General features: G+C 36.5%; 5 protein-coding genes across 5 annotated transcripts; 2 read left to right on the top strand and 3 right to left on the bottom strand.

Annotated features, from left to right (window-relative positions):
- Positions 1 to 3,339: 3,339 nt before the first annotated feature.
- On the bottom strand, positions 3,340 to 4,033 carry LOC141812239 (uncharacterized). Its single transcript, XM_074700292.1, has 2 exons — positions 3,860 to 4,033; positions 3,340 to 3,684 (listed from the first exon to the last, which is right to left on the bottom strand). Exons 1-2 carry the CDS (start codon positions 4,001 to 4,003, stop codon positions 3,532 to 3,534), a joined length of 297 nt encoding a protein of 98 aa, XP_074556393.1. The 5' UTR covers positions 4,004 to 4,033; the 3' UTR covers positions 3,340 to 3,531.
- A 28,029-nt stretch (positions 4,034 to 32,062) lies between these two features.
- Positions 32,063 to 32,912, top strand: LOC141812173 (putative germin-like protein 2-1). The gene is made up of 2 exons (XM_074700207.1): positions 32,063 to 32,190; positions 32,318 to 32,912. Exons 1-2 carry the CDS (start codon positions 32,067 to 32,069, stop codon positions 32,851 to 32,853), a joined length of 660 nt encoding a protein of 219 aa, XP_074556308.1. The 5' UTR covers positions 32,063 to 32,066; the 3' UTR covers positions 32,854 to 32,912.
- A 3,715-nt stretch (positions 32,913 to 36,627) lies between these two features.
- LOC141812295 (uncharacterized) lies at positions 36,628 to 41,007 on the bottom strand. Its single transcript, XM_074700340.1, has 3 exons — positions 39,730 to 41,007; positions 39,571 to 39,663; positions 36,628 to 38,634 (listed from the first exon to the last, which is right to left on the bottom strand). The coding sequence occupies exons 1-3, from the start codon at positions 41,005 to 41,007 to the stop codon at positions 36,628 to 36,630; spliced, it is 3,378 nt and encodes a 1,125-aa protein (XP_074556441.1).
- A 905-nt stretch (positions 41,008 to 41,912) lies between these two features.
- Positions 41,913 to 45,204, top strand: LOC141812294 (CBBY-like protein). The gene is made up of 4 exons (XM_074700339.1): positions 41,913 to 42,014; positions 43,410 to 43,456; positions 44,367 to 44,447; positions 44,985 to 45,204. The coding sequence occupies exons 1-4, from the start codon at positions 41,913 to 41,915 to the stop codon at positions 45,106 to 45,108; spliced, it is 354 nt and encodes a 117-aa protein (XP_074556440.1). The 3' UTR covers positions 45,109 to 45,204.
- Positions 45,205 to 48,790: 3,586 nt separating this feature from the next.
- LOC141812251 (T-complex protein 1 subunit epsilon) lies at positions 48,791 to 65,196 on the bottom strand. Its single transcript, XM_074700307.1, has 9 exons — positions 64,940 to 65,196; positions 62,129 to 62,447; positions 59,645 to 59,993; positions 59,197 to 59,329; positions 59,056 to 59,108; positions 53,211 to 53,313; positions 49,788 to 49,954; positions 49,591 to 49,704; positions 48,791 to 49,276 (listed from the first exon to the last, which is right to left on the bottom strand). The coding sequence occupies exons 1-9, from the start codon at positions 65,136 to 65,138 to the stop codon at positions 49,106 to 49,108; spliced, it is 1,608 nt and encodes a 535-aa protein (XP_074556408.1). The 5' UTR covers positions 65,139 to 65,196; the 3' UTR covers positions 48,791 to 49,105.
- Positions 65,197 to 72,089: the final 6,893 nt, after the last annotated feature.

Raw genomic sequence — 72,089 nt, 5'->3', positions numbered from 1 at the left:
AGCAAGCAATCTATTCTTGTGTTGGCATTTTGATTATAACTACTAGAAATTAAGAACAATAATGCTTAAGTAACATTTTTAATGGTGAAAATAATAGTATGACACTACCAATACATAGACTTCATTCGTGTCATTATTTTTAACAATTAATGATTATTAAAAAAATCATGAACAGTATGCTTTTAGTAATCAAAATGAGAGACCATCCATATGTATTAATCGACGCTTCTAAAAGATAATTTATACTCTTACTTTTAAATTTTGGTCAATAAAAAGCTATATATTAATGTGTTTTAAAACATCTTAATGAGTAAATATGATAAAACAAGATCACTATATATTGAAATCAATTCATTTTGAACAACAAAAGGTAATGAAAAAGTTTTAAAGGTTTGAACAACTACATATAATTCATGCACTTGTTGATCTTGAACAATGAAAGGTCATAACTATATGTGGTGCATAATCAATAGTATGACACCCTACATGGCGTTTCTGTTTGCTTCTTTTAAATGAGTGTGTGTGAAGAGGTTGAACATTACATTAGTTGTGTGACACGATGAGTTGTATATAGTTGTATGAACTTGATTGAGCTTTGCTCGATCGTACACTTTTATATATTTATCAATATCTAAAAAAGTAGTGTGACACATGATCAACAATATTATTTATTACACAAGGTCGCAAATCATGACACCTAGCTAGCTAATTAAACATAATTATAACATTAGGGCAAAGATATAAATTGTTATCCACGTGTGATCTTCAACTTCCCCTCGATTGGATGCTTGTGTGAAGGAGAGAGTTGATATATTTAATTTTTGTTGAATAAGCATTTATTTATTTATTTATTTATTTAATGCAAGTGGTGGCCGGTCCTGACTTTGTGGTGTGGGTGCGTCGAGTGCCATGCCATCAAATTTATTAATTACGACACTTGTTCATCTTGTGATGCCACCACGTTTATCACTTAATTATCACCTACTCCTTCATCTCGATCTATTTTCATCTTCACAATTAATGATCTATAAACCAATACCTACTAATCATTTATTTGTAGTTTTAATCCATAAACAAAGAAGTTTATATTTTCAAATTAATTTAAATGTACAAATAAGAATTTTGTATGTGTTTTCTAGACCCCTTTACGCTATGCTGTCTGGAAACTTGGAGACGAGAAACGGGAAACACGGAAACGGGGACGGGAAACGGCAGTAGTTGAAGTTTCCAGATTTTGGAAACGGCAATAGTCAGTATCCGCGACGGCGAAATCCTTATCATTATTGCCTATTTTATCCTCCTTTTTTTTTATTATTGTCCAAATCCAAAATCACATTACAAAATAATAATAATGATAAATAACAGCGATAAAAGGACAAAATCTCGGAGCCGCTGGATTGCTGATCAACGGCGACGTTTTCCTTGTCATTTTCCCACACGCACCCGAATAAAACCCCAACTCAAGTGATTGGGCGCACTCCGATTCGAGTTCCAGTCCCGATCCCTCGCCCTCCTCTGCCACCTTCGCAGAGAATCCTCTCCGCCGAGCTCCGTCCCTAGGTCTTTCAGTCGCCTCTTGTCTCTTCTCGCTCTTCACGGTTTGATCTCCTTCTTCCGCTGCCGGATCATGCTGCGTTCTTCTGTGATCGACTGACGTCGACGAGGTGGTTTGGTAGGTCTTTGGTGATCCGTCGTCTGCGGCCACAATCGTGGTGTTTTGGGGACCGGAGGGAGGGGAACGATGGTGAGCGGAGAAGTCAGGAAGGTGTCTCCTGAGGACATACAACTAGTGCGTGTCTCTCCCCCTGTTTGTTAGGTTTTGGTTCTTTTGATCACGATCTTGCCGCAAGCCGCGCTCTTCCTCTTCTCTTCTCCTAATTTTTATTCTCTCTCTTTTTTTTTTCTCCAGCAAACAGATCCAGCAAACAGACAACACCAGCAACAGCAGCCCTAATACTTCTTCGTCTTCTTCTCCCAGCCCTAATCCTTCTTCGTCTTCTTCTCCAAGCCACCAACACCAGCAGCAACCTTCTCCTTTCTATGCTGCCCTATGCCAGCAAGCGCACGATCGAATACCTTGCAGGCGAGGGAGCAGGGAGCCACTGGAAGGGGCGGACAAGGAGCCTGAGCAGAGGGGCTTGCGTTTCCAGAGCCTGGCGAGGGTGGAAACGTTTCCCAACGTTTCGGAAACGGAGACGTAAGTGTTTTCGCCGTTTCCAGACAGCACAGCCTTTACGTTTGTACATATATTGTCTTTCTTTTGAATTTTAAATATTTAATTTTAGTTGCAATTTTAGATAAAACTTTTGCATGAACCCAAACTAATTTAGATTTAAAAATAACATTTCGTTCTCGAGTCAAATTTATTTTGCCTTTCGAATTTAGACTAGTTTTAATTTGGTCTATGTAGAAGTTTTGACCAAAACTAACTATGTGAAGTACTTAAATTGATGGATAAAATTTCTAGGCGGATTCAAATTTGTCTAATTTTACAAAGTAAGCATTTCTAGATGTTTTTCAAATATAAATTTATTTTTAGTCAAAATAATTTAATCCATATAGTAATTTTAGTTAAAATTAATATATTCACGTATTAATTTTAGTCAAAATTATACCATACATTTATACATTTAGATTCCATATTTGAGCATGAAAAAGATATACAATAAATTTATATGTGGGCTTAATGGCTCGTATTTAGATATGCAGATTCAAAATCTAAATATAAAATAATCATCTAATAGTTTTAACCAAATGATAATTTTGATCAAAGTAATTTTTGATATTTTTAATTCACAATTTTTTAAAAAATAATATGGGAGAATTTATATCTCTTTTTTTTTCTCAATTATTTTTTAAATATTTTTAAAAATTTATAACTCATATAACAATTTTAATTCACTTCTTCTTCTTCAACTACAATTTTAATTCAATTCAACAAAAGATAGAATCTGCCACCCTAATGGCTCCACACGGTCAGCCCCACGACCATATGTGAGGAGGTAAATTGAGAAGTTGCAGTTGACCACGACAGAGAAGGACATAATTACCTCGGCTTCGCCAAGATAATAATTTTAATTCACGCTCATTAGATTGGTTGAGCGGTTGAATTATTATTATTATTATTATTATTATTGAATGATGGGTGAGTGCAATAAGAGTTATTTTGATATTTTAAAATAAAAATAAAAGATGGGTGATGGGTGAGTGCAATAAGAGTTATTTTGATATTTTAAAATAAAAATAAAAGAGGCACATTGGAAGTTATATATTGAACTTTTGTCATTTTATAAATTTCCTTGAAAAAAAAGGAATATCCATCAAATTGTAAACACACAATTACTCACAACAATCTCGACAATTTATTAATTAATAGGATGGCAAATTACAATATTCTCATAAAAAGACGATGAAGTGATAAAAGATACATAACAGGATCTATTATTATCTTCAAAGTCAACCGTCACCAACAATACAATATATAGCAACAATCAAACAGATAGATTGAACCAAATAGGCGAGGCGATGATCCTACTGATTGTCATGCTTCTTTGCTTCTTTCTTCTCATGGTGCTCGTGGAATGCAAACCCCGCACTACCCACCGCTATTGTCGCTGCTATCTCCTCCGTGATCTTGTGCTTGTGTGCGTTCTCCGGGTCCTTCTTCGCCTGGTGCTTCTCATGCTACATATATATACATATATTCATAAACATATATATATATACACAATAACAACTTAACCAATATATATCCAATACTGCAATAACAAGCTGAGTCGATGACAGACAGATTTTATCTATTTGAGATAGACTACACGAACGAACATATATATATATATATATATATATATATAATTACCAAGGCGTAAGCGCCAGCGGCAACAGCACCAAGACCGCCCAACTGTTCCAAGTGCTTGTGGTGCTTCTCCTCCTTCCTAGGGTCGGAGGGGGTCTCCTCCTCCTCCTTGTGGTGGAAGAAGTGGTGGTGTTTCTCCTCGGCCATTTTCCTTTCTTTTCTAATGTTAGTTTAATTTGTGGTATTAATTAGACAAGGAACATTGAGTGAATTTATAGGAGAAGAAGGGGAGGGGAGATTACTTAAATGGACATGGCACAACTGTTGTGGCTCATTGATTTCAACTTCCAGCTTGGAAAACTAACTAATAAATTAAGAAGAAAAAGCTAGAAAAAAGAAATATATGTGCTTGTTAATTTAATTCCTGGCCTGTCTCTTCTTTCTTTCTTAGAAGCTAATCAAGAAGACAGTTAATTTCTAAGATGCTGAATGTGAACTGCATGTGATCTGATTCTCAGTTGACTTTATGGATTATATTGCTTCTTTTTTCTTTGTTGTGAGGTAACTCCTCAACCACTACGCGTTTTTTTTTAAAAAAAGGGGTTTACACGGATTTCAAATATTAGACTAGTCTACTCGTATTTTAAATGGAAGAAGAAGCATATTTTATCTCCACACCAATTACCAAACATTCATGGCCGTATTCATCCTAGCTCCCTTACTATATGCAACTCTAAGATTTAGCAAAATATTATTGAAGTATTACAATATATTGTAGTAGGATCTAATTTCATGGTAGAGGAGAGAGAATGAATAACATTTATAATTTTATAAGTGATAAATTATGAAATATTCTAAACTAAAATAATAATATACAGCGGGATTTAAATTTGAAACTAGTAAGAACATAACCTAGCTTAATTCAACAAATTTATAATATTAATTATATGAGATATGCAAGCAAGAATAATAATATGTAAGATTCAATCATCGATGTAGTTTGCAAGATTTCTAGAATACTTAGCATGATATTCTTAGCATGATGAGCATGCAAGCTTGATAGAGATTTTAACACAATAAACATGCAAGATTAAGAAGGTGCTAATTAAAGACTAGTACGCAAATAAAAAAATATTAATTCTTATTAAAAATATTCTACTTTCTAGAAAGTTTGTGGAGGTGAAAAAACTCTTAAAAGAATCTAAAAAGGAAAAGTATGATTCAATATACGAATATACCACAACTTGAAAAGAAAAGAAGTTACAATCACGAATTTCCGATTTGAAGTTAATGCTTACAATCACAGCACGTCATAGAAGAACACGAGAAGCACAAGCAGAGTACATTAAAATTTGATGCTCAAACCAAGTGCCTCGAGCCTTGATGTGCAAAATCCACAAGTGTATAATTGTCGTCAAGTAATAAAAGATCGATTCCATAGGAACTATAAATCGAGTACTAATCAGAATTACAAAATAGACTATCTAAATCAATCAAAGTCTAGAAAATTTGTAAGAAAAAAATAAACAAAGAAAACAATGAGAATTTGTAGGGATAAACCGATTTGGAAAAGCAATTTTAGGATTTTGATTTTGCCGTGATGGTCATTGATACTCTAATTGTTATTCACTCTTTTATCTATGATTGATAATTATGAAGGTGATCTATCATGAGGTACCCAATATAAACTTTTAGAATAATACTAATGTGTCTACCCAAATGCGGTGCTTACTTTCAAGGTAACTTTACTAAAGTAATCATTTTTTCATGGAGGCTCTTATCACGATGCCCCACAGTCCTCTAGGTACTATCCCCTACTTCGTGACGTTGAATCAGGGTAGATCCATTAAGTTCTGTGATAGTCAATGGTGCCCTTGTGAGATTTAAACTACTTTCATGAACAATCCTCAAGTTTCAATGCTAAAATAAATAGGTATTAGCGACGGAATATTCCGTCGCTAATCCGTATTAACAATCGATTAGCGACGGAATATTGCTGTCGCTTTTTTTGGTCGGTGACGTCAGCTTAACGACGAAATTTAGGTTCCGTCGCTATTTAGTGACGGACATTAAAGTTCCGTCGCTATATTTTGCGATGGAACATATATTTCCGTTGCTATAATTTAGCGATGGTAAATTATAATTCCGTTATTTAACGATGGAAAAATAAATATCCATCGCTAAAATCCATCCAAGGTACACTGTTCATTCAAACGTGTTGCGACGGAAATTTATAATTTTCGTCGCTATGTTAGAGAATTGAATTCATCTCTCGGTCCATTCCCACATCTCATAGGATATGAAGATGCACGCTAATGTTATAATCATGTATGCATGTTAAAGCTGGATCTTAAACCAACCACGTCATGCGATAAAAGAAATATGAAATAATATAAAATCGGTGTCAATAATATATTAGGCTACTCCCTCATTCTAAAATAAAGAGTATTACTCCATAGAGATGAACTTACAACATGAAGACATGAAAGAAGACATTCTACAACTCAAAATCAAGGAGAAAGAGAGAAGAGAATGCTCAATCATGTGGTCGTCGTCATCTTCAAGAGGATCTCCAAGCTCGATGATGGATGGAATCTTTGAAAGCTCTTTGGAAATGACTCTCCTAGAGTTCCTTGTCATAAGAAAACCCCCTTTTCGGGAAGGGGAGAACCCCTTGATCCCTCGATGCCTTGTAGTCGCCACCCCTTGTCTCATTTTATAGTTTTAAAGCCTTGATAGAATTTCCTAAAAAGTAAGATAACTCTTAACATAATTTTCTAAAATAAAAGGGTGGCTAACTAACTCTTCTAATAAATTTCCTTACATTAAGGAGAGAAAGGCTAACCAAATCTCCTCAAATCAAAAAGACGTTAACCAATTCTCCTCTAATCGAGAAGAATCTAATCAAATCTCCTCAAATCAAGGAGAATCTAATCAAATCTCCTCAATAAGAGTCCCATAGCTCTTTTTATAGTCTCCAAAGCCTTCAAAGTATCTCAAATTCATCGCGGCTTTCCAAAATTATCAGGGTGCGACAGAAGAACACGATTGTGCTAATTGGCATGACCTGGGCATGTCGGAGGTTGAGTCAATGAACACGACCATGCCTATGGGCATGGCCTAGGGGCTGACCTTGGAAGATCTTAGCAAGACTAGGCACGACTGTGCTTGTGGACACAACCAGCCCTTGTTAGCTTCTGTGACCATTGTAGTTGCTCCGTTTTGTATCAAACTTCATCTGGAGGAATACACTTGTGTCATGGGTCATGACCAGAGTGTGTTCCTTGCTGGAGACTCTTGTTCCAAGACTTTTAAACTCCAATTAAGCTCCGAATTCACATCCTATCAACAAACAATGCAAAGAGCAGATTTCTGAACAAAAAAGATGAAATTAATACAAAAGAGATGAAAGCATGTATAAATATGATGATGTAATGAGACAACATGTATGCAAAATGATACTGAAATATATGTATGAATCACACACATCAAGTCTCCTTTTATAGAACCAAAGTCGATATTGACATGACATTATTTCGGTCGACTGGAACCGCTCCAATCGATTGGACCTTGATGACATGACTAAAAACTCTATCACCATCAATAACTTTTCTACAGTCTCCAGTCGACTAGAATCCCTTCGGCCACTTGGAGCTTGGTCAAATCCTGACTCACTTTGGTTACCTAGAGCCTACTAACTGTAGGATCGTGATACGCGCTAGAGGGGGGTGAATAGCACGTTCATCATTTTTTTCTTTGTTCGTTCTATCAAAGTACTAAGCAACATAATTAGACAAATATGCAAGGACACACAGATTTTTACTTGGTTCCTAACCCTCCAGGGTTAGTACATCTAAGGCCTATATACGAGAGGCGCCCGTCCACTAGTGGTCTCCTTTTCGAACGTTCATTCGGAGGCAGAGAAACCCGTCTTATGGTCTAATAAATAGTAATAATAAATAAGAACAAAGTAAGACAAGACAGAAATTAAAGACAAACACTTAATGCCGTTCTGGATAGTGCCTGGTAAGCACGGCTATGTGCTATCGAGCCTCTGGAATCAAGGCACGGCTGTGCCTCGTAGGCATGGCCAGAGCCTGTTGAGCTGCTGAAATTCTGGCATGCCCGTACCTTGGAGGCACGGCCAAAAATAGTTGCTCCTATGGATGAAGACACGGCTGTGCTTGGTGGGCACGATCAGGCCTTGGCTCCAATCTGTAAAATGGAAACACGGTCGTGCCTAGTGGGCACGACCGTGGGCAGTTGGCTTGCTGGATGGAGGCACGGCCGTGCCTGGTGGGCACGGCCAAGGACAGGTGCTTCTCTGGTGGTGAGGCACGGCCATGCCCTGGAGGGCACGACCCCTTGGAGTTTGAGACACGACCGTGCCTTAGAGGCATGACCCTGTCTTGCCTTGTCTTCTGTTAATCCTCTGTTTTGACTTCTTTCACTTTATTTCCGTCCTGCAAAAGTATAAGCACAAGAGCAGACCTCCGAAACAGGACATGGAGAAAACATGCCTAATGCATAGATAAAGGATGTGATAAACGTACGAAAATAACATGAAATACAAAAAGATGTGTAATGTAAACATCATATATATATATATATATATATCATACGCACATCACACCCCCAGACTTAAACTTTTGCTTGTCCTCAAGAAAAACTCGCTCAGATTCAGATAAAATCTTAAGCAGTAACAAAAGCAATGGTAATCTTATCAAACAAAAGAAATGGTACTCAAAATCGTTAAAACAAGCCCTAGAAGAAGTTCTCCGTGCTTTGTGCAAAAGTGGCCTTAGTCTATTTAGTATCAAATCCTTACTTCAAGTCAAGTCGTCATGCTACCGTGTTCTTAAAATATTCCCGACCTTAGACACTTACCTGTCATAGGTTTGGTTCATCTCTTACCATTATATAAGGTTTCAAAGGATTAGCTCAAGACCAAGAGAATCAGATCATTTATTTCCCCCAGTAACCCTTACCGGTCTCAAAGGGGTAAATGAAATGTTTCCACTCTCGACACTATTTTTTTCATCCATTTTATTTCTTTCATATTTTTTTAGGGATTCAAGATTTTTCTAAAAGAGCTTACATGACTTGAGTTGGTCCAGTAACTAAAATGTAATGGAAGATCACCATGGAAATACTAGTACTGATCAAGTCTCATGAATCATGACTAATTTCAGAGATATATCAACCTCCTATATTAGGCAATAGTGAAAAAGATCCTTAAACTAGGTCAAGTCTCAATTTTCTCAAGATATACTAGCTCACTTCCTACTCTTGAAGATAAGAAAAGACCTAGTTCTACGGATATTAACTACTAGTATCAAAATCATCATCCAAACAAGAAACATACTAGCATTTTTACAAGAGAACAAACACCTAAGGTGACAAGGGTGATTCTTGATATGTTATTTACCATGCATTCTTAAAGTAAATTTTAAAATAAATTACAGAAATAAATTTCAAAATAAATTTAAAAGCAAAGTTCAAAGCAAATGCATAAACAAAATTTAAAATAAAATATAAATTATTTTATTCATAATATACACAATTATTGCTTTCCCCCAGACTTTAACTTTTCTATCTCTTCCCTGATTTGGAGGTGAATCTTCTTGATTATTTACCCTTTGTGAGTGAAGTCTCCTTCGGTAAGTTCTTTCAATCTCAAGGTCGTAAGGAAACTCCACAGGGTTGGCCCTGTGCATGCACAAAAATCAAAACAAATGATTGAAATGCCAGGCAATTAAATAGCCTAAAAAGATTAGTATCAATCAATGAATGAAAAGAATAAAAAGAACAAATGGAAGCAATGTATAAAAGAAAGAAAAGTTCTTAATGTAAAAGCTTAGTAAACAATTGCGCACGATCCCCGACAATGGTGCCAAAAACTTGATGTGGACCGCAAGTATACGGTTGTCGTCAAGTAATAAAAAGATATCGAACCACAAGGACTGTGTATTAGCTATAGTGATGTCACTAAGATAGTTATCTAGACTCGGAGGGAAACGAATTGGTTGAGGACGTTGGTTGTGTGTGACAGAGAAAGAAAAATTGGCTTGGAGATTTATGGGTGAGATGGATAAATCTAGGACTTCAGTTTCATATCTATGCTAGGTGATATCCCTAATTCATGTTTTCTCCCTTACTCTCAATATTTACCACATTGTAGGGATTCTAACCAAAATTCTAACTTGACCTCGTCAGGCTTTGTTGGAACTAAACCATGATACTCTAACGCTGCGATGACTAGTTCAGGACGGCACCAGTTAGCCTGGTTATGACTCTTCCGCTGTCACTCGGTCGCCCCAGCATTCTACCAATGTCCTACCCTCTGTCACAGGGTATCCCTTTAAGGACCTCTCTCTAACAATCAATAACCATTAGATATCCCTCATAATGATTCATTGTAGCCTAAAGATTTCCTCGGAAGGTTCGATTAAAAGTTAACCCTTTGTCACAAGGCGCCCCGGTATACGATCCTAAGAATCCTCAAAACCACAATAAATCCTTACCCTCATAGATTCAATTCCATTCACAGACATATTATCAATTAATTGCAAGGCACAAGTCCATGAAACAACATGTATATATATATATCACTGAACATGATAATTGTTGGGTTGCAAAGGTGCAAACATAGTCCCACATCTAAAACACATGGAAAAAAATCATGGGTTTAAAAGGATGGAAGATATCTCCATTGGGATGAGGCCTTTTGGGGAAAGCCCAAGAACAAAACCATGAAGGCTTAGGCCCAAAGTGGACAATATCATGTCATTATGGAGATACAGACATCCTTTTGGAACCTACAATTGGTATTAGAGCGAGGCCGCTCTTCACCGAACTAACCGCCGGATGAGCCATGATCCGGATCTAACCATGTGGGTTGAACCTTAAAACAAAGGAAGTGGGGCTCCCGTGTTTGAATCAAGAAGGACCAGACACCGGGCAGGAAGTCCTAGTAGGTCGGGTAGACCGAGGGGCATGAAGTCCTGGTTGCGGCTGGGCAAGAAGTCCTAGTAGGTCAAGGTGGACCGAGGGGCATGAAGTCCTAGTTGCGGCTGGGCAAAAAGTCCTAGTAGGTCAAGGTGGACCGAGGGGCATGAAGTCCTGGTTGCGGCTGGGTAAGAAGTCCTAGTAGGTCAGGGTGGACCGAGGGGCAGGAAGTCCTGGTTGCGACTGGGCAGGAAGTCCTAGTAGGTCAGGGTGGACCGATGGGCAAGAAGTCCTGGTGGGTCGAGGATTCGGACATCAAACGGAGGCTTTCCGTTTGAGGGGGGCCTGTGGTCCTTTGTTTGAGGGGGGGATTGTTGGGTTGCAAAGGTGCAAACATAGTCCCACATCTAAAACACATGGAAAAAGATCATATGTTTAAAAGGATGGAAGATATCTCCATTGCCATGAGGCCTTTTGGGGAAAGCCCAAGAACAAAACCATGAGGGCTTAGGCCCAAAGTGGACAATATCATGTCATTGTGGAGATACAGACATCCTTTTGGAACCTACAGTAATAACAAATCCACAAAATCAATCATCCATACATCTCGATTCCTCCTAATCCTAGAATCTAGAGAACTACTCCATAATGGAGAGAATATAACTCGAAGAAGGGTTGAAACAATACATTCTAAATCCTAGAAAGGAAATAAAACTTATTGATGAAGGTCTTCTTCTCCGCGTTGCTTTCTCCTCATTGACGTGAGACGGAAGTGATGGAGTAATCCCGGTCGGATAGATGGATCGTCGACTCCTGTTCCGGAATGTGGCTTTGGTGGCTCGAAACACTCCTTGGAACTCTCCCAAAGTCTCCCCCCTTTCTTAGGGGTCTTAAGAGGGCTATTTATATGCCCTATTCTCGACAGACATGCCCCCGTCACACAACCGTGTGGCCGTGTGCTGCCGCTCTTTTGTGGAGTTGGCACGGCCGTGCCTAGGGGGCACGGCCATAGCATGGTGATGCTCTGGGAAGGTGGCACGGTCGTGCCTGGTGGGCACGACCAACTGCAGACGAGGCTTGGAGATTTGGCACGACCGTGCCTGTGGGGCACGACCTCAGGCAACCGGTGTTCTGAAAATGAGGCACGGTTGTGCCTGTGAGGCACGACCATGCGCTGGCTATAGGCTGAAATGAAGGCACGGCCGTGCCTGTCTGGCATGGCCCCTGGCAGTTGCTCCTCTGTTGTAAAGACACGGCCGTGCCTGGTGGGCACGGCCAGGAGCTGGTTCTGCCTCTGGTGAAGCACGGTCGTGCCCTTTGGGGCACGGTCCCTGTAGGAATGAGACATGGCCGTGCCTAGAAGGCATGACCCTGTTTAGCCTTATCTTCAATCGCTTCTCCGTTAAGCTTTTTCGCTCCATTTTTATCTTGCAAATACATAAAATACGAGCAGATCTTCGAACTAGGAAAAGGAGAAAATCATGCCTAATGCACAGATAAAGGATGCAATGAACGTAGGAAATATCGTGAAATATAGAAAGATGTGCAATTAAAACATAAGAAACATATGTATACCCTACACACATCACCTGGATTCCGGACAGAGTCGCTTAGAGTCAAAATTCTCGCCTCTCTAGTCTGCATTACAAGTTAGTCCAAAAACCAAAGTGATAGAATTAGATTAACAGTTTTCGAACTGTTAAGTGGTCTTAACTTCAAGTTTCTAGTGAAACCCTGAGTTAGACCGATGTCTACTGTTCTACTCTAGGAACGCGCCCTTACCCACTCCACTCGGAAGGATTTACTTGATTTGCCAACAAGTCCTCCAGGCTTGTTGAACTTTTCGCTTAGCCATGGTCCTCGACCCTTAGGATTTGCTACTAGGCTACCGGTCCACCTGACCGCCTACACTTCCACTAAGCATCCGGTCCTCCTGATCTGCCTGGATTTCTGCCATGCTTCCCGGCCCTCCTGACCTGCTTAGACTTGCACCTGGTGCACTTGACCTTGCTAAGATTTCTGTCTGATCCTCCAAACCAGGACTGGCCTTTGCCTAGCCGCAACTAGGATTTGCTTTATCTTACCTCAACTAAGACTTTTTCTGTGCTCCTTGCACACTAGATAAACTTGTCAATACACAACACATACTTAACTTGGACCTCGTGTCATCATCAAAACTAAGGTTCGATCATCTGGTGCTCCCTGCACCAACAATCTCCCCCTTTTTTATTATGGCAACCTGAGTTTCAAGTTAAGAAGACAACTTATAATAATGAAGAATTTAGTCATGATCAACATTCAACAATATTTCATGTAATGTGAAAATGAATGTGTAATGACTATCTCCCCCTGCTTTCAGAGCTCCCCTGAACTCATACTTGTTTTGAAATAATTAAAATTTGAAAAAACTTTTAGTTCACTCCCCCTGAACTTGACATGGTTAGTTTTGATCTGATTGATACAAAATTATTCAAGTCCTTAAAAAATATTTTGAAAATTATTTTTGATAGTCTTTGAAATAATTTTGAACTTTTTCAAAAAATATTTCTGTGTTTGAAAACATAAGTTCAAAAGAGTTTTTGAAAGTAAAGTAAAATTGAACTTAGCTATTTTCTTTTGAAAAGTTTTGAAAAGTTTTATTGAAGAACTTAAAATTGCATATTTCTCTCCCCTTTGACATAATCAAAATAAATAATGGGGTTGAATCCAAGCATGTTATAAATAAGTAAAATACTTAGAAAAAAAAATTTATTCGAGGGGCGAGCGTCTAACTTAGATTTTAACTAACAACTAAACAGTAGTAGCTTGACCCAATTAGTCTAGTTCAAGTGTATCATTCCATTCAACTTATGTTTAGGAACACTTAACTTGATTCAATATTTTGTTTAGAGCCCAAGTAAGGTTCAATGCACTGATATAAGTATCTGAGACTCAGGTTAAAATCCTATGCATCTCACACCATTCTAAGTTTCATAATCACACTCAAGGTAACTAGTGTGCTTTGTGAGATGTTTCACCTAGATCTATAGATACATGCTTTCTAAGGGGAAGTTTCTAGTCTAAGGCTAAATCATGCCTTTCTTTGATTTGAAATCAAAACTTTGAAAATAAGTTTTTCAAAAATAAGAAAATGAACTTTTTAAAGCATTTTTAAAAACTATATAATAGTATATTTGAAAAAATAATATGAGTTTTTAAAAAATTAGATTTTTCCTTATTCTACTAAGCATAGTCTCAACTATCTTCTAATTGTACTGAACTCAGACTCTGGTAGGGGTTTAGTAAATATGTTTGCTAAGTTAGATTTTAATTCAACATAGTCGAGTATAATTTCTCCCTTAACAACATGGTCTCATATAAAATGATGTTTAACCTCTATATATTTTGTTCTAGAGTGGTACACTGGGTTCTTAGTCAAATTTATGGAACTTATGTTGTCAATTAATACCTTAGTGTTATTATATTTCAAATTATAATCCGTTAATGTGTGCATTATCCAAAATAGTTGTGCAACACATTCATCCATGGCTATATACTATACTTCAGTTGTAGATAATGCAACACATTGTTCCTTTCTACTACACAAGCTGACTAGACAATGACCCAAGAATTGGCATCCTAGCTCCACTTGTACTTTTTCAGTCTAGTTTGTAGCCAGCGTAATCTAAGTCAGAGTAACTGACTATGTCAAAATTGTTATTTCTAGGATATCACATTCCAACGTTTAAGGTCCCTTTGTTGGGTTGCAAAGGTGCAAACATAGTCCCACATCTAAACACACATGGGAAAGATCATGGGTTTAAAAGGATGGAAAGTATCTCCATTGGCATGAGGCCTTTTGGGGAGAGCCCAAGAACAAAACCATGAGGGCTTAGATCCAAAGTGGACAATATCATACCATTGTGGAGATGTGGACATTCTTTAGACCTTACAATTGGTATCAAAGTCAGGCCGCTCTTCACCGGACTAACCGCCGGATGAGCCATGATCCGAATCTAACATGTGGGTTGAACCTTAAAAACAAAGGAAGTAGGGGCCCCATGTTTGAATCAAGAGGACCAGACACCGGGTATGAAGTCCTAGTAGGTCGGGTAGACCGAGGGGCATGAAGTCCTGGTTGCGGCTGGGCAGGAAGTCCTAGTAGGTCGGGTAGACCGAGGGGCATGAAGTCCTGGTTGCGGCTGGGTAGGAAGTCCTAGTAGGTCGGGTAGACCGAGGGGCATGAAGTCCTGGTTGCGGCTGGGCAGGAAGTCCTAGTAGGTCGGGTGGACCGAGGGGCAGAAAGTCCTGGTTGCGGCTGGGCAGGAAGTCCTAGTAGGTCAGGGTGGACCGAGGGGCAGGAAGTCCTGGTGGGTCGAAGATTCAGACATCAAACGGAGGCTTTCCGTTTGAGGAGGGGTATGTGGTCCTTTGTTTGAGGGGGGGATTGTTGGGTTGCAAAGGTGCAAACATAGTCTCACATCTAAACACACATGGGAAAGATCATGTGTTTAAAAGGATGGAAAGTATCTCCATTGGCATGAGACCTTTTGGGGAGAGCCCAAGAACAAAACCATGAGGGCTTAGGCCCAAAGTGGACAATATCATGCTATTGTGGAGATACAGACATCCTTGGGGACCCTACACCCTTTTATATATCTTAAATTTTTTTTTTGACTGTGGTTAAGTGTGATTCTTTTGCGTTGGATTGGTATCTAGCAAACATACCTACTGCAAATAATATATCAGGTCGACTTACAGTAAGGTATAGTAGACTTCCTATTATACTTCTATAGTATTTTAAGTCTACTTATTTTCCTTCTAGGTCACTATCAATATTAGCGTTGGTTGCTTTTGGTGTCTTTATTTTCTTTGAGTTTTCCATTCCAAATTTGTTTATTAACTCTTTAGCATATTTGGTTTGATAAATATAGTTTCCATCCTCAGTTTATTTTATTTATAACCCTAGGAAAAAGTGAAGTTCTCCTACCCAACTTATTTCGAATTCGCTCTTCATTAATTTTACAAACTTCTTTAAATATTTTGTGTTGGTTGACCCAAATATTATATCATCTGCGTAGATTTGAGCTATGAAGAAGTCTTTTTCTAAGGTTTTTACAAATAAGGAAGGATCAATTTATCCTTGTTGAAAGTCTTTGGATACTAAGTAGGTTGATAACCTTTCATAACATGCTCTAGATGCTTGTTTTAATCCATACAAGGCTTTCTTGAGTTTGAAGATATAATCAAGATGGTCTTTGTCTTCAAACCCTGGTGGTTGACCTACATAGACTTCTTCCTTTATGAACCTATTTAAGAATGTGAATTTTACATTCATTTAGTAGAGCTTGAATCATTTATGGGTTGCGTAGGCTAACAACAATCTTATGGATTTAAGTCTAGCGGGTGCATAAGTCTCATCGTAGTCTAACCCTTCAACTTGACTGAACCTTTTAGTTACTAACCTAGCTTTATTTCTTACTACCTCCCTTTTTTCGTCTATTTTGTTCCTAAAGACTCATTTGGTCTCTATTATGGACTTATTTTCAAGTTTGGAAACTAGATCTCACACCTAATTTCTTTTAAATTGATCTAGCTCTTCTTGTATAGCTATTATCCAGTCAGGGTCTGGTAGTGCTTCTTCTATTGTCTTAGATTCAATCTTTGAAATTAGAGCTATCTGACTTAGATTTCTATAGGATGATCGATTTCGAACTCCTAATGTTGGATCACTCAAAATTTGGTCAGTTGGGTGACTAGTTAATTTAACTAACTAATTAATTTAACTAACTAAACTATAAATAATTAAACCTTGATTAAATAACTCTAATAACTTTAATTTAAACTTAACTTAACTTAAATATAATAATTTAAAATTATAACTTGATCTTAATTTAACTTAATTAATAATGTCAGTTTATTTAATCTAGACTAAATTAAAACTCTAACTAAATTCTAATTCTTATAATTTTGATTCAAATTTAATTTAAAGAAATCGCTCAACCCAATCATTTAAACACAAAATCATAAATATAACACAACCTAACTCAAATTGGGTGATGACCATCATGTATGTTTGGACTCTAGGACTTTGATACTAGGACTTTGACTCAAAGACTTGATCGAAACTTGAAAATGCTACTATGGGATTTTAAAATTGTCTGAAGGTTTCGTCACTAAGTACTTTCAAAATCTCTAAAATTCAATGCATTTTTTTAAAATTATTTTTAACTTAAAATATTTTTAAAATTGTTTTAAAATTATCTTTAATTGAAATATTTTTATAAAAAAGGTGTTAAGAATGTTTTCAACCTAAAATTTCTATTTGGAATTATTTTCTATATATTATTAATTATATTTTTCCAATTAAAAGAGTGTTTTTAATAACCTAAAAATATTTAAAAATATCTATTTTCTAGACTTAAACATTTCTTGAAAATATTTCTAAATATGAAAATGTTTTGAAATCACTTTGAGAAATCATGCTTTCAAACTTAGAAATCATTTACAAATGTATTCTTACAAACTATTGTTGATACAAAGGATCTCCCATATTTAATGTATATCAAAGGGGGGCAAAGAAAGTTTTTTTTTAAAAAAAAGTGCAAAGTATTTTTTTCAAGAACTAAGTGTTTTTCAAGCAACAGAAAATCTTTTTCAAAAACTAGTGTTTCTAATACAAAAGTAATGTTATTCAGTTTTGACAAGTTAAGTGCTTTTACACTAAAGTTTCTTTAATTAGTAGAATGTTAAAAGTAAAGTTTGACTTCACTCCTCTTTTAATCAAGATACTCTATTTTTTGATATTTGTCAAAGGGGGAGAGAAATAGGATGGCTAAAGTTCAGGAGAAATTTATACTTCAGGGGAAGAATTTTTACTCTTCTTAGTAAATGAAAACTTAATTCAAGGGGGAGAATTATTTCTATATAGGGGAGAATTATTTTCATATACTATACTTACTCTTTTTTCTCCCACATTAATTCAAGTCATTTTTTTTAAATTTTAACCATGTTGCCAATTATCAAAAAGGGGGAGATTGTTGGTGCAAGTAGCACCATATGATCGAACATAAGTTTTGATATTGACAAAAAGTCAAAGTTAAGGTTACTTGTAATCTGATTTGCTTATCAAGTTTGCAGGAAGTCCTAGTTGAAACTAGGCAAGGAAGTCCTAGTCTGTGAGACTAAACAAGGAAGTTCTAATCAATGGGACTAAATAGGAAAGACATGACAGATCGAGGACATCGGGCAAAAAGCCCTGGGATTGAGGACACCAAGTGAAAGTCTAGAACGGGGTCGAGGATCGAAGGTCTATTGGAAGTCCCGATGGTCAAGATCATCTAAGCAAAAGTCTAAATAAGTCAGGTGGACCATGATTTGACATCAGGTAAACTCTCTCGAGCAGAGTATAGTGAGGACGGCTCCCAGAAATAGAGCAGTAGATATCGGTCTAACTTAATATTTCACGGGAGATCGAAAGTTGATACTAGACTACTAAAAGTTATCGTTCATACTCATTATCTATTATACTTGTTCTAACTCTATGATGCAGGAACTCAAATTGGAAGTTAATCGAAATCGGTGATTTTGGGTGCCCAGATGGAGCTCCGAGACCCAAAATGGTCCAAGAGTGTGGATGTACTCCAAGCACCCAAAAAGGTAGTTTCCAATGAGCAAGCTGAGTTAGCATGTGCTAAGCGGTCTGTACACATCAGCTTCCAGACACCCAGAAAGAGATAAAGTTTAACTCAGATAAAGAGCTGTAGGACAAATTTTTTCTCGATCTTCCAAGTGCTACTCTATGAATCTAAGTCTCCAGGATGATGTGCTCAAGCTTTATTGACACAACAACACAGTGAAACCGCTACGAGCTAAAACAAATCTAGCCTTTGGTAACGCTATGAAAGCTCACTTGAAAAAATCTAGATCCCTAAATAATAAGTCTATTTTGGTTGCAACACCTTCGTATGTTCACAACACTTGTAAAAAAAAGGGATAAAAAATAGTGTCATGAGTGGAAACTGATTAGATACCCTTTTGAGATCGATAAGGATTACTGGAGAAATATCTATCATGTTTCTCTTGATATCGAGTATTCCTTTGAGACCTTGTGTAAATGGTGCACAATATTTTTGAGAGGGATGAACCATGCGAGTTGCAGGTAAGTGTCTATCGCCGGAAGCATAAGGAAAACAGTTAGATGATGACTTGACTTTGATTAAGATTCGACACTTTAAAACCCAAGGCCACATTTTGCACCGAGCACGGAGAACTAACTCTTAGGCCACATTTAAGTAATTTTGATATCTAACTCACCAATGATACTCTATGATAGGATTGGTTGTGATTCACTAGAGATTATGATACTCCATTCTTTCAAGTCATGAATCTAGATGCAAGTTTTTGCTTGAGGACAAGCAAAAGTTTAAGTCTAGAGGTGTGATGAACGTTAGTTATATATTATTTTTAGCCTTGTTTAATGCTCATCTACTTGTAATTCATTTCATATGATCTACTTTATCACACCTTATTCCTTTATTATTACATGTTTCTACTTCTTTTGCTCGATGATATGCTCTTGTATGTTTTTGATCGACAGGATGTGATTCGAAGCTAAAATAATGCATTATTGATGGTGGAGTAAGCAGTGAAGAAAAGGGACTTGTACTAGCCATGCTTATCATCACGGGTGGGTATTTCTACGAAGCAAATACAAAGAAAAAGGAGGAAAAGGAATAACAAAGTAGTAACGATTGTGCCTCACATTTTCAGAGCTCAAACATGGCTAGGCAATGCTAAAAGGCACGACTGTGCCCCTCCTACAAATTGAAGACAGTAAGGGGTTGTGCCTACCAGGCACGATCGTGTTCTTTCCAATGCTCCAGGTCGTGCCACCAGGCACGCCCGTGCCCCCAATATAGAAGGAACTAGACTAGTGGTCGTGCCAACAAGGCATGGTCGTGCTTGTTTTCCAGTATCAGACCGATCTAGGTCGTGCCTTTCTTCCAGAGCGAGATCGGTGTGAGGTCGTGCCTACCAGGCACGGCCGTGTCCACGAAAGCCCTAGGGCAAACTTTCATGCTGTGCCTTGAGGCACGACCGTGTCTCACGCGGGCCTATAAATACCTCTTTTTGCACTCCTTTTGGAGTATCTTGGAAACCCTAAGGTCTTGACTTGGGGGTGGTGCCTCCCCACTTTAGGGGAGGCCCTAAAAGTTTCATCCACGCCAATCCAATCTACTCCGGATTAAGAAGATCTTCAAAGGATGCCCGAGCTTCAAGATAAGTCCTCCCCTATCACGTGAACGACTATTTTCTTGCATTCTTGTTGTAGCCTTCTTATAATGGAGTAGATCTATGAATTTAGAATGTAAGATGAACATTGATGTCATGATGGTGATGTAAGAACTAGTTCATGTTATTTTTTCCTATTCTATGAAATATTTATACTTATTTCATATATTATGTGCCTTGAACGTGTCTGATGACATGTCTATGTGTGCGCATATACATGATTATGAGAGGTAGATTACTGTGTAGGGAGATCTTAGAATCGTATGATCGGGGCATGAGGTAATCCTCATGACATGAGGTAATCCTTAGTTAATAGTTGGAGTCCTGAATAGGGGTACTCAGTGATAGAGGGTATGACGTTTGGATCAGTGATAAACCTTACCTGATTTCTGACGTCACATTTACTAGAGGGCCACCATATAGGACTTCAAGGTCAAATGCCAATGTAGTCTGACGAGGTCAAGTTGGTATCTTAGTTAGAATCCTTACAAAGTGGTAAACATGGATAGTGTGGGAGTAAACAAGGATTAAAGATGTTACCTAACATTGATGTGAAATGGAAATCCTAAAGTGAGCAAGTGTGACCTTCTGCTCAATAAACTCTACAACATCAAGATGCAAGAAGGCGAATCCACTAGTGGGTTACACGTGCGGATCTAGGACCTACTCAACAAACTTCACGCAATCGGCCAACCCATGGAAAAACTAAGATATTATCAGGTATTCACTAAAAGCGTTCCTCAGGAACACTTTGTGGGCATCAATGATTGATGCGTACAAGGTCTCCAAGGACCTTTTAAAAATTAAATTAGATGAGTTATTTTCTTGAATTTGAATTGCATGAGCAAACTAACTAATTCGGTCGAGAAAGGGATTGCTCTTGTTGCATGACAAACTAAAGAAAGGAAGTCCAGAAGACAAGTCGAAGAAGAATCTAAAGGATCATTGGGTTCAGAAAGCAACGACGAGGTTGCTACCGAGCTAGTAAACCTAGTTCGAAAAATGCTAAAGAAGAAGCGCAAGGTTCGAAGGTCAGAAATGAAGAAGGTGGTTCAAAAGGCTAGTTCGAACAAGACACCTACAAACAAGACCGAACTCACGTGCTATGGATGCAAAGAAAAAGGGCATTTCAAGGTTGAATGCCCAAACCAGAAGAAAGAGCGCAAGACGAAGAAGAAGGCACTCAAGGCCACTTGGGATGAGTCATCTTCAGAAGACTCAGAGGAGGAAGCTAACACAAGCTTCCTAGCTCTCCCAGCTCAGAGGAACTCACAGAGACGGAGACCGAATAAGACACCAAATCCAATTCAAGCCACGGATCCATATCTGGTTCAGAAGGGCCAAATAGCTCTATAAGTATAAAAAAGTTGTATGCTATTATTTACTGTTTAACTAAGAAACTGACTAAGTCCAGTGCCCAAGTTGAATCTCTCCAAAAGGAGGTAGCACTCCTTAAGGAGAAAGTCAACATCAGTTCGCCAACTGAAAATGTTCAAGTTGGAATTTCAACTCAAGTCAAACTTGAGGAAGAAAATTCTAAGTTGAAACTTCAGATTGACAACCTGACAAGATCGTTGGAAAAGTTCACTTCGGGCTCCAAGTATCTTGATATGATGCTTGGAACTCAAAGGGTTGTGTACAACAGATCTGGGCTTGGACACAAAGCCAAACATAGATCTTATATGTCTTTACTGAATCGACCCAAGAAATCACGAGTCCAAGCATGAGTTCCAAAGTCCAACCTGACCAATCCAGTTGGACTGAACCGTTACTGGGTCCCCAAGGATCAAATACACTATTTGATCAGACCTAATAGGGGTCACGATCCAGGGGATCTAAAACCATTCATGTTAGATAGAATTGTTTATTTTTTATTTTTTATTTTTTATTTTTTATGAACTTAGATTGAACCTAGGCTAGGTAAGGATACAAATTTGATTAATACTTGTCCAACCTAGTACCAGGGTGGGGCGAGATAATAGTACGTTAGGAAAATCCAGTTTAAGTGGTCAAGTGGGGTAAGGAGTACCCTAATTGATTTACTTAGCTGAGTGGAACTAATCGAAATTACCTCATCAAATCCTAGACTAGTTAGACCAAAGTTTCTCCCTAGATTAGCTAAGTGTGCAATTTCTTGAACCAGCTTTGTCTTAGAAGGTGGTCGTTGCTCCGATACCCAAGAAGGCCCCTGTGCCTCGCCACTGCCTGGAAGCTGACTCTTGAAATACACACTTAGTGAGTCAAAAGGTTAAACTTGAATCTAACTCAAGGTTAATCAAATTTTAGACAATCATCAATTAACTTAATTAAGATAAAAATTGAAAATCATCTCACACAACCCATAGGATTAACTGTTTGATAATCTAGAAATGAGTGAGATGAAATTAGAATAAATTAATTTTAACCTTAATAAATTAATTTTAACCTTAATAAATTAATTTTACCTAATTAATTTTACCTTAATAAATTAATTTTAACCTTAACAAATTAATTTTTACCTTAATAAATTAATTTTAAAATTTAATTAATTAAAATAAATTTTTACCTTAATTAATTAATTTTAACCTTAACAATTAACTTTAATTTAACTTACCTTAAAATTAATTTAAAACTTAACCAATTCATTAAACCTAACCCAACCTTAATTAAACTCTTACCTAATTAACTTAGACTTAACAACTTTAAAATCAATTAATTAAACTTAACTTATTAAAATCTTAATTAATTAAACTTAACTTATTAAAACCTTAATTAATTAAACTTAACTTATTAAAATCTTAAATTAACTTAACTTATTAAAATCTTAATTAATTAAACTTAACCTATTAAAACCTTAATTAATTAAACTAAAAATTAAACTAATTAAAACTAAACTTAACTTAAAACCTTAATTAAACTTAAATTAATTTAACTTAAAACTTTAATTAATTGATTAATAAAACTTAACCCAATTAAAACCCGTAAGGCCCAGACCCAACCTAATCCGGGCGCTCTAGATATAAATCCAGGCGCCCTGAACCTCTTCTCGAACATCACCCACGGTTTTGCGCACCCTCGATTTTTGAATCCAGACGCTTTGAAATTTTTTCCAAGTGCCCCGCACCGCACAAAATCTGGGTGCCCCGATTCGAATCCAGGTGCCGGATTGGTGTTTATAAAAATAACCCAAACCCTAAGTTTCCAAACCACACAAAATTCTCTTCCAACCTCAAAAACCCTCTTCCCGTGCCATCGCCAAGGTTCTAGGTCGTCAGTTTCTTATTTTTCTTTCAAAAATGCCTAGGTAAGTCCCCAAAATGATCCTAAAGCAATTTAAAATTATTTTTTTCCTTAGTTAAGTCTTAATTTATGCATTAGGATTAAGAGGAAGACCACTGAGGCTGGTACTTCTAGTACTCCTAGTACAGATCCCAGATTCCCCACTGAGGAACTTAGGATTAAGTTTGCATCATTGACTTTTGTACCCCTGCATTCTAGATATTTATGTAGGATATTTTTTGCACGTTCATGCATACCTTCCATGGAGGTCATAGAGCATTACGACCTTCAACGACTAGTGTATTGTACTAGCCCGGTTAATATGAGTTTGTGTGTCGAGCTGTACAATAACCTAGTTCAGATCGACGATCTGACCTATTCCACCCGAGTAGCCAGGAGGGATTTCATTTTATCTCCCACCATTATTAGAGAGCACTTAGGACTTAGACATTCATCATGTCTATTTACCTGCTACCCCTAGGGATGTACCTTTTGGGGATCCCTACTCACACATCACATTAGACCTCATGCATTCATACTTTCTTTAGAGAGGAGAGGGTCCCTACTGTGACCCAGTTCTCTTCACTTAGACTCAGAGTGCAAGACTATATTCTGTACAGAGTCTTAGTGACTTGCATTCTACCCCTGACTACCAGGGATGTCACGATGCAACTTTTTCATACATTTCTTTTATATGCATTACATCATAGGTTAGATATAGACATTAGTTTACATATATTCCATGCCATTATTTTTTCATCTAGTGTCACCACTAGCAGGAGGGTACATATGCCCTACTGTCACATTTTGACATCACTCCTAGCATCACTTGGATTTGACATCACCGCAGGTGAAGTCAAACCAGCTAGTGAGTTTGACATGTTAGGTATTAAGAGTTTTTCCTTAGCTGAGGTACATATAGATGAGGATGAGATTCTATCTTGGAGACGGGAGAACCAGCCTCAGCCATAGCCAGCCACCGAGGAGGAGGAGGAGGATGACATTGACCTAGCTGACCTTCTCCAGCTCCCTCCACCCCCACCTCCTATCACTCTGGAGCAGAGAGTGATCAGACTCAAGGAGTCAGTCCACAGTCTGCACGAGTCAGTTACTTCCTACCAGTAGACTGTGGCTAGTCAGTTTGAGAGTCAAGAGGAGTAGAGTAGGGCTAGACATTCTGAGTTGATGGACATGCTCAGATCTTGGGGCATGGGCCACCCCAGCCACCTCCCCAGTAGACCCAACTTTTTAGTTTTATCTTTGACTTGTATTATTGACTCTAGTATTGACCTTTTTACTATGTATTGATTATTGTTTTCTTTTTCTATTTGATTATTGCATTTCCTTATTATTACAGTTTATTATTGCATACTTGTCTATAATTAGGAATGTGTTTGGTAGACTAAGTTCAAATTTTCTTATATTTCAAAACTCATATTTTTAAATCTACTATTACTTAGTTTTTCAAAATATTTTCAAAATTTTATTTTATCTTTGAAAAACTTAGTTTAAAATTTTGGATTTTCAAAAGTAAAAAAAATTTTTGGCCCTAGTCTAGGTACTTCCAGTAGAAATCATGCACCTATAGACTTAGGTTAACGCATCTCACAAAGCACACTAGATAACTTGATTGTGTATTGTGAAACCTAGAACGGTGTGAGATGCATAAGGTCATAGCTTGAGTTTCAGATGTTTATGTCTGTGCATCAAATCAAAACTTGGGCTAAAAATATAAACTATGAATCAAGTTAAGTGTTCCTGCTTAGCATAAGCTAACTAGAATGATACACTTAAACTTGACCAACTTGGTCAAGCTACTGTCTTGTGATAGTTAGCCAAAATCTAAGTTAGACATGTGCCTAAGAGATTTTTTTTTGTCTAAGTATTTTTATATTATTATAACATGTTTGGACTCAAACCTATTTTTTTCACGTGATTGAGTGATTTCAAAATTTTTTTACAAAAATAAAATATTTTTTAAATTTTTTTATTATGTCAAAGGGGAGAGAGATCAGATCAAGTTAAATGTCATTTTTTTATAGTTAAATATTATTTTCAAAGTGTTTGTTGAAAGCTAAATAGTTTTTTTTGGTTGGTTGGAAAATATAATTTAAAAATTTTCAAAGTAAGTTTTTTTTCAAAAATTAGTTTAATTGTTGTAAAATAATTTTTTAAATATATAAGTATGACTTGAATAGGTTAATCAAAGTTGACAGAATCAAAAACCATGTCAAGTTAAGGGGGAGAGAAAAAAACTTTTTTTATTTTTCTAAGTAAAACTTAAGTTCAGAGGGAGTCCTAAATTAAGGGGGAGTCAAGTACTTTAAGTTGTTAATACTTGTTATGACTTGCCTTAATTATTGCTATGAATTTAATTCTTTACTATTATTGTAAATATTTTTACTTAACTTGGAACCTAGGTTGCTATAATAAAAAAGGGAGAGATTGTTGGTGCAAGGAGCACCAGATGATCGAACCTAAGTTTTGATAATGACAAAGGGTTCAAGTTAAGTGTATAAAGTGATCTGATGAGCTTAACTGAGTGTGCAGGTAGCACAGGAAAGCCCTAGTTGTGGCTAGGCACAGGAAAATCCTAGTTGCGGCTAGGTAGTGGAAGTCCTAGCTGAAGGCTAGGCAAAGGAAGTCATAATCTGGAGGATTAGGTGGAAGACCTGGTTTGGAGGACTGGACAAGGAAGTCCTAGTCAGGAGGACTAGGCAGGAAGTCTTGGCGGATCAAGAGCACCAGACAGAAGTCTAGGTGGGTCTGGAGGACTGGACATCTAGCGTGAAAGACCTGGGGGTCAAGGATCGAGGCTAAGCAAAAGTCCAACAAGTCTGAGGGACTTGGTTGGCATAAGGTAAATTCTCCCGAGTGGAGTGGGTGAGGACGCATTCCCAATAAGGGGAACAGTAGGCGTCGGTATGACCTAGGTTTCACTGGAAACCTAAAGTCAAGACCAAACAGTTTGAAAAACTATTTTACTTTCCTATTACATTTTGTGTTTTGGACTAACTTGTAATGTAGAAAAGGAGGGGTGGAACTTTATGTTCCGGGCGCCCTTATTTAGATCCAGGCGACCAAATGGCCCAAGCACCCAAATTTATTTCAAGCGATAATTCAGAGAAAGGGATCGACTTTGACACTATGTGGTGAAACGATCCTAGGATTTCAGACTCCTCAGAGAATGGATTGATTGACTTGGATCCTCTACCTTTCCTCAATAAATGTTCAATTGTAGGGATGTTAACCAATTTATCCAATTCAACCTCGTCAGGTATCCTCGAAATAATGCATTGGTGTTCTTACGTCACTCGTTATTGGTTTGAAATGGTTCTAGAAGCCCGGTTCAAGGTCTGCCCGTGTCACTCAGGCGCCTCGGAGTACTAAAAGAACCCTATCCCCTGTCACAGGATATCTTTTTACGGATCTCTCCCCAATAACGAATGACCGCTAACTATCCCTCATAGAAATTTAACTACGCATTAGGAAACCCCTCGGAACTCGCCCGGTTCAAGGTCTGCCCCTGTTACAGAGCGCCCCGGTGTACGGCCTAATGATTCCCCAATTCATAGTAAATCCCTACCCTCATGGATTCACACAAACATAATTTATCATCAAGCACAAGCACAAATCCACAAAGAAATAGACAGTTAAATCATAGAAAATGGTAGATTAATCAAATACAAATACAATCATCCATTACATCTGATTCATCCTACATCCTAGAATCTAGGGAATCTACTCCATAATGTGGAGATTACAATCCATAGGGAGGAAAGAATACATCATTGCTTTCCTTGTGTAGGGTTTGTCGAGTGTTGATTTCACCTTGCTTTCAAGTAAAAGACAACGGACAACGGAACTCTGAGCTGCAGAGGATGATCAGGTTGGTCAGTCAGTGCAGTGGACTCAGTATCCGTTGGCGTAGTAGAAGGGAAGAAGCTACAAGAAGGGCATGTGAAGTAGAAGAGAAGGTTACACAATTGCAACGAAAGTTTGGTGTGTTCTCTGCTCGCTGGTGTTCAGTGCTCTTGCTTGAAGCCTTCAGCCTGAGGTGGTGCTCTCGGGATACTTCTGCTTGTTTGAGTGTTGAGGCTGTGTTGTAAGTTCATTATCTGTTAGCCTCAACATTTTCCTTGATAATCTCTGCACTTAATTGTTATCTTTGAGATTGGTTGTGGAGAGGTAACTCCACCGAGAAGGAGCTTCATCTAGCTGGATTCATCCGGGGTATGATCTACCGAAGATCAAGGGATCATCCACCTCACGGACACGCCGAGGAGTAGGGGCAAGTTATCCCCGAACCTCATATATCTTTGTGTCTGTATTGTGTGTGGTTTTATTAGTTTTTCTTTCCTATTTTCCGCTGCGAACTAACCTCGTGTAGGAGAAAATCAATCGATTCGTGATATGAGGCTATTCACCCCCCTCTAGCCATCTCCTGATCTTCAACAGATCGGACGTCAGCGGAATGGGCCAGCGAGGCAGTGATGTGGCAATGTCCTAGTAGTCTGGACACCTCATTCTCTAGGCGCTCTGAAAGGTTCCAGGTGCCCGGATTTGGATAAGGCATTACGGAATCAATGTTGATCTGGCAACCTCCACGTTTGCATCCACGCACCAGGAAAGGGATATAGGCACCCGATAGATGTCGAGTTAGCATCAAAAGTGGATCGACGAAATGAAGTGGAGGCACCCCAAAAGGCTTCCAAGTGCTCGGATCAGTTCATATAAGCAGCCTTGAGGGGGAACCCTAAAAGAATCTGACTACGACTCAATGATGACCGTCTGCACGAAAATCTTCTATCTGGAACGCTATAGCCACGCCAAGGAGCTGCACCATATTCTTCAATTCATTTATATTCTGTCGATAACTTAATTTTCGCTTTTGTACTTACATTTTTAGGTCAATATACTTGTTATCGGTCCTAATCAATTTTTTAAAGCAGTTAACTCATTTTCGTAAGAGGGAAGTTATTTAGTGGATTGCTCGTCGAAAATGATCACTGATTGTGGGTCTTGGAGTAGCAGTCTGTGATTGTGAACCAACTAAAACTAACTGTGTCACTTGTGTTATTTTTCTCTGCCAATTCTGATTTACGTACGCTATACATGGTTTTCAAAAATCGTGAAAATGCCCAAAGTACTATTCACCCCCTCTAGCGCTCTTAAACGATCCTACATATACACATTTAAATCTTGCGTACATTATGGGGATGTTAGACAGATATTTGAGTAACCTTGGACCACAACATTGAAAAGTTGTAAAGAGGGTTATGCGGTATTTGCAAAGAGGTAAGGATTACATGCTCATATATCGGAGATCAGGTCATCTAAGATCATTGGATATTTAAACTTTAATTTTACTGAATGCTTAGATAGCTAGAGATCCACCTCAAGTTATGTCTTCATGTTGACAGGAGGGGCTATATCTTAAAAAAAATGTTAAATAAACGCTAATAGCTACTTCCATAATGGAGGAAGAATTTATAGCCTACTATGAATCATTAGGTTATTATAACATGTCATTGAGGATCAACTATGATAATAAAGTTGCAGAATTATATTTTAAAAATAATCCTAGTTCGTCGAAGTCTAAAGCATATAAGAACAGAGTGGTACAATTATGATAGAGCATATAAGAATAGATTCTATGTTAGCAGATCCATTGACCAAGGGTTTGCCACTTAAGGTGTTTCATCAATATATGTTGAATATGGGAAGTTCTTTCATTTAATGAAGTATCAATTTGGTAATTTGTATTTGATGTAATACTTTATATTAATGAACACATGTATTTTTGATTTATTATGCATATTAATGTTTTTACATGTGTATATGATTTTAACTCTCTGACATAAAAACATCATGATTTACTATTGTGATTTTGCATACAGTATTTATAGATATGATGTAAGACTCTATTTTGAGTCATATTGTTGGATTATGATTTACCATTATGGTTTAGCATAAAGTATCAGTAGATATGTTTTGGATCTAGTTTGGGTCATAAGTAGGACTTTTGAAAATGGGCATGTATAGATCATATTTCATCTCATTTTCATTCTACATATCCATATTTGATCTATGCCATTAATAAAATTAGTATTGTGATTATTACTAGGTATTGTTACAGTTACATTAACTCTGAGTACTTTAGTCTTATACTAATTGAATTAATAGATCAAATTATTTAAGGGGTATTTATCATATAAAGTATTGCTATGTTGAGTTCAACTAAAGTGTTATATGATGTATACAGTATCACATATAGCCTAAGTAGGAGATTAAAGGATTAAGTTTTCATTTGATGGGCTAGTACGAGATTAACAACAACACACAACAATTGCCATTAAGATTAAATCTCAATTTGGTGATCTAATGTTTATTGCATGAAGGGGGGTTTATACTATTGAATGTAGATTAAATATGTAGATCTAATAACTCGATTTGTTAATATTAATGGGCTATTAACGGATAGTGAACTTTATGGTGGATAGTCCTTACAAGATGGGCCAAGGTATATAAAAGGAAGTCAAACTTGATTTGGGCTTCTTGACTTTGACTACTTCTTCTTCCTCCTCTCTTCCCCCTTACAAAGGAACTTTGATTGTTGCCCAACCCTTGCAGAAGATTTCTGTTACATTGCAAGAATTGCTCCGACGACAAGTAAAGGATACAATGACATTGACACTCGATTCAAGTCAATCATTTCAGTTTACCATTGTTTCAATTCAATTTCGTTTTACTTTATAGATGATAACTAGGTTATGTAGATACATCATTGATTTAATTCGATGTATCACTATTGCTTTCAATTTATTTTTAAGTTTTATTTTATTCCCTCAAAAAGATCAACTTTTTTAAAAAATTGCTCCGTTAGCCATAAAAAAATTATCAATTAATGATGAATTTTTTCATCGTTACTTGATCGCTAAAAGAATTTAGCGCCTGATTAGCAATCGATTTAGATTGGCCATAATGAATTCAGTCACTACAGGTTAATGATTGAATGTTTTAATTTGATCCTTAATTTAACAACTCAAATAAGATCGATTATTAAATTTTAATGATCGAATTTATATTTAGATCACTAAATTATCAATGAGATTTAAATTTCGATGCTAATTCAACATAATTATATATATATATATATATATATATATATATATATATATATATATATATATATATATATGAGCGCCGGCTTCCTACGCGCCCGTGCGCGCCAACCGCCGACCTCCAAGCGCTTCCGGCGTTCGTTCATCGCCGTCCGACCACCGACGACCGCCGGACCAGACCCGTTGGAACCGCAACTCGCCGGCGCACATTCCGACATCGAATTCCGGCCGGATTGGGCCGGAATCCGACCGGAATTCCGGCCGAAACAAGGCAACAGTGCCTGGCGCCACTGTCGGCCGGAATCCGGCCGGATTCCGGCCGAATCGGGGCCGGAGACCGGTCACCGCCGACCGCCTGCGAGTTGCGGTTCCAACGGGTCCGGTCCGGCGGCCGGCGGTGGTCGGACGGCGATGAACGGGCGGCGGGAAGCGGCGAAGGTCCGAGGAGAAATACTGTGCAATCGGACGGCTCACGTTTATCGCGATCGCGGGCGGACGGCTGAGATCTAGGCGCTCACGGGGCGCGCACTGGGTGTCGCTCAGAATAGCAAAATTGTATATATATAACTTATACAAAATTATAATATCACATAAACAAGATAATAATTAATAATTATTTTATGTACTATATCAACCCAATCAATTTAATATTTAGCGTATGAGAATAAGAACGGACTCTAGGTTGGTGCACGGTCCATATTGTAATTCGCTTGCAGTTGCTGCATAGAGAAAAGAGCAGGAACTCCGAGCCTGCTGCAATGCCTGCACGAGGCAGCCACGGCGACGGCTTCACGAGGCGGCAGCAGCAACGCCCATGTCAGGCACGCCCCCATGACTGACCACGCGCCCACGGTGATGGCAGCGCACGGCTGCCATGTAATCATTATTGCCATACTTTTCACCAATCATTGCTGTTTGATTTAATTACCATGTCAAACCCTAATGTAAGTTTGACTAATTGATCGTTGACATGGTGAATGGAGTTATGTAACACGTAAAGCAGGCCCCGCACCAAACAACTCCTTTAACAAAATATATTAGACTGATTCCTGCTCTCTCGCAAATCCAATCTTGGAAAATTGTGTTTGTCAATTAGAACTCTTCCAGTTAATTAACAGAAAAGTCAAACTCTTCCATCTTGTAAAATTGTGTTTAATAATCTACATTCATTTTGTTTCTAAATTAAGGCTGTATAATTTACATGATCTCATCTGCCGCCTACCTTTATTCTGTTGGTCATTTATTGAAGTCTCCAAACGAATTGATGTTATTTAATCATTATTGTCATACTTATCACCAATCATTACACTATTATGCGTCAAACGAACTACTAATGAACATTTCAAAGATAATAGACCAACTCTCCTTCAGCAAGAGGTATTGCTGTTTGGTTTACCATGTCAAACCCTAATGTGATTTTGGCTCATTCTTCGTGATTCCTGCTCACGAATCTAATCTTGAAAAAATCTATTTGTCAATCAAAACTCTTCCCATTTAGCAGCAAAGTCAAACTCTTCCAATCTACAGCTCCCTCAAGGCATGGCCATGTCAACGCATTCATCATCTCCCTCTCTATAAAAAGCCACTTATGCCTCTGCCATAACGAAATCAAAATCCTCCTTAATTAAGCTCTCACATTTTATCATCTCTCTATCTTCAACGATTCCATGGCTTCTAATCTGTCCCTCTTGCTTATTGTTGCTCTCGTTGCAGCTTTGTCTTTCTCTCAAGCTTTAGCCCGTGATCCAGGTGCTCTTCAAGACTTCTGTGTTGCAGACAACATGTCCAAAGGTATACTAATTACCTAGCTTATATATATATATTTATATTTGTTACCTGAAATCTTTCTTAACATATATATACATCCATGGAGGTGATGATTAATTATATATACATGCTTCAATGTATTTATATGCAGTTATTGTGAATGGATTCGCTTGCAAAGACCCAGAACTTGTTAAAGCTGATGACTTCTTCTTGTCGGGTCTCAACGTCCCACGGAGCACCATGAACAAAGTTGGTTCCAATGTGACACTTATAAATGCCAATATAATTTCCGGCCTCAACACTCTTGGCATCTCCATGGCTCGAGTGGACTATGCCCCCCGCGGTCTCAATCCTCCGCACATCCACCCTCGAGCCACAGAGCTCCAAACAGTGTTGGAAGGATCGCTATATGTTGGATTCATAACGTCCAATCCTGAGAACAAGTTGGTGACCAAAGTGCTTAAAAAGGGCGATGTGTTCGTGTTCCCTCAAGGCTTAATTCACTTCCAGTTCAATCTTGGTAGGACGAGGGCTCTTGCAATGTCATTTCTAAGTAGCCAAAATCCTGGAGTAATCACCATCGCCAACACTGTCTTTGGGTCAAAGCCAAACATCTCAGATGATATTCTTGCAAAGGCTTTCCAGGTGGATAAGAAGACGGTGGATTGGATCCAATCTCAATTTTAGAAATCCAACAAAAGTTAATAATATCATATCAATATTGTTTCTTATTCATTGCATTTGTATCTACACTAATTAATTCGTTCTTAACGTATTCATGTTTGTCCATCTCCTCAAATTAAAAGATAATTTATAATAAGTTTGATATGTATTTTTGATTCATGAATTATCGTTGAAGTCATCAATTTTTTTTTTTTTAATTTTCATTTATTTAACACAAACAAACATACATGCGCGTAGCGGTGAGTATTCAGTTAAAAACCGAACCGAACCAAACCGAAAATCGAATAAACCGAATTTTTTTAACCAAACCGAACCGACCGAATTTTTCGATAATAACCGAATAAACCGAACCGATTAAATATCGGTTAATTCGGTTTTTAACCGAATTAACCAATTTTTTTCCTAATACAAATAACATAATTTGATTTCTAACAAAGGTGCGTAGCGAAACGAAAGCGAGGTGCGACGAATGAGGAGCGATCAACACGGAAGACCCCTGTTCGCGAAGCGCAATAGGGGCAGGTGCAACAGAGGGGAGAGGAGTAAAAGGGCAGACGGCAAAGCGGAGAAGGACTGGCTGACACTCTTTCGTAGAGGAGTGAGGTTCAATTAGAGCCAATGGTAAACTACGCCTAAAGGGTTCATCGGCCTTATCTTATTCAATTTGAAGAGAGAGTGTAGTGTAAGGACGTGAGTGAGGAGCAGGACCGGGAGCGACTCACGACGGCGCTGAGGAGCAGGAACCGCGACGGCGTTGAGGAGCAGCGGAACCGACGCGCTGAGGAGCAGCGGAACCGACGTGCTGAGGAATCGCGAGTAAGGTTTGTGAAGTTAGGGTTTTGAGGAGTGGGAATCACTCGAGGAGAGTGGGAATCGACGAGGAGAGTGGGCGCGAGTTAGGGTTTGTGAAGTGGTGAAGCGGCGAGGAGCCGAGGACGAGGAGGGTGGGAGAGAATCGCGAGTCGCGACGGCGAGAGAAGAATTCGACTGAGTTAGGATTTTTTTTTCTTAAGGAATCGCGGTTTGAAGTTTCGGGTTTTGTTTGGGTGCGTGTTAGGATCGGTTGAATAGCTAGAGGGGGGGTGAATAGCGTTTCTCGATTTTTCTTGATCTTTCTCTGCACAGAGATTAGCGGAAGCAAAAATATAAAAGAGAAAGACAGAGATCAACGCTAACCCGGTTTATTTTACTTGGTATCCACCTCCGCAGAGGTGACTAATCCAAGGATCCACACGCACGCACACACCCGATGCACTATGAATCTTCTCCTTCTCGAAAACTCGAAGGCGGAGAAACCTTTACACCTTTCTGATCTCCTCAAAAATGATATGAAATATTGTCTAGGAGGAGAGGAATAAAGCAGAGAACAGAGCACAAAAACGCTCACAAAAGAAGCACGAAAGAATGAAAGAATGGCGAAGATTCTAAGTTGTTCTCGTGCAGGCTTCTTTTATAATCTCTGCAACATCAGTCGACTGCTGGCAGGGCCAGTCGACTGATGCCTTCAATCGGCAACAAAATCTTGCATTAAATGCCATTAAATGCTTGCCAATTTTCTGCAACGTTCAAATCACAGTCGACTGTTCAAGACCAGTCGACTGGCAACAGTCGACTATCCATAACCCCAGTCGACTGTCCAGTCGACTCCTGTCTTCCTCTGGCTCGACTGATCTTTCTGTGTGCGTCTGATTTATGAGCAGTCGACTGCTGGCAGGGCCAGTCGACTGGTGAAGCTGAAAAATCACATTTCAGCTTCTCTTGACCTAGACCTCGGCCTTCAAACACCTCCCATAGCCTCATGCCTCCCTGCACTAGCCTGAGATGCTTCCATCAGCTTCGTCATGTCAAGTCCTTGCCAAGACCACCCTTGGACTTCTCCTTGCCAAGACTACCCACTTGGACTTTTGCTTGCCAAGACTTCCCACTTGGACTTTTGCTTGCCAAGACTTCCCACTTGGACTTTTGCTTGCCAAGACTTCCCACTTGGACTTTTGCTTTGCCAAGACTACCCACTTGGACTTTTCTTTGCCAAGACTACCCACTTGGACTTTTCTTTGCCAAGACTACCCACTTGGACTTTTCTTTTGCCAAGACTACCCACTTGGACTTTTCTTTTGCCAAGACTACGCTTGGACTTTCCTGCATTGCATCACACATGTTAGATCAATAAGAATTGCCTAACTTTAAACATGGTTTAGCCAAACATTGAAACTCAATGCACTTGGGGCAACTATTGCCATCCCATACCTTTCTCGATCTATCACTGAAGCACTATTGGTGTTAGGATCTTTTATGACAATTTACCAGTTACACAAACTTACTGAGATCATTAATATAAGCAAAATTTTATTAAACAAATATGAAATTGTATTTTATAGTGATTCATTTTATACTTCAATTGTCTCAAAAACGATTACTAACAATCTCCTACTTACACTATAATCAATCGTTCATATACCTCATACCAAATGATCAAACATGACTATCATGCTTTTTTAAGGACAATGTTTGATGCCTCTTCAACAAAAAAGTGGAATTCGCCACACAGTCAGCCCCACATGGTCGACCTCACGACCATCTATAAGGAGGTAAATCGAGAAGCTGCAGTTGACTATGACGGAGGAGAGCATTGCCTCGGCTTTACCGAGAGTCAATCGTTGCCCACTTCAGTAACTCTGCTCCATCGTAATCAACTCAACTATGCCCCAGGAGCGACAATGCTTGATACCTCTCTCTAATGTGATGTATCCATGTTGGATAATTATATAATCAAAAGGAATCATCAAAGTGTGTGCTTTGATTGTCGATGAGATGGGTATTCCTTAACTTATGAATGACTTCTTTATTGTCCAATACACTATAATTGGGTCATCTATGTTTTAAACTACTCCAATAAACTTTTGAATCCAAACACCTTCCTTTGCTACCTCTACAGTTGCAATGTAAATGCCTTCAGTCATTGTCAGTTATAACATCTTTTTTTGAAGTAACTACACCTTCATTTGAGCAAATAATCATATCTCGACTATGACCATAAGTGATTATAACAAATTTGAAATTTTGCATCTATGAATCCTTTCCAAATGAGTTCTCCATCTCTTTTGCAATTAAGAACAAATTCATAGTCCTCAAATACTTGCGGATGTTCTCGGTTACAACCCAATGGCATTCACTAGAGTTTGATACTAGAGCTGTCAAACGGGTCAACACATGGCGGGGTAGACTAACCCATGGCGGGCTCATCAAATGGCGGGGCGGGACGGGCCTACCCATTAACTTGGCGGGTTGGAAAATCTCCAACCCAATCCAACTCAAGACAAGCCGCGGGTTAGGCGGGTCAACCCACGGACCTATTAAAAAATAAAAAAATATTAAAAATTTTAAGTTTGAATTATAATTTAAATTGATTAAGTTGAAAATTTTAAATTTGAATTATAATTTTTAAATTAAATTATAATTTAAATGGATCAAACTCACTAATTCATTGAATTTTCTACTTTAATATTAAAATTTAAAATAAATAAATAAACTTTCTCAATCCGCGGGCCAACCCAAGCCCGCCGCGGGCCAACCCACATGGGTCGCGGGCCTTGGCGGGTCAACCCTTTGAACCCATTTTAAAATGGGTTGATAAAATTTCAACCCAACCCACCTAAAAATTACTTAGCGGGGCGAGCCAACCCGGCGGGCCTAACCCAACTTGACGGCTATATAAATGATTCTGTAATCAATCAATGATTCTGTAATCAATTAATGATTAGTTTCCAACACTCCCCCTCAAGCTGGTTTGTAGATATCTTCCATAGCCAGCTTGCTAGTCAGCTTATCAAATTGTTTCTTGTGTAGTCCCTTCGTTAGTACATCAGCTAATTGTTCATCTGTTGGAAGATATGTCATGCATATTATTCCAGTGTTGATTTTCTCCTTGATGAAATGTTTATCCACCTCTATATGCTTTGTACGATCATGAAGAACCGGATTATGAGCTATGGAAATGGCAGCTTTGTTGTCGCAATAAACTTTCATAGGAGTTAAGTAAGAAAGCTTCAATTCCTCAAGAATTCTTTTTATCCACATCACCTCACAGATTCCATGGGCAACAGCTCTGAATTCTGCTTCTGCACTACTTCTGGCTACCACATTTTGTTTTTTACTTCGCCATGTAACTAGGTTCCCACCAACAAAGGAACAGTAGCCAGATGTTGATCTTCTATCTGTAACACTCCCTGCCCAGTCTGCATCTGTGTAGACTTCGATTTGAAGATGTCCATGTTTCTTGAATAATAAACCTCTACCTGGAGTTCCTTTTAGATATCTCAATATCCTATATACTGCCTCGAAATGTTTTTCTCCAGGTGAGTGCATGAACTGACTTACCATGCTAACTGCGAAAGCAATATCAGGCCGTGTATGAGACAAGTAGATTAATTTTCCTACAAGTCTCTGATATAGTTCCCTGTCCTTCACTTCTTCAGCCTTAGCAGCTTGTAACTTCAGATTAGCCTCAATTGGAGTCTCAACCATTTTACACCCAAGCAAACCTGTTTCTCCAAGGAGATCAAGAATATATTTTCTTTGATTAACAAATATACCTTCTTTGGATCTTGCAAATTCCATTCCGAGGAAATACTTGAGGACTCCCAGGTCCTTGATTTGAAACTCCTTTGCGAGATTCTTCTTTAGAACTGCTAATTCTGTTTCATCATCACCAGTTAAGATAATATCATCAACATAAACAATCAAGATGGCTACTTTACCCTTTTCTGAGTGTTTATAAAATATTGTATGATCTGCTTGACTCTGCAAGAAGCCATAACTGATAACAGTCTTTCCAAAGCGTTCAAACCACGCTCTTGGTGACTGTTTGAGTCCATATAATGCCTTGTTTAATTTGCACACCTTTTTACTGTCAAGCCCTTTTTCAAATCCTGGCGGTAGGCTCATAAACACCTCTTCTTCGAGATCACCATTGAGAAATGCGTTTCTAACATCAAGTTGATGTAGAGGCCAATCTGAATTTACTGCAAGGGATAACAGGATTCTGATAGAGTTTATCTTAGCAACTGGAGCAAACGTCTCTTGATAGTCAATCCCATACGTCTGAGTGAAGCCTTTAGCCACTAGTCTCGCCTTGTATCTTTCAATGCTTCCATCAGCTTTACATTTTATTGTAAATACCCATTTACACCCAACTGGTTTCTTGCCCTTGGGTAGATCAACTATCTCCCAAGTACCACTTCTCCGTAAGGCATTCATCTCTTCCATAACTGCTAATTTCCAACTTGGATCATCCAAAGCCTCCTGTATATTCCTTGGAACAAACAAGTGTGAAATCCTAGAGATGAAAGCTTTATGATTTTTTGACAGTCTTTGATAGGAAAGATAATTTGCAATAGGATGATTGGTGCAGTTTCGGGCACCTTTCCTAATTGCTATAGGAACATCAAGATCAGAAATAGTAGGTGAAGAATCAGACACAATGGGAGAAATTGAAGTTGGATTAGGGATAGAGTTACCTGGAATTTCGGTGCCAGAGCTTGGGTTTTCAGACTGATGTTGTGCAGGATTGACATTCGAGTCTTTATCCCTTAGATGAAATCTCTTCCTAGTATAAACCTGAAGCTCAGAACTCAGATCGCGGTGATCAGTGTGTAGTATTTCTCCCCCTGATCGAGAGTCTCCAATACTAGGCACTAGAGGTAAGTGACTATTTTCTGGAAAACTAATATTAGGAAGTGGGATAGAAATTTCCCAAAAATTATCTTTTCTTTCACTTGTCTCCCCCTGAAGAGAATTTTTGGTAAAATAGGGGTGTGTTTCCAAAAAAGACACATCCATGCTCATAAAGAATTTTTTTGTTTGAGGATCGAAACACTTGTACCCCTTTTTATTTGACGAATATCCCAAAAATACACATTTTATAGCACGTGGTTCAAGTTTTGAACGAAATTGACACGGAACATGAACATAGACAGTGCACCCAAAAACTTTGACAGGTAAATCAGAAAACAGTCTTATTTTAGGAAAACATTTTTTAAGACAATCAAGAGGTGTTTTGTATTCCAACACCTTAGTAGGCATCCTATTTATCAAATAAGAGGCTGTCAAAATTGCTTCACCCCACAAATATTTAGGAACATGCATATAAAACATTATGGCACGTGCTACTTCAAGTAAATGTTTATTTTTTCGTTCTGCAATGCCATTTTGTTGAGGGGTATCCCGACAAGTAGATTGATGAAAAATGCCTTTTTCTTTCAAAAAATCACCCAAGTGCTCATTAAAATATTCTGTTCCATTGTCAGAATGTAAAATACAAATTTTGGTTTGAAATTGATTTTCAATTAGAGTGTAAAAATTTTTAAACAAATTTCTCACGTCAGATTTTTTATCCATCAGATAAATCCAACATAAACGTGTATGGTCGTCAATAAATGTTACAAACCATTTTTTTCCAGAAAGAGTAGTAATTTTAGATGGACCCCAAACATCACTATGAATTAAATAAAAAGGTTTGGAGGGCTGATAACTCTTTGGTAAATATGTTGCACGATGAAATTTTGCAAAAAAACAAGTTTCACAATATAAAGAAGAGCAATCAATACCTTTAAATAACTCTGGAAATAATTTTTTTAGATAGAGAAAACTAGGATGTCCAAGCCTATAGTGCCATAGCATTATTTTCTCTCGAACTGAGTTTGAACTGATACTATTAAAAACCTGAGCCTTTTTAGTACTAGCAGGTATTTCATCCAAGTAGTAAAGACCTTCAATCATCCTAGCACGCCCAATCATCATCCCCGAGTTCTGGTCCTGAAATTCACAGTGTGATTCAAGAAATATAATACGACAATTAGAATCTTTAGATAATTTACTCACAGATAAAAGATTGCAGGCTAATTTAGGAACATGAAGAACAGAATTGAGATTAATTTTCTCGGTCAGTTTAATGTGTCCTTTTCCTACAATAGGCGAAAAACTACCGTCGGCAATTCTAATTTTCTCACTTCCAGAACAAGGAGAATAAGTATTGAATAAGTGAGAGCAACTAGACATGTGATCTGAGGCTCCAGAATCTATGATCCATGGAGAAGAGTTTAAGCAAGAGAGAGCTTTAGGATTGCTACCTGTTTGTGCCAAGGAAACACTAGGAATACCAGATGAGAAGTTGGATTTTATCAGCTTTAAGAGTTGATCAAGTTGCTCTTTGTTGAAGGAGCCTGAGTTGGCTTCATTAGCCATAGGAAGTCCGCGATTCTTTTCTCCTGGCTTGCTGTTTTTCCAGTTGGCAGGTTTGCCATGAATTTTCCAACATGTCTCACGTGTATGGCGAGGCTTGTTGCAGAAATCGCACCAAACCCGTGGCTTATCATCGGATCTGCGCTGGTAATTTGCAGCCTTGGAGGTAGCATCAGTAAATAAGGCCGAAGTTTCAATTGACTCACCGATACTCTTTTTTCCCAGCATAACACTCCTTCGGCTTTCTTCTCTTCTGACTTCGGCAAACACTTCACCAATGGATGGGAGAGGGGGTCTCCCAATGATCCTTCCTCGTACTTCATCAAACTCGATGTTGAGACCGGCAAGAAATTTGTAAATACGGTCGTCTTCCATGGTTTTCTTGTGGTGGTTGCAATCATCAACAGATTTCCATTCGTATGTGCTAAAGAGATCAAGATCTTGCCACAATCTTTTCAACGAATTGAAGTATTTTGTGACTGAATCCTCTCCTTGACGAATTTCTCCCAACTTTAAAGTCAATTCAAAGACTTGAGATTGGTTACCCAGGTCAGAATACATCTGACTAACATTATCCCACAGCTCTTTTGCAGTAGGATAGCACATGTAATTGGTACTTATATCCTCCTCCATGGAGTTGACTAGCCATGTCATAACCATGGAGTTTTCAGCATCCCATACGGCATGCAGCGGATCATTAACTGCAGGAGCCTTCTTGTCACCAGTGATATAGCCGATTTTTCCTTGCCCACGGATATACATTCGGACGGATTGCGACCACCGGAGAAAATTATCCCCATTCAAGCGAATAGTGGTGATTTGGACTGAATGAGGGTTGGAAAGGTGTCGTAGGGTTTCAGAAGGTGTTACCGTGGTAGTGGCAGGGATTGTAGTGGCTTTGGACGTGACTTCTGACATGGCTACTCTGCTCTGATACCAACTTAGAAAATATGAAAAAAATAATTATTTCTTCACACAAAAGAATAGGTACATGGTTCTTGTTTTATAGAGAGATACAATAGAGAAAAAGGAAAACTAATGAAGACGGAAATTAATTAAAGCTAATTAAAGATTTCTATTTACAGAATGATTCTGTAATTATGACTCAATCAAGGAATTAATGGTAAATGATTCTGTAATCAATCAATGATTCTGTAATCAATTAATGATTAGTTTCCAACACTTTTTTTCAACAGAAGAAAAAATGATTTTCTTTAGGAAAGAAGTCATTTCTATACTTATCCACAAGCCCTTCACTTTATCAATAAATATCTCTCTATTTCAGCCTTCACCCTCATTCATGCAGGCTGATCAGCCAGACCAACCTACTCGATTAACCCAACTGTGAGAAGGGGAAAATATTTTCCAATGTACGCAATAATCACATGAAATATTTTTCATTAGATTTTCGTAATACATTTAAACAGTAGAAAATAATTTATTTTTCCAGAAAAATTGGGGCCTTGGTGTTTAGTTTTCTATCTCTTTTTGACTTTTAGAAAATTGACCAGTGCTTGATTAACATGTACTTGGATTTTATGCTAGTTTAATATATTTTGGGTAAACATTGTTCATCCTTACTCATTTAAAAAAACTTTGTCATTTTGTATTATCCACATTCAATTTCATATTAGATTTTATTATCATAGCATATGTATGTTCTTTGCTTTAGATCTATTAAGAAACTGAGAGAACTACATTAAGCTTGTTCTGTCCGACAATCTTGATATCACATTAGATTTTCAAGGAAAGATTTCATTTTTTTTTAGTTAAGTTCTATGGTATAAGTTTCAAACTTTTTAACAACTTTACACGGGCGAGTAATGCAGGTTTCAGCAATAGTTTCATTCTTGTTAGGCCCTGACCGAGCAAATAAGATAGCAATATTTGCTGGAGATGTAGTTCCCCGCAAAAAGCCTGATCCGGTGTGTTGTTTCTTCTCCTATATACTATAGAAGTTCCATCATCTCTTTATTGGACATCTTGTTCTGAAAATCCTTGGTTTTCTGATTAAACTTTAACTTGATAGAGATATATTTATTTGGTTGACGATTTTAGATCTGAATATCATCCTATCCTTTTGTAGTTTCACTGTGTTTGCATGTCAACTTTGCTCTATACGGAAATTGAAAAGTATGGCAATATTCTAATGTGCCTTTAGTCATTTGTTTCCTGCAAGCAATTGAAACATTGTTTTCCTATCATTTGTTTCCCTTTAAAGAAAATAAATGAAAGAATAGTTAAGCCTTGTGGGAAAAATAACCTCCAACCAAAAAGAGAGAATGATGGAAGTATGGTTCGTAGGATAAAGGAGTAGTTGAGATAGACAGGCTTTTGTCATGTTGTATGATAGGTGTGTGAACTTTAGGAATTGGAATAAGAAATTGACTATGCTTATGGTGAAAGGGTTGGATAGTGAAGAAGAAATATGTAATAAAATTAATTTTGCATAGATGAGGATGTTTAGATGCAGGCAGAAGAAATAACATACAAATGCTGCCAAATATGTAAATAAAATTAATTTTGCAAAGATGAGGATGTCTAGATGTATATGCAAAAGAAATTAAATAGAGATGTTAGTGAGCAAATAAGTGTAACTTTACAGATCCACAAATGGTAGAATAAGAAAAAATAAGATAAACATAATAAATGTTCAAATATGGTCTGTAGATTCTATAATAATTTAGAGTTGAGATGTACAAAGTAAAGCAAGACAAAAGATAACTCTACTTGAGTAGATGCCCAAATGAATGGAATATTTCTAATGATATGAGCCTATATAGGGCTAATGATGGAATAAAATCCGTATGGCCCACTCCAAATAGGTGGGATACATGTGTTTCTTGTTTTTTCTTATTTTCCTCGTGAAGGTGATGACGATGAAATTAGAAAATTCCAATGTAATAGTAGCTCATATGTTACTTTCAAGTAATGGGGCCATACAGTGGTGGCTGTTGAAACTAGAAAAAGTTTAAGGATACTCTAAATATCTGTGTATTAATGTATTCACCCAGATTATATGATAATTTGACTACATGATATTCATTTTCTTGAACATTGGATGAGAACCGTCTCTCTTTCCATATTTCAACCTAAGGTGCTCGATCACTACAGGCAACTAAAAAACTTAATTTTATTTAGAATATGTATTAATACCATCCTATTATACACATGTTTGTTTGTTTGTTTTAATTCTGTTTGGTTGTAAAATTTATTCACCAGCTAACTAATATATTTAGTTTAGAAGGCATGACTATGTTCCTTGTATTGTTTTATTTCTCTGTTCTTATTTATAGTCGTTTTTTATTTATTTTTGATAGGCCATCTACTTGTTAGCAGCAGAAACTCTTGGTGTGGATCCAGCTAGGTATTACTTACATGAAATTTCCAGTCTATGCACTGAATGCCGCTTCATTTTCATTTTCCCTAAACCTTCACATTAATGGAAAATAGTATCTGTTATACATTTGAAATTATGAATCAAAGTCTTAATTATTTATTTTATTTTATTCCTCATGGGACTCTTTTAGAAAAGTAGTAGGTTTCAATGGAGCAGGTGATGTGTATTTAAAAAGAAAAATCACACAATTATAGGTCTTCAATCGACATTTGAAACTATATGACTAAGAACACCCATAGTCCACTAGTTCAATGGAGCATGTGAAGTAATGCATACACCAATATGCAACAGACCAAGGGAAAAAGGGCAACACTCCACGATCTTGAAGAATACTGGGTAACATAGCTCGGGCCCTTCTACTAGATGGGAAAAACTGAGATCAATGTTTTTTACATGATTGAGAAGGAAAAAACATATCCCAGAACAAAGGATAAGTCAGATGGTGAATCAAGCCACACCACACTGAATAAGATCCTCCACCTGGACTGAAATTGGAGGGATTAGATTAGTGCAGCAGAACCTACTGTAGCTAGCACACAACACTTCACAATTTTATTTTATTTTATTTTCTGAAAACTACAAACTCAAAAATAGAAAGAATTTCAGCTGCCAAACAAGGCTTAAGTTTGCTTGTTCTTGTGCTAATTTGAGGATCTCTAACTAGCTCAAACTTAGATTATGCAGCAGTTTCTTAGTGCCATAAGAGCTTAATTATACTGGCATTGTCATATCGCCCATGGTTCTGTTCCATTCTATATTGATGCGCATTTCAGCGCAGTCATGTTTTCCTTTCGTTGTTGTTCATCTCAGTTTCATGGACTACCAGATTAATCATTGCATTGGTCATACATCATGCTTAATCTCCTGTACTTTTCAGTTGTGTCGTGGTAGAAGACAGTGCTATTGGCTTATCAGCCGCCAAAGCTGCTGGTATGAAGTGCATAATAACAAAGAGCGGGTAAGCATGTTTATCTTTGCATGCTTTCTTTACTTATCTATAATGAACATTTGTTTGAATTAATAAAATGGATACCATCCTAATAAATAGCGAACATGGTTCATACCCAAAAACATGCACAGTTATCTTGAAAGATTGTGCTATTCTGTTCTTCCGTCACCATGAGTAGAAAGAAAATCTCCACTGCTAGCTTTTTGTTAGCTCCAAACCACTTACTTCAGCCTAAGGGTTCACTAAAAAAGTAGGACCATTCCTATGTTGAATGATATACAAACCGACTTGTTCCATAACTTTAGCTAAAACTAGATGTTAGCAACCAAATGTGAAGGTTATTTATTTTTGTTTTCAGAATTGTATAGTATAGATCCTTATGGTTTCTTTTGGCAAACTGTGTATTTCAACGTTTCATTTGAAATTGGTTTAAGCAACAATTTTAAGGTTGGATTTAATTGTCAAAAACGTAATGTTTGAAAAAATGACAAAAATGTATGTTGTGTTTATGCTATCATTCAAATGGTATGGTATGGTTGCGCGCAGGTATACTGCAGAAGAAGACTTCATCGCAGCAGATGCAGTCTTCGACTGCATTGGAGATCCTCCTGAAGCGCGGTTTGACTTGTCTTTTTGTGCTAATCTTCTTCAAAAGCAATATGTGAGCTAAGTACATAAATTCTCGCTTCTGGTTCTTTCACAAGTTCCAGGTTCACAAACAATAGTCCTTCGTATTCATAATCATAATCCTAGTTTTATTGTTCAATATCTTAATGATAATGAGATGGACTCTGGCATAGCCATTAGCCATACAATGTGCAAAGTCAGAATACTTACATTGGTACACATATAAACATCACTTAGTTTCATGTCTTGAACATTTGTCGGTGTCAGTATGATAGTCTATAAGTTTGTATACATTCAGCAAAATTTGATGAAAATAATTTTAGCTGATATAAAATCAATTTAACTCTCAGAAATAAATGAAATTATATTTTAGATAGATGACAATTAGTGTCAATATATCACTTTGCTATTGCATCCCCACCGAAACCAATATTACTGATACAATCCCCAAATAGATGTATTCAAATAACCACTTAAAATATTATCCTTTAAAATAGCTCATTAAGACTCATTATTTTCTTCTATTTTCTATGAGCAACTTGGTATCAGAGCAAGAAAAAGATAAGACACGGGTTTCTATCAACTACTAATCCTAAATGTATATTTATATGTTTCACTAAGTAAAATGCATAGGTGTTTCGGTCAAATACCGTGGATGATCAAGTCATCGGTCAACGAATGAGTTGATGTGCACGCTTCCCGAAAGTGGTCATCGGAAAGGATGAAAGGACTTGAAAAAACACTCGATAGAGAGTTAGAATGACATTGGATGTGGATCCCAATAAGTCATTCCGACGCTCAAGTTAGGATTTTGTAAGAGGAAGAAGATTAAAGATTTAGAGAAATTAGGATTATGTGTGTGCATATCTGTGTCCATGGGTATGTGCAATCTTTTATAGAGTTGTCAATGTATCTAATCTTCGAAACATCAGCATTCGTTTTGGATATGCTTCGAAATATGTGCTTTCATTTATGGTAACTCTGATATACGCGCTCCAATTGTCCATGTCTTTCAGGATATTTTCTTTGATTCTCAAGGGAAACAATCTTAGGATTTCTTGATCTTACGAACGAACTAGTTTTATGGGTCCCACCTAGAAGTGGACGATGAAAGATCTGAGATCGGATGAAGTCGGCACACGAGATCGGGATGAGGCCGAGCAGAGATCGAAGTCGAGATCATAAACGGAGATGAGGTTGGTGTATGAGATCTAGTAGACGTCGAAATCGGGATCTGAAATCAAGTAGAGGTCGAGGTCAGGATCCGGGGTTGACATGAGGTCGGCATATGAGATCCAGTAGACGTCGAGGTCGGGATTTGAGACAAAGTAGAGGTCGAGATTGGGATCCAAGACTGAGATGAGATCGACGTATGAGATCTAGTAGACGTCGAGGTCAGGATCCGAGGTTGAGGTTGCCAACTGGCTACCCTTCGAGTTTTGTCTATTCCTTCTTGATCTTGCCTAATAGTTGCATGTCATTCCACATCTAGGGCCACATGGCAACTTTGGACTTCCGCCGTATCAATAGGCAAAGGACAATGAGATATATAACAAACTAGATAAGTTGGTTTGCAATGGTGTTAGAGGGCTACGTGGATGCAAGTTAGATATATAAATTTAGAAGATCATTTTCTTACTAGTGGGAAGATTTTCATCCTTAGTAGGGGAGCAATATTTTAGGGTTTCAAAAAAGTAGACATGAAATTGTATCTCAGATTTTACCAGAGTCAAAATTTATAACATTCTCATTTACCAACTAGGTTAAATTTTGCCTAATCCTATGCCTACAACATTTGTGATAGTCAACCTATATTGGCTAAGGCATGTACTAATATACTAAACTAAGGTACAATTGTGTCAGAAAATCTAATTAAAATGGGAAAAAAAATCTTGCTATTTTTATTAGATTAGTCCAAAATTTGAGACTTGTAAAGAATGATGTTTAAAGAACTTACGTGTGGGAATGGATTTTGAAATCCATATTTATCAAACAATAAAATCTCAACTCCATTCATAGTTTCGAGCTCAATTTTTTTTATAATCAGATATTTAATTTTTGTGAGTTGACTGATTTCAGGATGTACAGCTTGATTTCATATTCCATCCATCAAGTAAATTCAAAAAGCATGATAGTTTATGACATGACGATCCAACATTATCAGTAATTTAATCATCTGTATAAAAATTAAATTCTGCATAAAAATCTGCTAATTATTTGAGAATGCCACCACATGAGCCCTAATTATTTGAGAATGTATCTTGCTCTTCACCACCACACCGAGCCTTGGGATTATAGTTTCGATTTCAATGAATGATGGTACATTCAATTCAACGAGTAAAAGAATATTTATGATGGCAATATAAAGGTGCTTGAGCAAATGGAATTATGTGCCAATAATTATGAATATAATGTGGTCACACTTACTAACGATTCAATTCTAAACATTTGTGGGGGTTTCAAATGGACACATTATTGTGCTAGCATTGGGTGCATTTTGTAGTATCATTTTTAACGATTTTTTTTCTTGATCTCAAAGGGACGAATAAAGCATAGATCACAGCGGCAAAACTCTACGCGGATAACAAACAAGCTCATCAAATGTTTAGAAATATATTTTCCAAAAGTATTTTTCAGTGGAACATTGTTGATTTTTTTTTTTTTGTAGGCATTAGGATTTTCAACTTTAATTTCATATATAAAATTTGCAGAAATTTAAGATATTTAAATAAAAATTCTATCGGAACACATTTATTTTAGCAAATCAAATTAACAAGCATATTTTATTTTACTAGTAAAAAGCCACTTCATGACTCATCTGCCACTTAAAGATGGTCGATGCGATATGCCATACAAGACACAAGTTTGTGACCTCGTACAATCTAAATCGTCTTAGTATAAGCAATCTAATAATCTAAGAGAACCCTAAATCGAACACGACTCAACCCGACCAGAGGGCAACGAAGAAGCTTGAGTGAGCTATTCATTATCACTTAGAATTCAAATAGCTGAATTCACGAGCAACAAAAAAGATTTGTTGAAGCAATAATCTTTTGTAGCAAACAAAGCTAAGCAATAATCTTTTGCAGCAAATAAAATTTCAAGTGGATAACAAAAATTTAATTAAATTGAATAAATTGAAATTTCAATGGATAGTAAAAATTTAATTAAACTGAATTGATAAAAATTTTAAATTCAATTCGATTATTTTAAATTTTCAATTTAAAAAAAAGTAATTAATTAATTTAATTTAATTTTTAAAATTTTTTATTAAATTGAATAAATCAAATTAATTAAAATAAAATTTATAAAATCTTAATTAATCAATAAATCTTTCATAATATTTAAAAATTTTAAATATTTTAATTAATTTAATTTTATCAATTTAATTTATTTAATTTTTATTTAAAAATTCAATCAATTTAATTAATTAAAAAATAATTTTAATTAATTTAATTTAATTTTAATTGAATACGCAATCAATTGTAATTTTAAGAATGGCCAATCTATCATTTCTTAATCCTTAATAACACATGAATTTGTATTAACGCGTTCTTTTACTCCTATCTACACTCACTCCTCCACGTCAGTGACATAAAGAAAAGACTATTAACACTCTATCATTTCTTATAAAAATTCATCAAATTCCAACAGCACACTACTGATAGAGACAAAATTAAGCCAAAATAATTTTTTTTTTAAAAAACCTACTAAGCACTTTGAGATCATTAAATGCTAACGTCAGCTGACGACCAAATTTGTTCAGACACGATTTAACTTGAAAGTCTTAGAAAGCCACAGATTCAAACTTCCTTAATAATAGTAAAGACCTAAACACTGACTCAGTCGAGCATAAAATATAACATTACCTACGGAAGAAGAAGAAGCACAACCCACAAAACTGTTTCAGATTCAAACCCTGAAGGTATAACATTAGAGGGAAGCAATTGCATTTCTGGATGCCACATCTCCCACCTAGCAGTCTGTAAAATTCAACTCGAAATAAATACCTTCACCAACCACCTTAGGTAGGCGCCGAATTAATAGTCAGATGGAGTGATCACATCATCAATCTTCAAAATCATTTTCACAACCTGAGTTGCAAGCAAAATTTGCTGCTGCTTCCCGATCAGCGTCTCGAATACGTTCTGCTCCTTCATGTCGTTCGTCCCAACATCATTGCAATCGACACCAAAATGTGGATTGGTCTCCTGCATCAACCACAGGAATGTCACAAATCTTAGTCTCGATTAAATTTACACGCCCACAAGAAACAACTACACGCCCACAAGAAACAACTAAGTTTAATATTACTAAAATGGGCTTTTGGTTATTACTTCATAGCTCAAAGTTAAATTCACAACTGAAGATACTTCATAGATGACCTATGAACATAAACAAGATTTACTCTACCGCAACCATTTTACTTAACAAGGAGTTAGAACAAGTAAACCGTTTCATATTCCTGCAAAATACATCCATTTAGCCAGCATTCAGTAGTTTAGAACCAGTGGTGAAGATTTACCTTAATTTGCTGAGATTTAACTGCTGTAAGCGTATCAATAGGTGGGAGACCACTATTCTCAGCGAGAGCCATTGGTATAGCATCTAAAGCTTCGGCAAAGGACCTGATAGCGTACTGAAGGAAGAAACAAAAGGAGTGATTTAAAAATCAGTGTTTAAATAATTAACATGGTATCTAAGAGGTTCTGACTTTTGCACCTGTTCAACCCCAGGAAATTTATCTGCAGCATTTTCCACCGCAATTGAACAAGATATTTCAGCAGAACCACCACCATAAACAATAGAATTGTTGCGGATCAGATTTCTTGCCACGCACAGTGCATCATGAAGACTACGCTTTGTTTCCTCTATCATCATTTTGTTACCTGTAATATTGTGAATAAGGAAATCATATTAAATAGACCCCATATTGCATATTGTCAACCAAATGGTATAACCTATAAAAGGTTTCTCTGTCAAATCAGAAGCATAAATATACAGATTCACATAAGAAACAGATTCAATCAAAGTTGTGAAAGTTGGAAGAAACACAAGTCGTAGTCATAAAGAAGTGATGTTAAATGTAGGTTCAATCACAGTTCATAATTCAATTTAACTCTACTGACTAATTTTCACAAAGTTACCCGCTCTGTATCTCTCCCCTCTTAATTTTTGCAAAGTTACAATATTTCTCTGTTCTCTCGCAGATTACGGTTGCTCATAGGTATTAACAGCATACTCAGTAGTCTTTTGCTAGTGTGCCATAGCCATCATAAGCATGCTTTCACATCTTAAAAGGACTCCTTTCCAACCATATAATTCAGTTGGTCTGTGAAAATAAATATTTAGGTATAAATCCCAACTACAATTAGCATCCTAAGCTTAATAGACACCCACCCCAGTCATCCAATGCCAAGCCTTTAAACCTTTTATATTTTTCACAACTCTTCACATTTGGAGATTCTCATTCATCAGATAAGCATTGCTAAGGGCTTGTTCAGTTGGAAGGATAGATGAATGGGCAGATGAATTAGTGAATAAATGGAGATGGATGGATGTAGGAATGATTGAATGGGCAGATGAAAATTGTGTAATTTATCCTTTCGTTTATTTATGTCAATTGATGGATGAATCTATGATCCATCCATTTTCATGTCCAGTTGGAATGAAAAGTCAAAGGATGTATAACAAAATTTGAAAATAATAATAACAATATCCTCCTTGCGATAGCTCCTTTCCTCTCCCATCTTCAACTCCAACTAGCCAACCTTCAAACCTTCCCAATTTTGTTCCAACTCAAAAATTGAAATCTAAAATTAGACATGGAAGCAAACAATTTAAACAAGACAAACCAGCCATCCCAATGAATTAGCGACGAGCCATCTGAAACAAAATAAATAAATAATATGTTTCTGATACCTACCAACTGAATACATATTATGTGTCACAGACCTACAGAAATATGCTCATTTCTGGCTGATGAGAGGGGGACCTGAAAGGAATATTATTACATTTGACCAGCCCACTTTCAGTTCACAAGTTTCTATTGGTCGACAACAGTTTAATAATAATGAGAGGAAGGGAGGGAAGGGCTACATTTCCTGTATTTTGATTCCTAGACAGAAGACAGAAGGTGGTTCACTCAATCTTCTAAGCACCCATGGTATCAAAGCAACTGGGCTCATTAGGTTGAAGGAAAAATGCATAATGTCTTTAATAGAGACATCACTTTATGTTCTTGGTCTAAATGTACATTTTGATGACCACATGAATTTTTATGAGAGAAGGTAAACTGGCAGCTCTAAGCATTTTGTTTAACTTCTATTGTATTTGTACAACATAATAGTATTCTTTGCTCCATCCAATAGTATTGACTATACTAGGAATTTTCCTATAGTGGAATAATATGTCCTTGAAGTCCTAACCATGGGAGATGGGAAATAGGGAAGGCTTAGCACAGAGGTATACCTTTCTAAGGTGAGCAGTTACTCTATATGTTTGGAAGCATCTGTCACAGCAAGTGATTGAGCAGCTATGCCTATGCTCGGACCCAAATTTGCATCTACCTGATGCTGGATGTGGATGAAAGAGCCGTAGGAAGAAAAAAAAAATCTACATTCTTTTGGGAAGGCTTAGCACAGAGGAATACCTTTCTGAGCTAAGCAGTCACTCTATAATCTATATGTTTGGAAGTATCTGTCACAGCAAATGATTGAGCACCTATGCCTATACTTGGCCCCAAATGTGCATCTACCTGATGCTGGATATGGATGAGAGAGCCGGTGGAAGAAAAAAAATATACATTCTTTTTAGGAAGGCTTAGCACAGAGGTATACCTTTCTGAGCTGAGCAGTCATTCTATATGTTTGAAAGCATCTGTCACAGCAAGTGATTGAGCACCTATACCTATACTTGGACTCAAATTTGCATCTACCTGATGCTGGGCGTGGATGAGAGAGCTGGCAGAAGAAAAAAATCTACATTCTTTTGGACAAGTGTCATTCTAAGATGAAAGGTTATTTAGAGTTCATTATTTTTTCATGAGTTGGGAGAGCGCATTCAAGGATATCAAATGGTAGAGAAAAAATAGAGCAGACAAAAAAATGAGAGATAAATTGGAATTTTTTTTCCTTCCAATCATCCTTTATGCTTAATCCACTATTCCAACCAAATAGTTGAAAGAATGGATAAATGGAATGGATAAATGGATCCATCTGTCCAATCAGTCATCCACCCTTCGATTTATCATCCCCAGGGCAACACAGCTAAAGGAAGGCAATCAATGTACTTGGTCACATATTTATAAAATCCACCCTAACACAGATTAATACCAAATTAATCAAAATTTATTGTATACAATAGTAAACACCAGGCAAGATTAACAAAAAGGTCAACATAATCAAGATTCATGATGCTGTTAGCAGACTGGACTAATGCATGTAAGAATGGCATATTCCGATTCTGCTGAAGCACCATGAAGTTAAGCTAAGACTACAGGCAATTATCTAAAATGAACAAATTAATTATCCAATAGGCAACGACTAAAAATAGAACAGTACAAGCTCAACAGATGAACGTCCAAGTCATGTATATCAATAGATGAAGTGCTGCTGGATGGTAAAAAACCTAATAAAGGTTTTCATGTCCTTTCTGGAGCATGGACAATTTGAGATCCTTTATCAATTATCATTAAATTATTTGAAAATACTTATTAGCAGTTGCAGGAAGATTCACACTTATCTATCAAAATTTATTCCCAAAGAAGCAATTGACAATCAGATAAGCCAAGCCCCCGATTCAAGATACTTGATCATGACTAGAATCAAATAATGGGCAAAGAGAAACAGACTTAAGGTGACAAAGAAGCAATTTTCTTCTTAATGAGAGGAGCTTCAGTAATATCAGATCATGGAGTAAATAACAATAGTATAAAGAACAATGTTCTTGAGAACTATCCATCTGAAAAAGAATGCAAACTAAGAAATTTCAAAAGCCATTTTTCAGAACCAAGCAACACTATAAATTTAGTCATCGTAGAAACTCAGTTATTAATTAACAAATTCTCACAAAACTAACATTATGTGAACCGAAAACATTTTTGCATTTACATTTACAGATATAAACTATAAAGGATCAATATACCTCCACGAATGAAAATGGTTACAGCTCTGGAGTTAGCACAATGCTCGATATATAACATCCGATCTTTGGTAGTTCCAAATGATTTCTCTCTAACTAATCCAGCCTAACCAAATAAAGGATTGGATTAATCACCTTCAGCAAAAGTGATGCATGGAAAAAGGATAGCAATATCAAAATATCACATTTAATTTAAGAAAATATTTACAACAAGAATCCAAAAAATAACAACTAAACTTTGTTTGGTTGTGAAAATTTTCAGTTTTTATAAAATAAATTGAAGTCATTCAAAGACCCCCAAAAAATGAATATTTATCACATCATTCACCTTTAATAAATTCAAATGTGTCAAAAAGTCAAACAACACCCAGTTTTCACTTTTCCATTCTAAAATTTTATTTAATCCTAAAACTCTCTTCCTCTTCTGCAACAACCTTTTTCCAAACTTTTCTCTATTCCTGGGAGTGGAGAGAGAGAGAGCACATGCATAAAATAGAAAAGAATTTTCTTCTTAATTTTAGAAATATAAGATTGGAAATAAAATGATCCAATTGATCTTTCTACTTTCCCTTTCCAATAAAACAGCATTTAGTGGATCGTATCCCACTTCTCTAAAGGAAGCATCGTAAGAACTTACTTGGCATGAAACTCCTCAATAAAAAACCAAATTCAAATTATTGCAACAAATTTATGAGAACCCAAATTTTATTAACTGAAATATAACTTGACATGAGGGATTAGTGAGGGGTTAATGGGTTAAATTTCTTCGAATAAGCTACCAATATAATGTTTAAATAAGTTGGCAAGTCAAATAAGATTAGAATCATTCTAATGTAAATGTTGTTGAAAGAGTCATTATGACATTTCTTAGACTAAGGCATAGAGACACCATCTATAGTTTTAGAGTATACAGGTGCATCAATATATTTTTATAATAATCATTAGTTACCTCAATCTTTCTCCTAGTATCAATATATATCTTTCTTATACCCACAATAGAGGTCCCAATTTAGTAGATAGAAGTAACAGAACTAAGTCAATATATTTTTAGACTCAAAATGGCAATACATGAATGCCAACTCATATGCCTTAATAAAATAGTTATAAGCAATTTATCAAGCAGTAAAAGTGAAACTTGCGGTCATAATTTGTTCTTTTGAACATTCAATTTAGTTCGTTCTTTTAGGACCTTAGGGTGACATGATAATTTTAGATCTAGATCATGATTAATCATATATGGAATATTCCTTATCGGTGATAAGTTGTTCAGGAATTACTTAGGAGATTCAATTAAAGGATCACCCTATGATTCTTTAAGAACCTGAATCAAAGGATCATCTATCTTAGGAGATGGTTGACTAAATGTGATATGATTGGTATCGTGTTGGCTGATTTCTAAAGGGTTAGTTTATCAAGATACTCTTTTAAGATTTAAGTACTAAGGCTTGCTTTAAGGTTCTTGGGCCTCACGGAAAGCATCCTCAACCGAGAGACGTATCAATTTTTATAGAATTATTGTGCATGAATATTTCTTGATGATAGCAAGCCATCAACGAGCTCTTCTCCAATATACATATATAATTCAGGTATATGAGTCTTGGGCTCAACTAATCTTAAAGGCGGACGGCCTTCCCCCTGGTTCGCCCACCAAATAAATCCAAAAGTAGCTCCTCGCCCAACAGCTAACATCCCAGATTTTTCATGAGATGAATCACCAAGATAGGAACTAACTCTTGCTATGCTAAGATTGGATTCTCCAAGTCTCCAATGCTTTCGCAAAGCTAAGGATGAGGTAGCTCGCCAAGTAATTTTCTAGGATTATACTCTTGGGATAATTCTGAAAGGATGGTTGCCTCTCGAAAAGTGGAGTTTCTAACCTTGTTACTTGGGAATCTAGTACTGGCATTCCTCATAAACTTTTCATTTCATTTAAATGAGGGCTCTCCTTTGTAATTTTTAGCTTAAGTTTAGCTTTGTGATTATAAAGTAAGATTCTTTTTCCATTATATTTTAAAGTATATATGTTTTCTCTTCCATCGCATATGATAGAGATCATACAAGCATGGTCTACTAAGGATGACATGGTCGATCTTCATGAGAGCATTATGCTATATCTCATTGGTATAAAAGCCCATCAAGAAAGGAATTAGAAATCATGCTAAGGTGGAAAGGAAGTGTTTAGTATCATTATACAACATTTAAGATTTAGATGAGGTTTTGGCATGAGTTAAACTTCCACTGTCTATAATGATTTTGCACATTTTGAGTTTGCATAGCACTTAAGTATATAAGATGCTAGTGCACTTCTGTGTGTCATCTAATGTGGTTGAAGTTGAATATCTTACTAAATTAAGTCTTATAACCTCCTTTTCATCTTTATTTTTCTTTAATGGTTCAGCTAAATAATGAACATCTTGATATTCATCCTTTTTTTATTAGATTTTATAGGTTGTCCAAGTTGGTTCGATTTTAGAACCTTTACAAGTAATAGTTATATCTCATAATAGTGGTAGTGCTTTTTCTCATTGTGTAGATTTAATAAAAAGAATATAAGCTAGGGGTTTACCACAAAAATATGCTGATTTTTTATTTCAACTGCTAGATGTGCTAAACCATAAATGATTTATGATGATTAAATTAAGAAAAACAAAGAAAATATCTTACAATCTATATGATGGTATTTTTTATTAAGAATGTATGTCGATATGAATGGATTTTGTAAGAAAAACAGATTAAATACAAAAGAAAAATCAAAACAAAAGATACAATTTTATTGAATTGACAAGAATCTATCTTCTATTGAAATTGTCACTCGGTTCAAGTCTAGATGAGAGAAGGAATTGAGTTGCTTTTGGATTTTTTTTTCTCTCTTGCAATTGTAAAACTGTCATTGTAACAAATCAAACCTCTCTTTTAATCCCAAAGCTTGCATTGAATTCCAATACTAGTGGGGGCCCTTGATGCTTTTATTTCTTTGAGAGAGCCTGCTTTTCATGTTTTGGCCCAATTTTTTATTAAATTATTACTGCTACTTTTTAAAATTAAACAGCCTAGTAGTGTAGATCTACAGTGCCAAATCTGGTCTTGCAAACAAAGAGAGGAAATGTTGATGTCATGGATCATGATTGTCTCGAGCATGCAGGTATTGTGGGAGGCACGAAGTGCATCTTGATTCAAGTTTGATGGGAAAGGCGGAGACAATTAGAAGAAGGAAATCCAGAGTAGGATGAGGCATTGGGAAAGGAGGTAGAGTTTATGAGGTTGGTCGGGCATGAGTGTCATGCTTAGGTGATAGCCAAGGGAAGCATCACATGAAAGAGTGTGGATGTATGTAAGCAGAAATTGTAGAGGAGGCTTCCAATGGTAGATCTAATGATGATGTCAATAGATTTAAGTCCCTGGCCAATGAGGAGTTGTAATCTAATGGAGAAAATGACCAATTGTTAGAAGACAAGGAGAAGAAGTCTCCTGGCTCAACTGCTGCAACAAGGTGATTCTGCTGAGTTAGATGTATCAGAGGAAATGGCTTCAGTAAGGTATCATAACGAGCAGGAAGATTGTGCACAAGAAGGGTTAGTGGATGATTAGTTGCAATAAGGTGCTTCCAACACTAGTGGAGCACAGAGGGTGCACCTGTGTGAGACAGCAAGAGGTTAGTCTTCCTCTTCTATGCAGGTGTTAATGGCAGAGGCGACTAAAACTAATAGCCTGAAGTGAATTGGAGGAACTAGCTTCAGTAAGGTGTGTAGACCCCACCACGGTTTGAAACTGACGATCCAACGGTTCGGAACACCACGACCCTTAACCGTCCAAGACAATTACAGTTCACGGTTCAATACGGTTCGTGATGGTTCAAATTATTTTTTAAAAAAATATTTAAAATTTATAAAATAACAAAATCCAACAGTCGGAACCGACCCATTGATCCGATTATGGGTCCTAGCCACGGTTCGGTTCACGATTGACAACAGTTCAAAATTATTATTATTTTAAAAAATATATTATAAATTTATTAAAAAAATAAAATCCAACAGTCGTAACTGACCCATTGACCCGATTATGAAACCTAGTCGAGTCCAGTTCAAACCCGGCCCGAGGTCGAGTCTAAATATATATATCACATAAATTATATCTTTTAATTAATTTTATATGTTCAATGATAATCTTTACGATATATAATTTTATTGTTAAATAAATTATATTCCTTAATAAATTTATTATTGGATATATCATACATGTCAAATAGTTTTTATAAATTCAATATTAAATGAATAAAATAAGACTTAATAAGTTAAAGGTAGAATAGTCTCACATCAAAGAATTCGCAAATAGATTGTAAAATTAATTAATAGAAAGGTAGAATGGTCTCACATCAAAAAATTCAAGACAAATAAGTTGAAATTTTAACTTTAATAGAAAAGTAGAATAGTCTCACATCAAATAATTCAAGACAAATAGATTGAAAATTCAACTTTAATAGAAAGGTAGAATAGGCTAGTTAATTAATATTGAACTAGACCATTAATATTACTAAAATATTATAAATATTATTAAATAAAAAATTATAATTAAAAATCTATTAAAAAAATTGTGCATAGGTGGAAGTTGTAGGACGATGCCAAGCGTGTGAAGCATGGTGGTAGAAGATAGTTTGTGTAGGAGAAGGATTTATAGCACATGGGAGAAGCTTGTTTAACTTAAAAGAGGCAACGAAGCAAGTGATACATTGGATAGGCTTATGAATGGAGAACTAGTGCACATTGACCAAACACTGAATCTGGAATTGACTCCGGCACCAAATTGACACGGCGTGAAATAACAAACAAAAGAACAATCAAGAAGAATTTTATCAAAATAAAAAAAACTTATTATTCTAAAAATAACCTATCCTAATGATTTGGTAATTAACTTATTTTAATAAACAAAAATTCTTCACTTTTATTTTGACTACTTCAGAATAAAAATCATAGAACTTATAAAATTTAAATTTTCAAATCTAAAATTTCAACTTAAACTTTTTGTTTTTAACTATATCTTAACCATAATTCTAAACCGCAACAATTTTGTATGAATGTCAAATAGATATACCGTTGAAACACCAACAAAAACACAATGGGAAAATTAATTTAAAATAAATCATAGGTATAAAATAAATAATCACCATTGTAAATATAAAAATCTTTATTAATAACAAATAAGTGGTTTATGAAAGCTAGGGCAGCTTATTAACTACTATAGGTTTCGCTGCTGATTTCAGTTTCAGTCACATCCAGTAGAAAAACATTTTCCAAGCATGGTTTGATAAACTTTAATCAAAACAAGTTTCTGCAGTGAAAAAACACAAACTCTAAAATGAAGGTCCAAACTCCATAGTCTTGAACTTGATGGGCTAACCGCTCATATGCAAATCTCTAACTATTAGGAAATACATCAATTATATATTTTATATTTCTAATGCTCCCACTTCATATGTTGAAGATACTTGACTCAAATAGCACTGATCCAACATATTAACTAGTTATATATTATTAATGTTATGGGAAGGAATTGAAGGCAAGACCAACATATAGTATTATCTCTTGCTCTAATATCATATTAGAACTTATTGCCAAACTGCTTATTCCATAGATTGAACAATTTCAGAAAAGGATTAATTTATATATTTTTATTCATAAAAAATTTATACTAACAATTAATGTGCAGCCAATAAATTGTTCAATGCATAGAAATCAATCAAACAAGGGAACATGGAGCTTCTGTTGGAAATTTATTTTTAAGATTGAAGAAAAGAGTTATAGAACTTTGAGATTATAAATCTTAAGTTAGAAATTGTTTAGTTGATTCTTACCTTTCCTAGTTTTTCAGGCGTCAACTCTTGGAACCTTGGAACTATTCTCCCACCTGTTTGAATAGCAGCATCACAATCAACATAGGTTTTCTTTTTTTTTCTCTTGATATGTTACAAGAGGACAATATAACAAATGCAAACCTGTAGCTATTGCAATCAACTCCAATTCAACGCCACCAACCCATCTAACAGCAGGTAAATTCCGATGCATTAATAGATGGTTTGCTTCATCATCAAAACCCCATTGACAGATTACTAAAGTTGCACCAACATCCTACAGAAGTCAAAAAAACATTATTTTGGAACAACTGATTCAAAATCCAAATACATTGGTTTAATATAGTTAAAATATGACTAATTTTAATCGCTCATATTATATGACTGCAGAGGGATTACAAAACTCAAAGGCAATGAAAATGAAAAGGAAAAGGAAATCGTCACAAGGAAAAAATAATAGAAATTCTTGACAAGTCAGCATTAGCAACAATCCAATTAACTATCAACAAACAAATTTTCAACAATCAGAGTGCAAAAGCTTAGAGAAGTTTCTTTGATGAGAAGGAAACTAATTAACATGCAGCATTTCTACCTTGCATTTTTGAACCATATCATCGAAGTATTTCTGCTCCTGCTCGCGTAATGTCTGGAATTTTTCCACAGTGTCAATGTCAATCTTATGCTTTGTCTTTGGCTTGGGCGGCTCAAATGGACATGTCAGAATAGCAATTTTTGCATCCTCAATTCTTTTTGGCATTTGAGGATGGCTCATATCTTTATCAACCACAATACCATAAATAAGCTCTGTGTCTTCCAATTTTCCACCAACTTTCCCTTCAACCTTGATTAATTCCAAATTAACATCTTTCCTCTCTAGATCCGCAACAGCAAGAACAGCCTTAACAGCAATCTCAGCTAATGCACGCTTGCAGCGGTTGACACTAAATCATGAACATGTTAGGTTAGGTATTAGACAAGCAGATGACAGAACAATAAAGTAGGTTAAAAAAAGACAGCAACACTTAGATGATAATTAGTGTTCTATGCTTAGAAACCTAAGAATTGCAGCAGATAGGTCATTGGTACTATCTTCAAAATCCATCCATATGAGAGCTGATTTGAAATAGGATATTAGTGAATTCATAATTGAATCAACAGAATAAAATAAGATATTCAATAAAAGAGGTAATTCAGTGTCGATCATTTAGGATCCTATGCATCCTATAGAAAATAAAAATATATATATATTGAACATCATGTTATATTCCATATAGGAAATTCCCTTCATGTTTATATAACCTGGTCTTTTTTTCTGCTCAAATATTTTAAATCACCTGATTTCAAAAAACATGGACTCTCTTTGATAAGCCTACTATTAGTGAGATCCCATCTATCATCATGTACATATCTCATCCTCTCTATCAATGATATTTTTTCTTGCAACTTGGTAATGATTATTAGCATTAGTATAAAACACGTCAGGCCTTTGGTCACCATACTCAAACTTCAACCAACAACAGTGAGTTTAAGCACATAGCTAGCGAGTAATGAGTTTAAGTACATAACTAGCATGATCTTGCATAGACATAGCATGGTAATAGTTATGATTGAAAGCATTGGTATCAGAAATTCTAAAAAACTAGGTATTGACTGTATCAGATCAGTACATTCGGAATTGGTAAAAATAAATTTAAAAATAACAACAATTTTGACCAATTTTCTTTCTTATGAACTCATTTTTAATTAATTTTAGTTAATAATATTGGATTTAAAATTGGATTTATATTAATCTACTGTAGTTAGATTAATTAAATTAAAATTGGACTCGATTTAATCAAACAAATCTATGATTTAAAATATCATTAATTATACTAATGTAATCAATTTAAAATCTGATTTAACGTAATTCTAATTTAAAATCTAATTTAATCTATAGTTTAATAAATTTAAATTAAAATTCGTTTTATTGAATAAATTTTAAATCTGATAAAAATCAATTTAAATTAATATAATTTAGATTAAATCAATTTTAAGTCTGGGTTAACACTATTTTACTTAATTTTATTAATTTTTGTTAATTATAGTAGATTGAACATCCAATTTAGATATCTTTAATTATAATTAGATTTTTAAAGTTAAAATAATTGCATTAATTAAATTAATTTAAAGCCTGATTTAATTTAATTTTAATTTTAAATCTGATTTAATCAATTTAAATTAAATTGCAATACTTTATTTAGTCTTCTCCTCAGTCATGGTCGCACACCTTCCCCCTCCATGGTCACCTCGAAGCCAATCCTTCTCATAGACATCAAACTTTTTAAGTTTCTTCCTCTCAAAATTAAGTGTTATTTGATCTAGATCTATTTCTACATTTTCTACCACCAAAAAGTTTATTTAAACACTCATCCCCAACTATTAATATGCAAGATTAACTGAATTGAGCAATTTCACTGAATTAAACCGACATCTCCTAACTTTAGAAATTAACTTTCAACTGATTTCAACCAATTTAACAAGAAATTTGATCAATTTACAAGTTGATCACTTAACATTTCACATTTGATATGGTGTCTAAGAAATCACTCAGAACTAACAGCAATCCCAATACAACGCAGTCAATCAGTATTGGAATCAGCCAAGTTGGCCAACCATGGTATTAACCTACACCAATAATTATGCATGCAAAGACCATAGGACCCACTACTTAACTGAAAATTGCAAAGTTGAGATTCAATAAAAAAAGGTTAGATTACTGGGACTTAGATAAAAAAAAAACTTGACCACATAATTTTGATGCACTGAGATAAAGAGCATCAAAAAGCAAAATGATAAAAGATCAACTAGGTTTCTATAGCAAGATTTCATTAAAGTAATTCCACCATTCTCTGACATCACTAAGTTAAATACTTCATCAGAACATTTTGATTCTTTATGAATTCAAAGATTTAAAAAAACAAGTTAAAGTAGTAAAAAGGGTAGCACTGTCAAAGGAGGAGGGGGCAGTAGCATATAAACAGAATGTAGCTGAACAAGTGCACCTAATGTAGTGAGTAGAAAAGATAAATAAACCTACATTTTTGAAGATAATGTTGTCATGCAAGTCTGCACCAATGGCTCAATATTGGTGGCACAAAATTCAAATTTCTGTGAGATGCGCTCGAGTTGCTCCACAGCTAGCCTAGAGGCCATTTCATAACCCTCGGCGACTCTAATAGGATGAATACCACGTTCCAGTAGTTTCTCTGCCTGCTCAAGTAGTGAACCTGCCAAAACAACAACTCCAGTGGTACCATCACCAATTTCATAGTCTTGACTACGGGACAATTCCACCATCAGCTTTGCAATCTGATTATCCACATCCATCTGCTCCAAGATTGTTGCTCCGTCATTTGCTGCAATAGTCAGAATGCACCAATCAGGAGGTGCAAAGTTTAAAAAGGGGCGGGTGGTGGTGGGGGGGGGGGGGGGGGGGGGGGGGGGGGGGGGGGGGGGAACCAATGACTTATAATCTGATCTCTGTCTGATAATGTGTATCCAAGAATAAACCAAACAAATGTAACTTCTTCTTATCCTAAAATAGCTAATATTCAAACTTATTTTTTATCAATGAAAGTCATTTGAGATATTTTCATAAATATTGAATTTTTCTCCAGTTATTCATCTATGCTTACTATCTAAATAATTAGTCCATAAGTTATCTTAAACATACATGAAGCAGACTGTATGAATGCCAATATTGTCAAATGTCAAGTAATCATGTAATAACCTGCCAACCAGCATGGACAGGCCACAACAAGTCATGTATCTCAACCACTTCAGGTTGGCTACATGGATCCTATCACAACATAGAGTTAGATGTAAGCTATCTTGCAAATACTGCCCAAGACATTATCACTTATCACTTCTAATTATAATAAGTAGAGTTCTCCTTCAACTCCAATCCCTCAGCCCTTTAATGATAATCAATTCAACTTTTCTATTTTATCTATGGAATTATAGTAGTCATCTTTTTATATGCTCTTAACATTTTAACCTAACAGTAGGGAATATCAAATATAATTCAAGAGATCTGTATCGGTGCAAGGTATGGTCTACGATATAATTGACATGGCGACCAGTAAAGACAATAGAAAATGCACTTCCTGTTCAGCAACTGGCCAAGCAAACACAGTGATTTTGTTTTTTCCACATAATATGAGATAAATTCTTAGAAAAGACAAAAGAAAATTCACTTCCTGTAAGGTGATTTGCCGAGAGAACATAGTGATTTTGTTTTTTCCACATAATATGAGACAAGTTCTTAGGATTTTTACTATCTCTTACTAAGGGTTACTGAACAATCAGGTTAAAGTAATGAGTCAAGACTTGGAAAGGATAGATTTATAGTAAAAGAGAAACACTGAAAAACACAAATATAACACCATTTTGTATCAAGCACCATGCTAGCTCTATAGTTCATAACAAAAACAAGACATGCTTCAACAGCCTTCCCTAACTATCATAAAATTATTGACTAAATAAAGATGAATGGAGAAGCTATTTCTAAATAAGCTAAACAAAGTCAATACCAAGTTACTTGATATAGAGAAACACTTACCAAAGGTTCACACTTCAGGAGTCATCTAACTCTTTTGTATTTCTAATTTCATGGCCAAATAAAAATCAGATCTGCCTACATTTCCTCAAAGATAGTAATCAAAATTATAAATCTACCAGACCTAATCAAAAATATTATATTCCTCAACTTGGCATTATGCCATTTCACGTCCAGATTTTAAAAACCTTAATTTGATACATAAGCCCAAAAGCCTGAAGTTCCATGTCCATGTCTGGAAACCCAGAACAGCTATGAAAATCATATAAAGTAGAGCCTTTCTTGGTCTCCCTTTCCCAACTATTTGAGGTTGACTACATGGAGCTTATTGCAACATTGATTCAATATAGACTATATTGCAATTGTTACCCAAGAAGTTTAAATCACTTCTAACTAAAAATGTTTTTCTTGTTCTCTTGTTCCTTCAGCCTTCAATATGAATTGACTAAACTTATCTATCTTTGGTCATCTTGGAGATTCATAACATCTTAACCTACTAGTGTGGAAATATAAAACATAATTCAGGGGTTTTACATTGTGTAAAGATGTATTTTCTACAATATGGTAGGCATGGTGACCAGTAAAGACAAAAGAAACTGCATTTTTCCTGTCAGGTAACTTGCTAATGCTGTTTAACGGATATGTAGATTTTCAAGCAAGCATAATTATTTCTATTCCCATATAACATGAGATGGACACATAAGACTTTTTGCTGCCTCCTTAAGGGTTATTGGGCAAACATATTAAAGTGCAATGTGTCAATGCTTAGTAAGGATAGTATCATGGTAAAATGGTCATACAGAAAGATACAAATATAACAATATTGTGTATCAAACATCATGTGTCCCTAGAGATTATAATAACAATGTCATTTGCCCTATGGCCTTCCCTACATGTTACAACTTTCAATGATAAAATTCTCAACTAAACAAATACGATTACAGAAGGCATTTTCAATTTGTCAAAACAAGGCAAATAATGTCAATACCGATTCAACCTCACAAGCTACTTGATATACAGAAGTGCACATCAAAGGCTCACGCTTAAAGAGAGAACGCATTCTGGCACTTTTACATTTACAATTTCATGCCCTCATTAAAACCGAATCTACCTATACTTCTTTAAACATGACGATCAAAATCACATCTCAGGCCCAAGAAAGAGAGAAAAAACAGCATTCCTATGTGTGTGTGTGTGATTATTTACCTTGTGAGTCCCAGGAAAAGCAATAAAAGAAGAAGATCTAAGCAGAGAGAAAAGGTATCCAAAGAGAGGGAACAGCATACTGACTTATAATGACGTCGCCATCGGGGCTCTGAAGCATCTTGTCCATACCCTTGGGGCCGAGCGAGGTGCGGAGGATCCGCGCGACGGCCTGCCCGGCGGAGATGTTTGCCTTCTGCGCATCGAGACCCCGCAGGCGCGACTTCTGCTCCTGCTCCTTGATTATGATGAAGGGGCGACCGTACTCGTCGAACGCCAACGCCATGCTCCCTTCGCCTCCCTCCCTTGTGCTTCTTCGGTCCGCCTAGAAATGGTGGCGGAAGTGGAAGAAAAACCTAGAAGCTTCAGCGCTGGTCGCTGTGGGCTTTGTTATATAGGCCCGCGGGGAAGAACCATAAGTGTGTTAGGTTAAAGTAGGGTCGAGCTGACCCAGACCGACAGCATCCGGATCCGTTAGAATTTAATTTTTTTTTGTTTTAATATATATATATATATATATAAAGGATTCTAATACCTGTGTGTTTGTGCGCGGTGCGCGACAAAAAATTCTCAACAATCGAAAGTGTTTTGGGCACTCAGAAAGTATTCCCGATATGGAAGAGGAACAGTTTTATCATTTTTTTTTTTTATTTATTTTTTTACTTACGATTAAATTATTTAAGATTTTTTTAAAAAAAATTTAAAAGTTGGGTTATAGTATTAAATATAAAAAAATTTTAAATATCAAAATTTAGTTTCTGAAGGAATAGGATTGTTATCCCGCACTTCTTATTGGTACATTTAGTAAACAACTAAATTTTTTTTTTTTTGAAAATTTTTATGGTTAATAATATAATCCAACCTCTAAATCCTAAAGGGAAAATCTTAAATGACTTAACCATAAATTAAAAATATATATAAATTAAATAAAAATGGCATTGTTCCTGTTCAATGCCTAAAACACTTTCCCATCCAAAATCTTCTGTCACGTACTATGCGCATAGAATCAGACGTGTAGGGTATCAGAATATTAAATTAGACTTGAGTTGATTAAAAGAGTCCAGTCAATTGAACATGTTTAGTCAGCTAGAGCACTAATTGAGTCGATTGAATCATCTATATAAAAGAAGTTTTGGATTTCTATTGATTTTGTATGTTTTAAAATTATTTGTTATGCTGTCATTGAAGTCCTCCCTATATATATGCAATACATATGTGATAGACAAGTTTTTTATCATTTTTTTTAATAGACAAGTCTCACTTCTACAAGTTTGATAATATCTCTATTTATACTTAAACTTTTGCATCTCGTAAGAAGATATACAACTTGCACGATGTTTCTCTGCCTCATATAGAGAAATTTTTTTAATGGAATTGTGATCGTGATCCATCTAAAGGATCAGTAAACCATCGTGCATTCACTCTAAAACACAAATGCACTATTGGTGCGATCAAGTGATTATGAAGTTTTGATATTTATTCAATATGTTGTGTATAAATATATTTGGATAATATGATAATGAGTTTAAGTCACATTGATATGTTAAGTAAATCAAGACTAACCGAATATTTGAGATTGAATGAAATCCAAATGAGTCAAGATTGACCAAATATTTAAAAATAATAAAAATTTCAATGAGGAGTTAGTAAATAATAAGTTGTAAACAAGTCAAATTGAGTCAAACTTTGTAGTGTTTCAGCTAATTTGATAAGGTAACTAAACCAAGTCAAATTAAGTATAAAATGAATCAAGTTATTGAAATGATTATTCAAACTTGGTTTGGTTTCTTTTTATGAGTTTGAGTTTGGTTCAAGTGTGGCTTAAGCTTGAGCTTGATTTGTTTACATGTTATCAAACTCTCAATTCAAGCTTGTTTGATTATTTGAAACTTTTACATTTTGAACTTATTTAGTTGGTTATTAAACTTGATAATGCAAACTTATTTGTTTATTTTGAAACTTATTTTATTTATTTAGCTTATTGATAAGAGTTTTATTGATGAAGATGGTTCACAAATATTGTTCATTAATATTGTTCACAAATATTGTTCATTATTGTTGTTCACAAATGTTATTCACAAACATTAACGAGTTGAACACATATATGTTCATGCTTGTTTGTTTAATTTAACGAGTTGTTCAAGTTTGTTCATTTAATTAATCTTGTATATACTGAACGAATATAAACAAGCTCTTACCAAGTCGAACACCAAATTTATTCACAAACGTTTAGTTCATTTACAATCCTATTAAGAATGAAGAAGTTTAAACAAGTATTGGTAAGTGGTAAGACCAACAAAGAGTTGATTGTGAAAGTTTAAGCATGTTAAAGATGATTGAATATTTGACAAGTGATAGAAGTTTAAGCAAATCAAGGAGTATTGGATTCTTAGCAAGTGACAAAAGTTTAGATAGGTCAATGATGATTAGATGTTTGGCAGATGATGGAAGTCTAAGCAATTCAAGGAAAACTCGATGCACAAAAATGTAAAAGTCTAAGCGAGTCGAGGTTGACCTAAATCTAGGAAAATGAAAATCCTAGCAAGTTAATGTTAACTTGAAGCTAAGCAAATGAAAGCCTTGGTGGGTTAAGGGTGGCTAACGTTTAACACAAGATGAAGTCCCGGAGACTAAGTCTGTATACAGCAAAAGTCGTAGTAATCCAAGACCAACTTATACTAAGTCAAAAAGGAAGTCCCAGAGATATGGGGTCATTTGACAAGATGATATTTAACTTTAAAATTAATTAGAGTCAGGATATCAGTCGATTTATATAAGGGTTCAGTCAATTAATGGTCAAATTAATTAAGCAATTGGCCTTATGAATTCAACTTGTAAATTTCAATCTGGCCACTGGTAGGTTTAGTAAATGATTGGTACATTTATTTGGATCATTATTATTTCACAAATGATCTCATCTTGATACAATTATTAAGATGATCCCAATTTACAAGTATGTCCCATTTACAATTTGATTAGTTGTCCTATAAGTAATAGTCTTACCTCTCTTTATACTTAATAAATAGAGATGATTATCCATGTCAGAGGACCAATCTCAACTTGCTAATATGCTCACCAACACTTTATCCAAATGTAAAATGGACATATTATAAAATACCAAAAATATAGGGGTTTAATTGTAAATAAATTAAACCTAATAAATTATTTTAGGGAAAATTAGGAAGGTTGTTTAAGTCAAACCTAAAGTTGAATGGGTTTAATTAGAACCCTAACTTATTCTATAAGTTAATTAGGATTAAGGGTTTGGTTAATTAAGTTGAATTGGTTATAGGGTTATTGGGTTTGGATCTTGATCTGTAAGAGAGGGAATAAAAATCATTGAGAAACCTATAGTAACCCAAATCGCGGTGCCCTATTCCCGATCTCGTGTCCACCATTGGTTTCCTTCGTCTCCGCGGCCAAGCAGCTGAGGGATCTTCTGCCACCCAAAGCCGGAGCTGAAGTGGGGGATCGTCGGTGACCTAGCTAGTGGTGGATCGCGGAGAGTTGGGGGTAGCTAGCCATTGATCGGATGGTGGCGATTTGGGCGAACGCGAGCAGGCAGTGAATCAGAGAAGAGAAAATCGGAAGGTAAGGGAAAGGTAGCTAGGTTTACTGCTTGATTTTGAGTTTAGTCTCGCTGTAAACCTTTAAATCTCTAAGGATTTCTCCTCTCCACATATTGGGGTTGCGATCCGTTCGGATCGGTAGGATTTCGCTGATTCCAGTCGCAAGGAAGAACCGAATCAAAGGAAACAGATCTAGGTTAAAGTTTGATTCAAGGCGAGGTGGTTTCTTTTGAATCCAATACATGTTAATGATGAATTTGTAAGTAGTTTTGATGGAGGAATTTGCTCTGATCTGATTGTTTTGGTTGGATCTATAGAGAAGAAGAAGAAGAGGGATTTCGGTTGATTTGTGGCAGCAAGGAAGAAGGAGAAGTGAGCTTATGGCTAGGGCACTATTGGTTAATTTGGAGGTGAGTTTATTTGCCTTAGATCCGATGTTGGTAGTTGATTGATTTGGTTGAATGATCAGAGTTTGATTTTAGTTGTTTTAGAATGGTTGATGAATTGATTTATGTTGGGAGGTTGATCTGATCAGTTGAGGGTTATTATTGTTGAAAAGTTATTTAAGAATTTGAATGTTGAAGTGTTAAACCGATTAGTAATAGGAGTATATCCGTGGATTAAATTGTAATAGGGTTAGGTTATTGGTGGTTGACGAATTAGGTTAAACCAGGTGGGTTTGATTAACCTAACTGTTTGGTTAGAATTTACGTATGATAAATTTAATATGATAGTGTATTAAGTGTTGTATTATTGTTATTATTGCAGGACCTTGACTGGATTGGTCATATTATTCTCGGAGCTCATTTTCTGGGATTCTAGTTATTGACGATTATCTAATCAGGTGGGTACCCTATACTTGGTCAATACAGACATAGTTTTCTAGTGCATGACTTGTTGTTATTGTTCTATATATTCTATTGCTATTCTTGCTGCTTGATGTAGTTGTCTAGTCGATATTGTTGTTGATCATTGCTTGATACTTGTTGTTTGACTTTATGATGATCTATCTTTGTTATCATGTTGATACTCTTTCTATTGGTATCATTCACCCTACTGATACTCGTAGGATTCGTTACTTGATACATATGATCTCGGCTTGAGCTAGCTACTGTAGAACAGATTTATCTGAATTGTTGACCTATGTTGACTCCTCTTGATAACTGTTGAACATGCTAATTAACTGTAGTTATTACATGTTGGGATGATCATCATACATCCATACTAGTTGTAGTTATTGATGACAACATTGTTGGCTGTTCTTGTTGACTCTTGCCCGACACCGTGTTGTGGTGAGATACAGGGGCGAGAGCATATGTTACACTATTGTTGGGTGCAACCAGGACTGACTATATTGCCCTCCTGCTACACTGTCGCTCCCCACTAGATTAGTGGTGGTTTGTTATTGGAGTCTGTGCAATATGTCTTGTCTGACCCCTCAGTTCACTGTGCTCTGGAAGGGTGACTGGGGAATGTAGCGTGCGGACAGAGACTTGCATTTGTTTGAGATGTTTGTTGTGTGTTTTTACATGCATTCATTGGTAGGATTATTACATAGTTTAATTTACTCATATGTTTACGATTGTTGCATTTATTTGCTATGATTGTTGCACTTGTATGACATTACATACATGATTACATGTATTTGTTACATATACCTGTTGCACAGTATTACTTCTTCTCTATTGTTCAGTTGATATACCATGAGCGACTTCCATGATTTACACTATCTGTTGATACCTATTACCTGTTGACTAGTGTTTATATCTCCTGTACTTATTCAATGTAGATGTTACCTTCTTATTTTTTGGTGTCCGTCGAATTTGCCGTCAGATTTATCGGTGTATTTGTAGTTTTTGAGAGTTAACATCACATTTGTAGGTTTATTTGATAACAATTGTTTGGTATCAGAGCATATTAGGTTAATCATTTAGTTTTAAGGTTAGGTCTGGTTTTCGAGTTTGTTGTCGTGTCGGTTGTGTCGAATTGGTTATTAGATCCAAGTTATGAGATGGATGGACAGCGACATAAATTCTCCAAGTAATTGTAAGTAGAATTTCTAGTACCTTTATTACTGTTCTAGAAATTTATAAGAGTTATGTATATTACCAGGTGTTATTATGACCCCGATAAATCGAGGACGAGGTCGACCATTGAGACGACCTGTTGCACCAGTAGAGCCAGAAGTTTTCGAGGAGATAGCAGATATTGATTCGGTATCGACTCCAGTTAGCAAGACTGTAGATTTGAGTCATATACTGATATTGGCAAAGACTGTCAAGGATCGGCTGACTCTATTCCATGGGGATCTGACCCATGGCTCGCTCGCTCTTGGTTGAGAAGTTTGTCAGACACGTTCGCTTATATTTCCTGCACGGAGGTAGAGAGAGTCGAGCTGACAGTATATCACCTACGTGATCAGGCTGTCACATGGTGGGGAACTTAGCAGACTATACTCGGAGAGCGAGTGCCATCGTGGACAGTGTTTCGAGAGACCTTTAAGAGGCAGTACTTTTCAGAGGCATTCTGTCAGACACAGCGACAGGAATTTATGAATCTGAAGCAGGGGGATCGATCAGTTACTGATTAACATGCAGAGTTTTTTAGACTTGCGGAGTTCTGCCCTTATATGGTATCTCAGGATAAAGATCGGTTGTTCCACTTTACGCATGGTTTGGCTCCGTATATACGTCTGAAGATGTCTAGTTGCCCTATCAGTACCTTCAGAGAGGCATTGGATCGAGCTTTGATCATAGAGACTACCCAGCAGCAGATTATGCATGAGAGAGACGCAGACAGATCAAAGGGTCGGAGTTCACAGAGTTCTGGTCGAAAGAGGCCAGCTCAGGGATCCGGTGCACGAGATTTCTCTGGCCGACAGAAAGGCAAACGACTTGCGGGACCTTCGAGTGGTAGTCAACGGAAGGACAGTACGGAGAAGAAATGTTATCGTTGCGGATCTGTTGGCCATCATGTTGCAGATTATCCATATGATCAGGCTGTTTGCTACTATTACGAACAACATGGTCATATGATGAGTGAGTGCCCATAGAGAGCTCAGCTGGAGTGCACTGGTACATCTACTACAGGAGAACGACCCACACAGTCGAGACAGCCGAGAGTACCACCGAGACACAGTACCCCCGTAGCCGAGAGCTCTACCTTCCTCCGGACAGTTATACTAGATACAGGAGAGGGATTATATAGTATTTCCAGCATCTTCCCAGCCCGAGATATGTTACGCAGCGACTCCGTTATAGCAGTAGCCACCAGCAATGAAGACTTCTTATAGCGTACCCCAGATGACATCTGTACCTCCTCACTATGTTCAGCCGAATACATCTCAGTCTGCTACACAACCGCCCTGCACGGAGTTCGATCGTGCATATGCTATTACACGAGAGGAGACACAGCAGGCCGATGAATCGGTCATTCGTGGTATGATTTCCATTTATGACATATTTACTGATACATTGATAGATACAGGTAGTTCACATTCATTCATGTTTAGACTATTTTTAAGAAAAATTTGGACGAATCCCTATGATTAGATCGTGTAATCTAGCAGTTTCTTTACATTCGGGTGAAGTGCTGACTACAAATTAGGAGATTAGAGGATGTCCGTTGGACTTTAACGGACATACTCTTACAGTAGATCTTCAGGTGCT

This window comes from Curcuma longa, chromosome 18, assembly GCF_044706935.1.
Source record: "Curcuma longa cultivar G26 ecotype Majalengka, Jawa Barat chromosome 18, ITB_CL_G26_1.1, whole genome shotgun sequence".
Taxonomy (NCBI): Eukaryota; Viridiplantae; Streptophyta; class Magnoliopsida; order Zingiberales; family Zingiberaceae; genus Curcuma; species Curcuma longa.
This window is presented reverse-complemented; position numbering and strand designations above follow the sequence as displayed.

Excerpts from the sequence above, each read along its gene's own strand:
- LOC141812239 (XM_074700292.1), bottom strand. The coding sequence starts at position 4,003 with ATGGCCGAGGAGAAACACCACCACTTCTTCCACCACAAGGAGGAGGAG. Across the intron at positions 3,685-3,859 it reads CCGCTGGCGCTTACGCCTTG|CATGAGAAGCACCAGGCGAA; the intron begins GTAATTATATAT and ends ATATATATGTAG.
- LOC141812173 (XM_074700207.1), top strand. The coding sequence starts at position 32,067 with ATGGCTTCTAATCTGTCCCTCTTGCTTATTGTTGCTCTCGTTGCAGCT. Across the intron at positions 32,191-32,317 it reads TGCAGACAACATGTCCAAAG|TTATTGTGAATGGATTCGCT; the intron begins GTATACTAATTA and ends ATTTATATGCAG.
- LOC141812295 (XM_074700340.1), bottom strand. The coding sequence starts at position 41,007 with ATGTCAGAAGTCACGTCCAAAGCCACTACAATCCCTGCCACTACCACG. Across the intron at positions 39,664-39,729 it reads TAGCCTGCAATCTTTTATCT|GACCAGAACTCGGGGATGAT; the intron begins GTGAGTAAATTA and ends TGTGAATTTCAG. Across the intron at positions 38,635-39,570 it reads CTAGTACTAAAAAGGCTCAG|GGGGAGACAAGTGAAAGAAA; the intron begins GTTTTTAATAGT and ends AATTCTCTTCAG.
- LOC141812294 (XM_074700339.1), top strand. The coding sequence starts at position 41,913 with ATGCAGGTTTCAGCAATAGTTTCATTCTTGTTAGGCCCTGACCGAGCA. Across the intron at positions 42,015-43,409 it reads CCCGCAAAAAGCCTGATCCG|GCCATCTACTTGTTAGCAGC; the intron begins GTGTGTTGTTTC and ends TATTTTTGATAG. Across the intron at positions 44,448-44,984 it reads TGCATAATAACAAAGAGCGG|GTATACTGCAGAAGAAGACT; the intron begins GTAAGCATGTTT and ends GGTTGCGCGCAG.
- LOC141812251 (XM_074700307.1), bottom strand. The coding sequence starts at position 65,138 with ATGGCGTTGGCGTTCGACGAGTACGGTCGCCCCTTCATCATAATCAAG. Across the intron at positions 59,994-62,128 it reads ACAACATTATCTTCAAAAAT|TGTCAACCGCTGCAAGCGTG; the intron begins GTAGGTTTATTT and ends TTCATGATTTAG. Across the intron at positions 49,705-49,787 it reads AATTTCCTGGGGTTGAACAG|TACGCTATCAGGTCCTTTGC; the intron begins GTGCAAAAGTCA and ends TTCTTCCTTCAG.